This window comes from Clarias gariepinus, chromosome 7, assembly GCF_024256425.1.
Source record: "Clarias gariepinus isolate MV-2021 ecotype Netherlands chromosome 7, CGAR_prim_01v2, whole genome shotgun sequence".
Classification (NCBI taxonomy): Eukaryota; Metazoa; Chordata; class Actinopteri; order Siluriformes; family Clariidae; genus Clarias; species Clarias gariepinus.
Window position 1 is genome coordinate 26,632,689 of NC_071106.1, and position 58,102 is coordinate 26,690,790.

General features: G+C 38.6%; 3 protein-coding genes across 5 annotated transcripts in view; all 3 read right to left on the bottom strand.

Annotated features, from left to right (window-relative positions):
* The window catches only part of ccnp (cyclin P), a 6,191-nt gene extending 5,431 nt beyond the window's left edge, over nucleotides 1-760 (bottom strand). The window contains exons 1-2 of the mRNA XM_053501218.1: nucleotides 651-760; nucleotides 421-555 (exon numbers count right to left, since the gene is read on the bottom strand). Of these exons, the coding sequence (XP_053357193.1) occupies nucleotides 421-555; nucleotides 651-698 (183 nt within the window). The 5' untranslated portion in view covers nucleotides 699-760. The remainder of the gene's footprint in view (nucleotides 1-420; nucleotides 556-650) is intronic.
* A 7,515-nt stretch (nucleotides 761-8,275) lies between these two features.
* On the bottom strand, nucleotides 8,276-24,021 carry akt2 (v-akt murine thymoma viral oncogene homolog 2). The gene is made up of 14 exons (XM_053501214.1): nucleotides 23,898-24,021; nucleotides 16,324-16,519; nucleotides 16,007-16,135; nucleotides 15,325-15,436; nucleotides 14,776-14,914; nucleotides 14,534-14,665; nucleotides 13,548-13,613; nucleotides 13,349-13,417; nucleotides 13,135-13,257; nucleotides 11,645-11,773; nucleotides 11,299-11,513; nucleotides 11,067-11,154; nucleotides 9,900-10,002; nucleotides 8,276-9,807 (listed from the first exon to the last, which is right to left on the bottom strand). The coding sequence occupies exons 2-14, from the start codon at nucleotides 16,367-16,369 to the stop codon at nucleotides 9,728-9,730; spliced, it is 1,431 nt and encodes a 476-aa protein (XP_053357189.1). The 5' UTR covers nucleotides 16,370-16,519; nucleotides 23,898-24,021; the 3' UTR covers nucleotides 8,276-9,727.
* A 7,648-nt stretch (nucleotides 24,022-31,669) lies between these two features.
* Nucleotides 31,670-54,280, bottom strand: vaspb (vasodilator stimulated phosphoprotein b). 3 transcript variants are annotated; one of them, XM_053501216.1, is made up of 14 exons: nucleotides 53,863-54,280; nucleotides 44,991-45,162; nucleotides 38,932-39,106; nucleotides 38,411-38,474; nucleotides 36,771-36,883; nucleotides 36,244-36,494; nucleotides 35,943-36,085; nucleotides 35,732-35,795; nucleotides 35,611-35,638; nucleotides 35,475-35,517; nucleotides 35,125-35,181; nucleotides 34,122-34,191; nucleotides 32,515-32,572; nucleotides 31,670-31,933 (listed from the first exon to the last, which is right to left on the bottom strand). In XM_053501216.1, the coding sequence occupies exons 1-14, from the start codon at nucleotides 53,865-53,867 to the stop codon at nucleotides 31,899-31,901; spliced, it is 1,278 nt and encodes a 425-aa protein (XP_053357191.1). In that variant the 5' UTR covers nucleotides 53,868-54,280; the 3' UTR covers nucleotides 31,670-31,898. The 3 variants fall into 3 exon arrangements, with proteins under 3 accessions (XP_053357191.1, XP_053357190.1, XP_053357192.1); XM_053501215.1 differs by having other exon boundaries at nucleotides 35,943-36,088; XM_053501217.1 differs by lacking the exon at nucleotides 35,125-35,181 and having other exon boundaries at nucleotides 35,943-36,088.
* Nucleotides 54,281-58,102: the final 3,822 nt, after the last annotated feature.

Consider the following 58,102-nt stretch of genomic DNA (forward strand, 5'->3'; position numbering starts at 1 on the left):
AAACGTTCAAAATACATTAATTAGTACAGAAAATCTAAAATACATAGATTTAGTAGTGTCTGGTGTATATACCCATTTGCTTTAGTGATGGTATACATTTGAGCTGACACAATCCACACCTTGATCAATGTTTGAACAAATTGCTCAGCAAGCTGCCTTAACTCTGAGTTAGGGGACTTTCTAAATATTTGTTATGACCGATCCCAAATTGTCTTAAAGTTAAATCTGAAATATCTAAATATCTAAACTTGGGGGATATAAAAATAAAGTGCAATTATGCAAAACGAGACATTTCACAATTTCTAAAGGAGCTGTGGTGAAGTTTTCAGAACAAGATTCTCTTTAAAGCCACTTGTATGGTGAACACCAAAAGCACGACACTATGAATCCCTCAGTCACACTCTAGCAGGAACAGTTTACCCATCTGTGCTCTGTATTGTCTGTATTGTCTGCTTTGTGCTGCTGTTTCTGCTTCTCTCCCTCTCTCGGCACCCCGCGCTCCCGCACAGCGCATGCGTTTGCCCACGTGCGCAAAGGGAACCTGGCTTCTTCTGTCTGTAGAAAAAAAAAACAACAACAACCTTTTAGCCCCCCATCCTTTAGAAATTATTTTACGCACACTCGGTTTAACTCAAATGCATATAATGTACCTTGCGGTCCAGCAGCGCCCTGGAATCACAAAAACCGGTTCTGGCCATGATGGAACCGGACACACACACACTCTCCAAGAACCTGCAGCTACCTGCTCAAGCGCACCTGCCACATCCGCTGCAATTTAATTAGTGCACGTGAGGGGGTAATTGACGACGGGCGGTCCTAGCGCACTGGAAAAAAAACGAGTTTTTAAATCTCCCTTGTTTAATTCTCTCGTGTGGGTTTAGGAGGTGGAAAGAAAAAAAAAGGAGTAATTTTCCCAGGAACATTATTGTACTGACTGGTTTAACTACTAGCGGCGTTTTATCCCGGAGTCCATCGGAAGCCATAGGTCCTCGTTTTATCAAACCGTACTGGTCATTTTAATAGAAACACTTCGTTTAACCGTTTAGGTAATAAACTCCCCCGTACTTTAAAGTTCTCTGTTTTCCACTTCTACAGTGAGTGAAACAGCGCCCCCCTAAACGTGATGTGTGAATGTGTGGTGAAACAATGTATTGCGTCTTTACCGTAGGGTTTATAAGTGTCTCACTCCTTTAGTATTAAAGCTATAATTTTTTATGAGAATTCGGGGAAAAAACTCTTGAAATTGTATTTAATTATTTTGTTTTAAATGCAAAATATTTTATACATAAACAGAAAATTTAAAAAGGAACAATTTTCCCCCTTTTCATAATAGAAATGACCTCACTTTTTATTTCTCTTAAACTAATTAAATTCAATAGGACGATAAGTCTTTTTCTACATATTTTTCACTGTTTATACATCATATCTATCCTCTCGTGTCTTTTACCTTTATTTTGGACTGTAAAATTTATAGTTCTGTGTCCTTTTTAATTTGTTGTAATTAATGATTTTTTTTATGTTGTTATTGCTGTTGTTGTTGTTGTTGTTATTGTTTACTGTATTTAATGTTTTGTATTCTATTTGTATTGTTTCAATTAAAGAAAATATTTAAAAACTGGGTTTATAAGTTTTTTGATTTGTTTTGTTTTGGGGGGGTGTTTACACACAGAAAATTGGCACAATGTACATAATGAACATTTGGCCTAGTTTCAAACGACGAGGAAGTATTTGTGTATATAACTAATTGAGTTTGTAAATAATTTGTTTAAAGGGGTCATACAGGCCTACATGCACTTTTTTAAGCTGTTTGGACTGAACTGTGTGTTAGGAGAGTGCATACACAACCACTCTACGATGATAAAGAGCCGCCCAGTGGTTTTCTTTTTATTTATTACAATTCAATTCAATTCAATTCAATTTTATTTGTATAGCGCTTTTAGCAATTTTCATTGCCGCAAAGCAGCTTTACATAGTCAAAAGAATTATTTAAGTTTGTATGAAATGTGAATTTGTATGAATCAAAATGGTCAGTTTGTCCCTGGTGAGCAAGCCGAGGGCGACAGTGGCAAGGAAAAACTCCCTGAGATGGTAATAGGAAGAAACCTTGAGAGGAACCAGACTCAACAGGGAACCCATCCTCATTTGGGTGAAACAGAAAGCAGTAAATGATCTGCATTTATACAGTGTGTAGGGTGGGAGGCAGTTTAGCTATAATAGCTGATGTTAATTGATGTTAATATGGAGTCCAGGTAGTTATTGAAGACCCAGGTAGACTTGTAAGAAGTTCCAGTCATGAACTATCGAACTGTCAAGTCCCCAGAGAAACAGTTGCCAACACCAGTCAAGGCCAGAACCATTTTCTAGGTGGAGAGAATCATTCCCAGACACCAGACGCATCCCAGAGAGACACACGGGGCATCCATGTGACGAGATCTTCAGCCAGAAGCGGGGCACCAGGATGGGTCAGACAGGTCCGGAGGGCAGAGGGAGTCTGGATCACTGGCAGCTCAGGAACGACATGTGTAGCTCAACAGAGAGAGAGAGAAAGAGTGAAAGGGGGGGACAGAAGGAGAGAGGAAAAAGAAAGAGGGGGGGAAAGAGAAGAAGAGGAGAGATGGCAGTTAGGTATGGTCACAGTCACACAATGTATAATGTGAATGTATATTAACTGTAGAGTGCAAGCAGAGACTCCGGCAGGACTAACTATGACAGCATAACTAAAAGGGAGAGCCAGAAGGAAACACAAACATGAGGGCTTCCTGAGATGTAAAGCAAACAATCACCTCACCGTCAGCAAACCTGAGTGATCAATGAGAGTGAGGAAGACAGCATCCAAACATACCAGTTCACCATAATACTCTACATCCATGAGTCCCCCAGATCTGCTCCTTTACCTATGGCAAATCTATTTATAAAAATGCTTGGCTAAATAAATAGGTTTTTAGCCTGGACTTAAACACTGAGACTGTGTCTGAGTCCCGAACACTATTTGGAAGACTATTCCATAACTTTGGGGCTTTATAAGAAAAAGCTCTGCCCCCAGCTGTATTTTTCATAATACGCGGTACTGACAAGCAGCCTGCATCCTTTGATCGAAGTAGGCGTGGCGGATCGTAAGACACTAGCATTTCGCTCAGGTACTGCGGCGCGAGACCATTTAATGCTTTATATGTCAAGAGTAGTATTTTAAAATCAATGCGAAATTTCACAGGGAGCCAATGGAGTGAAGATAAGATAGGGGTGATGTGCTCATATCTTCTGGTTCTGGTGAGGACTCTCGCTGCTGCATTCTGGACTAGCTGAAGCTTATTTATGCATCTAGCTGAACAACCAGACAGTAAGGCATTACAATAGTCCAACCTAGAGGTGATAAAAGCATGAACTAGTTTTTCTGCGTCGTTTAGCGACAATAAATTTCTTATTCTGGCAATATTTCTGAGGTGAAAGAATGCTATCCTGGTAATATTATCTACATGTGCTTCAAATGAAAGGCTGGAATCAATAATCACACCAAGGTCTTTCACTGTTGCATTTGATGGAACAGAAAGGCCATCTAAAGTTACGGTGTGATCTAAAATTTTACTCCTAGCTGTATGCGGTCCTATGACTAGAACTTCTGTCTTATCCGGATTTAGCAGAAGGAAGTTAATTAGCATCCAATTTCTTATGTCCTGCACACATTGCTCAATTTTAGTAAGCTGTTTTTTCTCATCAGGTTTTGCTGAGACATATAACTGTGTATCGTCAGCATAACAATGAAAACTAATACCATGCTTACGGATTATGTTGCCCAGAGGAAGCATGTAAAGGGAAAAAAGCAGTGGACCTAAAACTGAACCCTGCGGAACGCCAAACTCCACTAGAGAACATGCAGAATAATCACCATTTAAGTCTACATACTGATAACGATGGGTCAGATAGGATCTGAGCCAGGAGAGGGCTGTACCCTTAATTCCCACTACATTTTCTAATCTGTGAAGAAGAATAGCGTGATCAACAGTGTCAAAAGCTGCACTGAGGTCAAGTAATACAAGCATAGTTACACAACCCTGATCAGAGGCCAATAGAATGTCATTTACTACTTTAACGAGCGCTGTCTCTGTACTGTGATGAGGCCTAAATCCTGACTGATACAGTTCATGTATGCCATTTCTATGTATATATGAGCATAGCTGCTCCGCTACTATCTTTTCCAGGATCTTAGAGATAAAGGGGAGGTTTGATATTGGTCTGTAACTGGACAGCTGACAGGGGTCGAGGTCAGGTTTCTTAATTATTGGTTTGATAACTGCTAATTTAAAAGATTTTGGAACATATCCAATGCTGAGTGAAGAATTAATTATTCTCAACAGGGGTTCTATTATTGCTGGTACTATCTGTTTAAGAAAATGTGTCGGTACAGGATCTAATATACAGGTTGATGAATTTGAAGAAGAGATGAGTGAAATTAGTTCATTCTCTTCAAGGGGAGTAAAGTATTCGTAAAGTATAAAATATAAATGACACAATAACATGCCCCTTCTGAAATCAGGTTGTCTTGGTCATGCACTTTTTAGACGGTCCCTTAGTGACTCCATCTCTATAATGCGCCGGTAAGCATTGAAAGCGTTTCTGAAAGATTTAGCTCCAGCAGGTTGTAACAGGAGAAGATCTAAAAAATATTTATTTGTAATCGGTTCTCTGTCCACTCCAGATTAAGAAAATCGCTATTTGTAATTTTTGTGTGTTTATTTGTCAAGATAGAGAAGGAATAATTTTGAATTAATTTGTCCGCGGTCCCACATCATCTATCCCGCTTTATCCTGTATGGTATGGTATGATAAACCCAATCCACACACACAACGCGGCAATTTGCAAACGCCCATTAGTCCAATCTGCATGTCTTTGAACTCAAAAAACCCACCAAGCACGGGGAGAAGATGCAAACTCCATGACCACAGACCCGAGGCAGGTATGACCCGGGGCCCTGGAGGTGCAAAGTGACACTGCTAACCACTAAGCCACGCGCCGCACACACACACACACACACAATATACTAAAATTACATAGAGACATTGTAATATTAATATTGTCTCAAATGGCTATTATACCTTCACAAACCAGACTAGCATTTGCATCACATGCACATAAATGCGTTCAAATACATGATGTGGTCATTTAGTGTACTAGGAGTATTATCATATTTATTAATAAATCTGTTGCGTTTATATATTGTAGGACTAAAAGTGTAAGATAGTGCAAAGTGACCAAGCCTCCCCGTGGGGGAATCGAACCCCTGTCCTTCTCCGCTGACCTAACGAGGAGCGGTCCTAAACCGCCACCTAGTGTACTTTTTCAAGTGTACAAGTGTTAGCGGCTCATCTAATGGAAAAGACATGAGGAGATGAAAAGCCTCGTCATTAAACGCAGATAACACGAGTCACCATGGCAACCAAAAAAAGTCCAACACTGCCCCCTAGTGGCAGTAGAAATATCATTCGATTAATTCAAATCTTTTATATCGCTCATTCTGTACAGGGTCTCTGGGAATAAAAAAAATTACGCAGAATAATTTAGATATAAACACACTATATAAAACTGAAGATGAAATACACAAAAATACAGTTTAACCATGTATTGCCATTTTTCAAATTTAAATTGAAATTGCCATACACAGTATGATATGCAGTTAAATGCTTCCCGGGACAAAAAGAAAGATTTTTCTGCGAGAAATAAATGACACTGAGTACAATTATAAAGTGTATACCCATAATTCCATTACAAGCTATTATGATTATGTTAAACCTATGTTACCTAAATAAACAGCATTATATATATATATATATATATATATATATATATATATATATATCAGGCCCGTAGCCAGGGGGGTTCGGGTGGTTCGAACGACTCACCCCTCACTGCCAAAGGTCCAGAATTTTTTGTTGTTATTATTATTATTATTATTATTCAGACAGATTAAAATTGTTGGGCATTATTTAAAATAACACTTTATTACAAAACAATTTACAAAAAAAAAAAAAAACCCGCGACGTGACAAACCTGCGCAGCAACTGACGTTTTTTTTAAATCTGTGCGGCGGCATCCAGCGGTGTATAATATGGGTCGAAAAGAGCAGGAGAGACGAAAGAGAAAGCAGGCAGCAGCGTCATTATCGCAGAATATTAAACATATGTTCAAAAAGACAGAGTAAGCAAAACAGAGTAAGTCTGTTACTACCTCAAGATCAAATCGCTAACGCTAGTTAAGTGGTAGCTAATCGTCAACCCCACATCACACACAGAATAGTTCTCTTGTGCCTTTTCTTGAGCAGTCTGAATGGCTATGACAAGTCTGTAACATCTTAAATAAACATTAACAGACAGTAGCCTATCTGATGGATCTGTGAATTTATTATGTTAAATAATGTTAATCTATCAAAAAAAAAAAAAGAAAGAACGACAAGTTCAATGCGTAAACAAACCTGCTTGACCATGCATAATATTAGGATTTATTAACATTTTATTTTGAATTAATAAATTATTCTATTAAATTAGTAAATTTATTGAATTATTATATTATCCATAGGCGATGCTGTCTGGTGTCTATACGCGGTGTAGACAGCATTCGAATGAAGTTTATCATAAATAATTGTTACATAAAACATAAAATAAAATAAGCCCACAAAAAATATTTTTTACTCATCCCACAGTCTTGTAAGTACATTAACTGATCGTCTTTTCCCCGTAATATTTGTATATTATTATTATTATTAGATAATTAATGGTAATATTTTTATATTTGTTTATATTCCTCATTTCGATCTCTTTACTTTACATTCTGAATGTAAATGATAGCCTACTGTAAATGCTCGACATGCCAATAAAGATTGAATTATTCTATATGACGGGATTTTAAAGGTTGAATTTATATATAAATAACAATTCTTTGAATATTATATATATTTTATATAAGTTCAATAAAGTGAAGAGGCAAAGACAAAGAAATGAGAGAGCATGTTGATGAGAGAAGTTGAATTTGTGGTTTAATAATATTCCAGTAAAAATTCCTTAAATGTATTCTGTTGTTAGTGTGGTTTTTAATCTTTTGAACACTGAGTGTGTGTGTGTGTGTGTGTGTGTGTGTGTGTTTTTAGAGTAAAAAGTCGCAGGTGATCTCGATAAGCAATTTGACAACATTGTAGTAAATATTTTTGGTGCATCAAAAGCATGCACATTATGATACCAGCAGACAAGCTAATCCAGCACATGTCACTAAAATGCAGTATTTAATCCTCAAAATGAAATACAAAATGAGTAAATACTCAAATACAAAATACTGAGAAAAAAGGTCCACTTAAAAAAAAAAAAGAACCCCCCCTGGCCCTAGGCTGGCTACAGGCCTGTATATATATATATATATATATATATAAGTGACCGGAGGAAGGTCACCTGGTCTGACACACCTCAGGAACAATGTGAATGTATAACAGGTTAGTTATTCTAATAAATGCTACGTGTTGAATTAGCTTTTGTCTGTATTAGCGCAGTGAGACCAGCCATCAGTCTCAGACACAATTTGGCATAATGAATTCTTATAGCAGTAAATTCTTTATTTTTCAATTAACTACTGTCCACTTGAACTCTTTTTACTTTTTTACTGGCGAAACATGGAATCACACAATGTTCAGAAAAAAATTTGATCATAGTGTAAGTTGCATTTCTGATTTAAATCCCAGCACAAGTCTAAAAACTGACTAAAAATTAAAATTGGTCCATAGGAAAAAGATGGTGCTCACAGAACTTAGCAAGCTGTTGAACTTATAACCAAAACCATAGTTATCAATTAAAACAATTAAATAATTATATAATTATTTATTATATTATACTGTTCAAGAAAGAAATCGTACATGGAGACTGGCAAAAGATGTTGGTTGTTTTCAGCAACCAGTTTGGCTGTCAGTCGTGTTGGAAATTTATAAATTGGTCCACGATAAAGGCTTTACCTTGAAAAGCTGACCTCTTGATTGTTGGGAAGGTCGAAACCAGTTTGATGTACAATATTGTTTTCACTAGTGAAGTCTGGGGTTTGAAGAATTAAGCCCCTCATTAAAAAATTTAAATAAGATAAAGAACAAAAATCACACACAAGGTGTGCATACTTGTGTATCATTCCTGGTGAGTGGTGGTCCTCATGGTATAAATCAAACTTAACATGAATTACAGAACACCTTCACCATAACACAAAGTTCCACAAGCAGTTGCAGTATTTAACAAAAAACATGAGAACAGACAGCTGGTGGAATAGATTATATTTATATTTCATCAGGATGATTTCATGAACAAAAGAACCATAAAAAGGTCACATCTGCTCTTTTCAAGAAACAAAAAGTTTGCAAAATAAAACAAAACATAAAACTTATTTTATCTCACTCTCTCCATCAGCTCTCATCCTAACTGAGATCGTTTACCAGCATAACACGGAGAGACGAGGAAAAGAGCTAAGGAGAGTGACGTTTCAAATTCTCATTTAATAAAAATCTCTTTACATCAAAGCCTGCAGAATTGTACAGCTAGTGACTGGGTGTTTTACAGCAAGAGGCCGGCTGCACTTGTGGGGTGTGGTCACGCGCAGTCCTGCATAGCAAAGTTGAGTAATTCCTCTGCAACACCTGCCGAGTGAGGCCTTTGGTGTCTCTAAGCAATGAAACTAAGATTACATCTTCCCAGTGCTTGTACTGTGTGGAATTCCTGCCATCTGTAGCAGACCCCTGGGTTACACAGTGATGACAGAGCCTTACAGGTGTCGAAAGTGGACACACTCCACACACACACACACTCGCCACAGAGCTGCGGCTGCTCTTTTCCCTTTAAACATTTACTGTATCTGTATGTGTGTGCATATATATATATATATATATATATATATATATACACATACACACACACACACGTATATATATATATAGCGACCCCATCCCCCCCCTTCCCCCTCCCCATTATGGGTCCTGTACAAAATCGAATCAAAACACAAACACAAAGATGTACATTCAGAGCACACACACGCCTAATCATTCACACTAAACCACCACACACACATACACACACACACACACATTATATCAGCAGTACATGTTGTTAAAAGACCACAGTAACAACTGAATGCATAAAAAGGGCACTTGCACTGCAGGATGGCTTCAATGCGTGCATTTTTCCTGTATTAAAAACTGTAACAATCTGAAGCTCTACTTCTTTTTAAACTTGGTTAAAACGTGCATACAAGTGTGTGTGTGTGTGTGTATACAGTATATGTTGTTTCTGAGGTGTTTAACACAACGAGTCGAGGACTCATTTTATTAAAAGGTGTGAACAGTGTGTAGTGTAACAGACAGCCTGGAGGACCAATCTGGATCAGGTGCAGCTTAATGAGGCCTTCACTGCGCAACAGACTGCTGATCTCAGTGAGGAAGCTGCTGTGGTGTTTGATTCGCTGGTGAGAGTGTGTGTGTGTTTGTGTGTGTGCGTGTTTTACAGTTTGCTGGTAACAGTGTGTGTGTGTGTGTGTGTGTGTGTGTGTGTGTATGAATGGTTGTTTGCATGATGGCCAATTTGCTGGTGTTTTTAAGTGTAGACATGTGTTGCAATGATATCTGGCTTGCTGGTGTGGGCGTGTAAGTGTATGTGTGTGTGTGTATATGCATGTGGGGTTTGTGTGCGCACGCATATGCGCGTGTCTGTGCAGGTCTCAATCACTCCCGTACACTGGCAGAGTAAGAGAACTGAGGGAAATGTGTGCGTGTATCCGGGTCCTCAGTATCCAGACTACCATCTGCAAAAACACAAAGAAACATAAAACAAGACTTAATACGCTCCATTAACACTCTACATTACATTAAACTTTACTTCAGACTTTATACTCACACTGGTCAGGCGGCGTGACGGTGATGGTCTGCAGAGTGAACTCCTCATCGAAATAGCGTGTATCAGTCTCTGACGTCACCTGAGGCTTAAAGGGCGGGGTGAGCTAAAAACGACAGAGATAATGTAGTTTATGTAAGAACAAAATCAAATTAACGGGGACAAGAACAATGGGCTTTTGCTACCATATCTGGGGACATCGGCAAGTTAAACGGACACACTACGGAGGCAGCTCTAAGTGACTAAACAATTTATATACAATTTAGATACATATATGCATCTCAATAAATTATCATTGAAAAAGTTGATTTATTTCAGCAATTCAAAAATGAAACATATGTATTATATTGATTTAATACACACAACTTTACTCTGGACCTCAAGCAACTTGGATTCTGTGTCTCTTCTCTCTTCCTTCAGACTCTGGGACCTTGACTTCCAAATAAATTTACTTTGATCAGAAAAGAGGACTTTGGCCCACTGAGCAACAGTTTGATTCTTTTTGTCCTTAGCTCAGGTATGCGAAAGTTGTAGCCCATGTCCTGGATGTGAATTTTAAGTTAAAATTAACTTTGAGCTGATTAGCTGTCACTGGGTGACACATCCTGGGTTTCCAATGAATTTTGGGGTTTCATTAGATGCAAGCCATAATCATCAAAATACATCAGCCTGTGTGCAATGAAGCTATAGTTTCACTTTTTTAATTGAATAACTGAAATAAATAAACTTTGATGATATTCTAATTTATTGAGATGCACCTGTACAGTTTTGCCTTCACACCCAGTGTTTCTGGGACAAGCTCTGAATCCACTGCACTCCTACTGAGCTTAAGTGAAGCGATGACCTGCCTGGCCTTTTTATTTATTTTATTAAATCATCATAAATTGACCCCCTTAACCCCCAAATGCTGGTAAACCAATTTAATCAGTTACCTAACTGGCTAAAAATATTACAACAGGTCAGCGTAATGTCTCATAGGAGCGGACACTTTACCCTTAAAAAAAAAAAAAAAAAAATATATATATATATATATATATATATATATATATGTACATTTTAAAACTCATTCACTGAACACCTAAATCACATGTAGAAGAAGCAAGTGTTAGGCTGTCCAGACTATCCAGTCACCTCGCTGATCTTTGTTTCTGGTTCTCGGTTACTGCTCACCTTTTTCTGCAGTACATCCTGCCAGTTAATGGAGGAGAAAAACTTGTGAGACATCACTTCTTTGGCATCTTCAAAACTTCCTCCCAACCTTTATTCAAGGAGAAAGGATCAGTGAACACTATGGCTGACGTATCAGCTTCACGTTTCAGAAACACACCTTCTACATCCTTTGTATTTAGGGATAACAGTTAAAATATCTAAGGCTGACCACAGGACAGTGTCTTTGTCTGACCTTTGTTTCGGGTCTTTCTTGAGCAGTCCAGCAAGCAGGCTCTTGGCCTCAGGTGACAGGTTCCGGGGAAACCGGATCTCCTCCATAAGAATGAGCTCAAACAGTCGCTCGTGATCCTGATTATAGAATGGAAGTCGACCGCACATCATTTCATACATGACCACACCCAGACCCCACCAGTCGACTGCCCGTCCGTAATCATTATCCTCCAGTACCTGCAGACAGATAAAAAGAGACACAAAGATGTAAAACAAACAAACAAAATAAAGACTAGATGTATTTGGCAAGAATATGGTGATGGGGGGGGGGGTGATGGGGGGGTGAGAGTTTGTGCTCGTGTGTGTACCTCAGGAGCAAGGTACTCTGGAGTTCCACAGAAAGTCTTCATGGTGGCTTCATTGGTAATTCCCTCCTTACACAATCCAAAGTCTGTGATCTTAATGTGTCCGTCTTTATCCAGCATTAGATTCTCCAGCTGCGGAACAAACAGGCAGTCAAATTAAACAAACAAACAAGCAAACATCACCTGCTTAACTTAAATCTCACTAGGGAAAGAGAGCTAATTACCAACATTATTCATTAATTTAACTAATTTAAATAAGTGTCTTTCTTTTTTTATGAAACACATTTCAGTGCACCTTATTGATACTGCCTTAGACAGAACCCTAATCATATCTCTAAATATTCATAAACATCTAAATTTCACCTGATCTAGTAGTTGTTAACCTCCTTATTTGCCTAACAAGTCAATGACCAACCAACATGAAGCAAGTAATGTGCATAAGGAAAGACGTGCAAGAACTGCGGGGTATAAAGTTACACCAATCAAAGATTAGGAGTCTGGCAGGTGCCGCCTCAGCAACACAAGACACAGGGGAGAAAAGTCTCAGATGTCCAGCACGTAATAGAAAACAGTTCCACACTCAAATCCTGGATACTGGACTGTGGACTGCTGACTGGTGCTTAGGGTTTAAGGGTTAAACCAGGCTGCATCATGAGTTCCTTGTCTAAGCTGTATGCGATGTACTTCTTAGACTGCTAAAACTTCACAAGAAAGGCAGGACAGAGGTATCGTTGTGTGCGTGTGTGTGCATTCTGCTCTAATCTTGGAACACTTGTTGTACCAAGCCACTTTTAATAAGCAAATAGTTCTGGTGTCACATGAAACCACTCAAACCAGTACAGTTTATTCATCATAGCTGAGTCTGGCCTCAGTAAAATACTGGCGTTAGTTGGTAGATCTGAAAAAGCTGCAGAAGAACTTTATAACATGTAGGAACTGACATAGTCTGATGGCAAGATTGCTTTGGATCACCAGTGTGTAGTCACCGGATGTGCAGCTGTATTTGCCGTTTAAGACTTTGTGGCCTGACATCTAGCTAGATCATTTCCCTTCATGGGCAAGGAAAAAATTGTAAATAAATAAGAGACACACGACCACTAAGGTGGAATAAAGTGCTTAATGCTAACAGATTAGAAACGGAAACCACGCCCAACAGGGTCAGATGATGTTACAATCTCACAGTTAATCTGGTCATTGAATCAGGTTACCAGCACTGCTGGAGTAACACACCTAAACATAGTAACAAGCTGATTTATGATATCAGATGTAGAAAATACAGCTAATGCAAATGCCACTTCTCTGTGACAGTACTGGTGAGGGTACATCCATGCAATATACACAATGTTAAGTACAGTCTTAAATCTATTAATACAGTATGTACTATGTGGTTTTTATTACATTATAATACGGGAGTCTGGAAAACAAGATATGATCTATAAGGTGGAAAAACAGCAAAAAACAGTAAACGAAGTGTGTGTGTGTGTGTGTTTGACCTTCAGGTCTCGGTAGACAACATCTCGAGAGTGCAGATACTCAAGCGCAGAAACAATTTCAGCTCCGTAAAATTGTGCTCGATCTTCAGTGAAAACGCGTTCGCGGGACAGGTGGAAAAACAGCTGGACACAAACAAGGACAGAGAGAGGATCAGCTATACGGCATGTGGCATTAAGCTGTGTACCTAATCTTCAGTGTGTAGGTGTTAAATACCTCGCCTCCGTTAGCGTACTCCATGACAAAGCAGAGACGGTCATGAGTTTGGAACGCATACTTTAGTGTCTAAGCACAAAAACACAAGTACCAGATCTTTACATATTTATGGGCTTTTTTTTTTTTTATTAATTAATTTTTTTTATTTATCACATCACTGACTCTTCTCTGCAGGTCTGCATGTATACAACATTCTTACTGTAAGGAAGGGGTGTCTGGTGTTCTGCAGCACCCGGCTCTCTGTGACTGTGTGCGCCACTTCATCCTGAAACACAAACACACACAAAAGAACTTTCATCTACAACCATGCAGTAACTACTGAGAATAATGCTGCAGTTATCATGCTAATTAAAACAACAAGACAGAATTAGTGTTTACTACGGTACCGGGCAATAAAGACGCCTGTTAGGAGTCTTTTATTACTGGATAAAATATGAGTTTAATAAGTGTTGCTATGCCATAAAAAAATTGAAAAATTAAAAACGGCACATGAACATAAGGAAGCTAATATTAGGCTTAATGGCATATTAATTACTTTGAAACATCAGCATATGTTAAATGTCAGAAAAACAACTTACTCCACAATCATTTTTCTATAAATATCATAAAAACTGTAGTCCTCCATGTTTACTTAAAACTCAATATAGTGACTATTCTTGCTCACAAGCTTTAAGTATTTATGATCTCTATATCCATCTATAATCTATCAACCGTTCTCTAGTGCAGTGGTCTCCAACATTTTTTGCACCACGAATAAGTTTTATGCGAAAGTTTTTAATTGACCAGCCATCACACGCTCGTAACGAAGCATAATAAAGTGCAAAATAAAACCAACAGTGTAATGTGGAATTAGTGTGAGCCAGGAGCTTGTTTCCAGGTAATGAGACGTTCTCATCTAGGAGTGGATTCTTCACGGCCAGTCTGCACAGATGTCACTAAAGCGAGACTAATTTGTATTGATCAATTCAGCTAGGATTCTTTCAATTTTTTTTACATTTATGACCGAGATGCACCATACAAAAGTCAAAATTTTACACATCCTCAACTCAGAGTGCTGCGGATATGTTTGCGCTAACGACCCATCTTTTATCTCATAGTGGCGTTCCACATTACGGCTTATTATTAGGACCGCGGTTTCGGACGGACAGACAGAAATTTGTGTGTGAGATCGTGTGTATTTGTCACCTTGGCGATGATGACCTCCTTCCTCAGAATCTTCATGGCATAATGCACGCCTGTTGCTTTCTCTCTGACAAGAATCACCTTCCCAAATGTGCCCTTACCCAGCAGCTTCAGGTAGTCAAAATCGCTCATTGTCTATAGCGCAGACACACACACACACTTTGTTTAATGTTACATTAATGTGAAAAAAGAACCAGTATGCAAACAAATGGTTTATAAAAAAACACTTTGTATGTGAATCTGACCACTTTGTTGCGTGATTTCGCCGAAGGTGTCTCCATGCTGCTGTCTCCTGATGAGCTGAAGTTAATGTCCATTGGCTCCTCCTCTTCTCGTGTCTTCAGTCCATTTGCTACAGCCTGGATGGCGCGGATCCACTCCTCCCTGGGAGGATGATAAAGTGGTAGAAAATAAGATACAGTGGAACGTTAGATTATGAGCATAATTCGTTCCGTAAGCAGGCTTGTATTTCAAAACACTCTAAGAAATAATGGAAACTCAAATTATTCGTTTCACAAAATTGATACAAAATATTACTAATATTTACTTATAACTATATTTACTTTTTTACTAGCTCTAACTGACTCCCTCCATCCTAAATGTATGGACAATTTATACAGAGAACTCCTGCCAGTGATCATCTATGTGACTGTCCAGTGTTTTAATGTGAATGTTAAGCGTACTTCACAATGATCCGTGACTGTACATCAGAAAGACTAAATAATGTGTGCTCTACAGCAAAAACACGAAATATTAAAGAGGATCACTGGGTCTCAGTTCCTGCTGTCCCCTACCTCTCAGAAGGACTGTCCACATGAAACGTCCTCTCAATAACCGTCGTCCACTGAAGGCAGCGAATAACGAAGGTGTTGGGACGTGGACGCTCGGTCTTCATTAGCTGGCATTCTGTAAAAGGACAACACACATACAGCTCCTTACCACAAGATAAACACAAACACACACTTTAAATGTCGGAATGTGTGTGAAGGTTTGTGCAAAAGGTAAACATCAAATCAGGTGATCAGTTTAGTTACAAGTCTTTTATGTGGCTGTACACTGATTCAAAAAACACAAATTAATATCAATTCAGCAAATTATAAAAACATCCCACACACAACCCCCCCCCCACACACACACAAACACACAACCCCAAACAACCCACCTACCAGAACACACCCACCCACCAACACAACCCCGCCTGCACACAGGCACGCACTCATTGTAAATAACTCCTTCTCTGTGTACTGTTTACATATAAAAATTATTTTTACACTGCGACAAATGCAATTCTGGTTAGATGCTAATTGTATTTCGTTGCCTTGTACCATAACATGTGCAGTGACAAAGTTAAATCTAATCTAATCGCATGATTTGTGGTTTACCATTTGCATCCACACTCAGTCAATTATGCACTCTCACGCAAACTCGCACATCAACTATTCATTTATTATCTTTCAAACCAACACACACACACACCTGCTACAGAAAAGTTGTTGAGGGGTGGCTGGTTAGACTCCGACACATCAGGTTTCTCCTTATAACCGACAAACGACCCATCGCTCTTTAGGATGAAATATCGCGGCCTCCATGTCTTAATGTATTCACCTACAAGAGAATCACAAGGTGTGAGGGAGCAGATACACTGGGTTAGACACAAACTGGTTAAAAAATGAATAAATCAGTAAAGTAAATGCGTCTCTAGGTTATGAATAATCCCTTTAAACTCTATAATGGTAAAAACTATAACTACACGGCCCCACGGATCAGAGATAGACATATGAACAGATACTCACCTCTCTTTTGGAGCCAACCTTCTCTGACCACGCTAGTCTCATTCATGCTGTGTTTGTGTGTGTCTCAGTGTGTGTTCGTGTCACAGTGTGTGCGCAATTGGTGGAGAAAGAGTTGAAGGATCAGCAGGCCAGATCAGAGTAACACACACCCAGTAACACACACATACACACACACACACACATACACACCGAATACCTGAAAGACACACAAGATTCATACTCAGAATGTGAAACAAATTTACAACAATAATAAATATAATAAACATCATTAACAGTACTTTTGTGAAATGAAAATTCTATAAAAGTTGTGTGTTACTGAACAGCATTACACATCAACAAGTTAACAATATGTTTAAAAGACACACAGAACACAAACTGTGTTGAAAGACTGTTGTGAAAGGAACCAGGAAATCCTTAGCAGCTCGTCAAGTCAAAACCCGGTACAACTCGCCATGGTTACGTGCTCGAAATTCTGAAACGTACTTACACAAGGGAGAGGAATCACCAGGAACTGCCTGATCCGATATCACATCACCATACCTTCTTTAGGTTACAATTCGAACTACCACAATGTTTATAAACATCCCAAAATCAGTGTTTATTCTTTCAGATATTTTTTCAAATAATCATACCGAATACTGGATTACTAACTACCATCAGTCGAACACTGTTAGGAAGTGTTTTTCTTTTTTGGGGGGGTATTAAAGAAAAAGATATGTCTTAAGTTGTCGTTTAAAGACATCAGAGACTCAGCTGTAAAGACATCTAGAGGAACTTTATTTGACAACTTGTGGTGAAATGGCAGAACAGTAAAGAGTCTTGATGTGCATCTTCTTCAATCCCTGAGAGATCAAATTCAAAAATTCAAATTCAAATTTTATTTGTCACATACACAAACATACACAGTACGAAATGTAGTGAAATGCATTATACGACTGCCATTGACCCTAAAAGAGAGTTAAATTTTACAAATAAGAAATAAATATGAATAAAAGAAATACGATAGAAATTAAATAAAAAAATTAAATTAAACTAGGAAAAATAGAACTAAAAATAAAAATAGAAATGTGCTAGGAAAAAATAGAACTAAAAATAAAAATAGAAATATGATGTACAAAATAGAAATATACTGTGCAAATTTAAATATACTGTACGGTGTGTGCAAATATGCATAGACCATCCAAGCAGTGCTGGAGGATTGGAGGCAACGTGGTGCGGTGCGAGATGTGACGAGAGCTGAGAGGTAAGAGGGTGCTGGGCTGTTTTTAGGTTTGTAGGCGAGCATCAGGGTTTTGAATTTGATACGGGAAGCTACAGGAAGCCAGTGCAGAGAGCGGAGAAGTGGCATGATGTGGGAGAACTTGGGATGTGCATTGGAAGATAGAGTTATGATTCCCAAAAATTGCAGCCTAGTTTAAAGTTGTCAAAAACTGCTACAAGTTCTCTCAGACAATTCATAGCCAATCATGTCTCCTACGTACTCTGTAGATAAAAGCTCTTAGACATTTTTTTGACAACTTGGCATAAGTTTGACACGATTCGCCAAAGGGATGTTAATGATTAATTATTATCCCCAATTAATAATTTAATTGATTAAAAACGTATTATGTTGTAATGTTTGTTTTGGGTAATAATGCTCCGTAGCTTACAAATCTTTTAATTTGTGCACCACAAGGGGGCACACATCCTGTCATCTTTGTAAAATGTAAAACTGTACAGCCGTCCGCAACATACATACGAGTTCTGTTCCGAGAGCTGGTTCTTAAGTCCAATTTGTTCGCTAGTCCAATAGTCACAGTCTAGGTACTAGGATACAAACACAATAGTCACAGTATAAAACTAAAACTTGTCCTCGTTCTTAAGAAACGTTTTGATGAATATTTTTTTTACTTTTGCCTCCATTATTATTTCTTGGCGTTTCTTAGCAGTACCAGCTTCATCGCTGCTGTTTTTACACACGTGACAACGTACACCAGTCATGTGATCTAAATTTTGCGATTAAACGTGGGCGAACACATGTTCGTATCCTTGAAAAATTCATAACCTGATTGCTCGCATAAAAGGGGACCTGCTGTATTGTTCAGTATTCTGTTTTGTTTGCCATTACAGCCCTGAAAATGACCACAGTTAATCAACAAATTTTAATTATACAGTTTCCCTTTATTTCAGCACAAATTCCTTACATAGGAATCTTCATCACCATGTTTTCATTCCTGCCCCAACTTATTTAACCAATAAGCAAGAGGAATGTTCACACACAACTTGTATTGCTGCATTTTGGCTAATAGATATTTGTGTATCAAACAAAACAGAGCTAAGAGGAAAAACAGACCAAGTTAAACTAGTGCTAATGATCTTGAGGTTTGAAAACAACCTTAGTATTGACTAGCAACAGAGCAGTATGGTTGTAGAGCAGTATGGAGTTGGTCTTATATCAGCTATAAGGATTTGCTGCAAAGTCTCGGCTTAAACGGGACTTATTTTGCAACATACACAAAAGCAAGACGAGGAAACAAAACAAACTTGTTCAACCACTAAAAAAGGACCCTATAGAGCGCACTGAGATCCAGATAAGAATCACCCATCAGGCACCACAACCAGAAACGGCACTGAAATAAACAAACGCATTTAAAAAAAAAAAAAAAAAAACACAATTGCAGATCAACTTCTATTTCCAACCCAGCTATTATCTTAGAAAAAGGACAAAAAGGTCTAAAACCAGCAGAACAATTTCAGGCACTGGAAAGGAAAGACACATATTTCCTTTTTCCTTAGCATCGTAACTGACTTATATTTTTCTTTTACACCCTCATCCTTGTTTCAAAACTACCCTCATTTGGGGTAAACACCCTCGTGTTATGTTGGTTAAGAGTGCACGTCTGACATCATGCAGCTCTCTACAGCCTCAAGTGTGTTTCTGAATCCTACATTCTGAGTGTCTCACATCTGCTAACCACGAAAACACACAGCCTGCCGAAGTCTGAGAAAATAACTGGTCGACATGGTAGGCCTACATTTTCTCCATCAGATTATCGCAGATGCTGTTCTTGTCTTCCATTTTAATATGCACCTGTTGATCACTGTCGGTGAAGTGCATATTTACTATTCAATTCACAACACCAACACCGCATCTGCATTTAGTGACATCAACAAAACTTCAAGAGCGCGGATGAATGTAAACTAAGCATGTTTTTCATTAACTGACTGACTGGAGTCAAAAACTTTACTTATTGAAAAGCGTATTAACCGATAATGTTTGTTGTGATATTTTTCTGTAGCTCACACATCTATTAAATTGTACACCACAAGAGGGCATACCCTCAGTTTTCAGTCAGGGCAGGAATAAGAACACTATGTGACCGATTTTAATGGTGAAAAAGATGACAAAATTGAATAAGGATATTTATAAAATCATGATGCTTACACAATCGCAATACAAACCGAATTAGGACCTACTGTAGGTATCAAAATGTTATTGTATCGAGTGGTCGCTGGTTGATGGGGGCAAAGCGAGCCAACTCAAGGCAGCCTGGTCTAAACTTGAGGGCGATTTTGCATGCATGTGCAGAAGCAACGTAATAATTTTCTGCACATTTGCTTTGTATCTTATGTGCATATTAACGGTGCATTCAATGTAGCTTATTGCATCACAGGATTCAATAGACAGGGACAGTTGTCTCCTTCTTTTGGCTGATCTACACTTGCACAGCATGTACTCAGAGTCAAAATGACAAACTAAATAGGTGGTTTCAATGTGACTACCATAACATTTTAAAATATAATTACAGACAATTTATCATCAAACTCTTTAATATTAACTCTTTTACACATAAATGTCCTCATGCAAACCCATTTGCAAATCAAGTGGGCTCTGATACAGGACCCCCCGCCTCTAAAGATGGCAACATTGCCTTGGCATTGGGTATGAAAGGAGTGGAGTGGGGGGAGGGGGCATGTCTTGTTTTTGATATCCCCCTAATACCTCTATCTCACCTATGCGGTTTGACTCGCAGTGAGATGCGGTGTTAGACACCGTGAGCTGCCGTGAGTGACCACCTGACGTTCCGCAAGTTTCTGCAAGGTCCGCAATTTTTTTTTTACATTTTTCACAATTTTTTTGTGCGGAAAGATGGAAAAGTAATCACAGCCCCAAAACTCGTGGGAAATCATGATAAAACATACTGACGGCCACCATGCAAAAAATATATATAAACACGTATTTGAGATAAGTGGATAACCAAGAAGGGGAGGTAGTGATGATACTTTAACATGTGAGGCTGTAGGGAGGATTAAACAGTTAGCACATAACTTTAGACTAAGTTTTTTATTTTCGATTCTCGTTAAAAAAAAAAAATTGCGAAAACGGACACCACTTGGGTCATTCTAGTTTTTTTAGAGACGCAGCGAAATCTAAAAAAAATTGCTTATTTTCCTACAAAACCTGCCTTCTAGAGTTATGACAGATTACTAGAATGTGGTTTTGTCTATGACTGGTTCGGATGCCGCAGCTTTGACATGGGAGTAGAGATGTGAGAAGAAAAAAAAACTTGATTCAGTTAGCATTCCTATTGCGTGTGAACTCACCACATATCGCTGCAGTGTCTCGGAAATTATTTTTAAATTATTCCAATTTATACATGTTTGCGTTTGAGGTGGTAAAATGATGCAGTTCCTCTATAATCCTGTATGTGGTGTGCTCTAGACTGTTCACACATTGGCAGGCAGAGCAGCATCATGCCTGGTAGGAGAAAACTATCTGCTAAGTTTGTTGAGGATTGTAACAAAGCTGGAAAAAATTTAATCAGAATACAAATTAAATTGGCACCTGGGTATCGTGGTGATATCGTATCGGGAGCCCCAGTGATTACTGTCCATACATAGTAGCCAATCCTATAGCACGACGGCGAGACTTAAAGCAGCTCATTCCTTTGTTAGTAAGAAATGACAGTAAATCTGGGAGACGGTGACCTCCAAGTAGAGAACTGTATATTGAAGGGGTATTATTTTAATCTTTATAGTGTGAATACTGTATGAATGGGGCATCTGACGCTTAACTAGTCTCACTAGTTCCTTTCTAGGGATGTTATTGAATAATCATTATAGATTTAAATAGATTTTTTTTCTGGATTTTTCCAAACTATATATAATCTGGATATTTCTAAACTCGTGATGCAGAATCCCAATATTATTCAAATTAGTACCTGGGTATGGTGATAATATTGGATCAGGTGTTCACTGGTGATTCCCCTCCCTAGTTATCGTTTTATTGATTACTAACATGTTTATCAGTTAAAACAATATAATTGGTCTGTATAATTGGAAGTGTAAGATTAATACAACCATAACTGAGACTCAATTAACATGGAACGTTACACACAGGATTCCTGATCTTTGTTAGACAGACATCTTAGAAACTGGTATTTCCTATGATTTAAATAAGCATTATAGTCACGATTCATACACGATCTGTGTTCACAGTTCACTGCGTTAAATATGCTAAAAGACTCATTCACTGAACAATAATAATTAGAGATGGGGGGAAAAGAAATCGATGCAGTTACGAATCCAGATTCTGCCCCCAAGTGGCACAGTGGTAAAGTGCTCGCCTTATCATCCTGAGAGTTTTACTTATTTTTACTTTATTTTCACATTTATAATAGAGAAGACTCGATCGATCGATCAGCCAGTGACCAGAATCGGTTGTTTTAGTTTGATTGGTTTTGACCGGTGATCGGTTGATCAGCCTCAAATATAAACAATTCTGTACCAGGCGCAGAAATTTCCCAGTAGTCACTTGTCCTTAAAATGCTATTCATTCCAATATTATTGTTCCTGTAATTTTCTCCATAACTTTTTATTGTAGTGTATCTTTCTATTGTCTTGTGTGATTGTGTTTTTTGTATGTTTCAATTGTTTTTTTTTTTTATGTTGTGTATTTGTTATAAATAAATTTCCCAGTAGTGCAACAGAAATGCATTTTTATGGCGATACATTATCAAAAATCCCATGCATTAAAAGCCGAATTGGTCTCAAACCCAGTCATTAAACACGCTTGCACAAGTCTCAAAACACAGAGTGCAAATTAGTTGAAAAAAGTGTGTGTTAGTTGAGTTTAGAGACTCTGGAGGCATTTGAGGAGGTAAAACTATCTTTAAATACTAACGTTTATGTTTTTATTCATATTTATTTTTTTATAAGTTTTAATTCTCTTTTTAAGGTCACTGGCGATCGTATAAGCATTTCACTGCATATCGTTCTGTGTATGACTGTGTATGTGACAAATAAAGTTTGAATTTGAAAACGCTGCCGTTTCTTTATAATCCTACAGACCGTGAACTCTGTACTATTTACACATTTTGATCCCGTGTGGAATTATTTTTTAAGTTTGTTTAGAAATAATAATTATGACAGAGATATGTGCTGCTCAGTTAAATGTTAAACTCTCGTATTTGAAGTTAGTAGGTATTGTTTAAATACTGTGGCTTTTTTAAGTGAGTAAACTAAGGTTATAAGGAACGGGCTACATTTACATCATCATTAAACTTTCTTTAAGGTTTAATAGTGTAAAAAAAATTTATACAGAATGGGGATATTTATAACATGGTAATACTTATAAAACCGCTATTTTAATGGAATCGGCACCAGAGTATCGTGATTAGGTCGTATGGGAGGTGACCCGTGATTCCCATTTCTAATAATAACTGAACAAGGTTAGCATGAAGTCCTGTGCTGATCCAAGTTTTAATCACATTGTACATACTGTTCTAGACAGAATAGAAAACATATATAAGTATGTCTGTACTCAGCTAAGGTTGTGTGTAATGTAGGTTACAGCAGGTCTGAATTCCGGAGAAGACTCACAGCTCGGAGAGTCTCGGCTGCACTTACAGTACACATTACATTACCTTAATCTGTCTGTTAAACTACAACACCTAGATAAAGAACAACACACCTGGACAAACTGCACAAACACACACTTTAAATCAGAACGAAACTTTACACACAATCAAACGACTTTAATAATAACCTTTTTGGGGTCGCGTTAAAACTTCAGGCAGCAAAGTGACGCTTAACAACCCAGCGGGGGGAAACTTTAACTGTAGATAAATAGTTAAATAGTTTTAAGAGGTTTATATTTGTTTTCAGTCGTAACATAAACTCAAGCTCACATCGCATTCCACTTATAACATGAAACCTGTGTGTGTGTGCTTGAACAGGGAATGTGTTAGCATGCTAAGCTGTAGGTTATCCAGATCAGTTAACATGCTAGCAGCTGTCGCACATTTACACACACACGCGCTTTAAAACGGAAGCCGTTATACAAAATAAAAAAAATCAGAGAAACGGACTTTACTGTGATCTAACATTTACACTCCCTGATCTCTCGTCCTAACCCGTGCTAATGCTAACGCTAGCTGCTGTGGATTCTGCTTCACTTCCAGCGGCGTGTTTGTTAGCTGCAGGCTGCTACAAGCTAAAGTGACTGCGCTCTTCAAAGCACACACATCGGATTACCAGTGCAGTGTTTTGACCACAATAAAGCGCTAACACTCATCGGTGATATTCCCACTCACCGCAGCTCAGCACTCCGCCACGCCGTCCACACTCTTACTTCAGTTTTTCACTCTACTTTGGAGGTTTTTTTTAGGCTTCAGGCCTTCAGCTCCTCACCAGAGCACAAATAGGATGTGACGTCACGCGAACGTCAACAACAATAAAAACATCCCCATTTTCTCACGGACTCGTTATATCGTTACTCCATTTTTTCCCCTTATTCATATTAAAACTCAGGTGGTTTAATGTACACCTTATAGTGGAACTGTTTAGACTTAAAAAAAATATATTTTACACTTTATTTAAACGTATTTGTATGAGGCCTGACTCATGAGGCAGGATTGACCAAACCAGGGATCCTGGGGAAACATCATATCTGTGTCCAGAGAGAGAGAGAGAGAGAGAGGTTATACTTTCATTCAGCTTTGTCCTGGTCAGGGTGGTGATGGAGGCATTTTACACTGCTGCCTGCATGGGCAAAAAAATAGTCACATATCAGACGGGTAAAACTGTTGGCCCGCATCAAGCAAAGAAAACGAAAGAGATTTTAAATAACTGGAATTGGTTAAAATGCATCTAACACATTATTAAAATCTGGAAGGATAGTGGGGAAGCATTAAATTCAGCCAGAAAATTGCTATTGGGAAAAAACGCACAATTATAGATCACTTAAATGCTTGGTGAAGTTGCATCATCTAAAATCAACAGTGAAATTCTTCCTGTCGCCAGTCACACGGGACAGGGCACCTTGCAGTCAACGAGCTGCTCCCTGCTCCATAATTAACGATCCCTATCTCCCATCCCAAGGAGCGGGCCACAACTTCATCTCCTTCAGACAGGGACTGGAGGTTCTCAGAGTTTCCACCAGCTTTCATCCACAGACTGCTGAATTAATTCTCTAGAGGACGTTCCAACTCCTGCATGCCCAAGAAAAAAAAAATGGGAGCAATTTTTTAAGCTCAAGTGGTCTGATGAGTCCAGACAGACCTTATCCAAGAGCAGTTGGTGTGTTAAGGGAAGAAGAAAAGTGCATAAAGCGATGCACCCATCAAGCATAGTGCCCACTGTACAAAGCTCTGGAGGCGATGTAGTGATCTGTGGTTGCTTTAGTTGGTCAGGTCTAGACTAAAATCAAGTGAGTTGATAACCTTAAAGTTAGCACTATCACTTTCCTGGCTAGGCTTGATTCCGGTTTCTGTGTGCATGGAGTTTGCATGTTCTCCCCATGCTTGGTGGGTTTGCTCTGGGTACTCCAACAGTCCAAAGACCTGCAGATTAGGTTAATTGGCGTTCCCAAATTGACCGTAGTGTGTGAATGAGTGTGTGAGGGAGTGTGTGTGTGTGCCCTCTGATGGATTGGCGACCTGTCCAGCATGTACCCTGTCTTGTGCCCTAAGCCTACAGTACAGGTTAACACAACTATGGATTGTTTCTTCTCCGCTGACACAGCTATATTCCAGGACTCAAATTGTTAAAGAGTGGTTCTGGGAGCATGATGAATAATTTTTGACACATGAACTGGTCACTATGTTGCACACTTCAATCAAAGTGTGTTGGACGTCAGCATGAGACTTTTGTGAGTGTGTGAATTTTTTTTCCAGGCTTTTGATTAGCCAATATGGTTTTATCATTGGGGTTATATCACAGTCTGCTGGGTTGGTATGGTTATTCAGTGTTTTTTTTTGTTTTGTTGCATTTTTAATATTTTTTAGAAAAAAATGAGGAAAAAGAAAATACCAGGGTACACGTGGACTAGGTCTTAATAGCATGTTTTATGAAGGTGAGTGAAATACAGCGGACCTGAAGGACACCCATGTAGTACATAGTAAAACTCATCACAATAACAAATTGACAATAACCACATTTTAATTTGTCTGATGATGTGAGACGAATCAAACCTTTTACAATCATTTGAACAGGACTCTGCAAGAGCAAGAAATCAGACTGTGCGTTTGTCTGCCAGCTCAGTGATTAGGGGTCATCTACCTCATAAGGGAGCAAAGGTTTACTTTAGGCTGCTCTAATGCAGTCCACAGTGCAGATGAATTATTTTTTTTTAAAAACACAAGGATTAAGAGACATTAAAAAGAGAGAAAGTTGTTTCTGGACTTCCATAACAATTCTGTAAATAAAAAATAATAATAATAATAAAGAGTTGGGGAAAAAATCGTATCCTCATATGAAGACATTCAGGTCTCAAGAGGTTAATATCAATATTTCAGACACAATATGCCATATTGTTTTCTGTTTATTTTTTGGTCTGCTAGCAGAAATATATCCGTAAGAAGCATCATTTACTTTATAGCATATAATTAAATTGGGTGGCTAGCTTACAATGATTTGCACATACCTGTTAAATGTGCTTCTAGTAAAATTTACATTACTCTTTCCTTTTAATCTGATATGATATAATTATTAAAATTATTTATATTATTATATAAAATTATATATCTGAAAACTATAGTGTGCCATGTCCTTTAATTATGTCCCTAACTTTATTGTAGTAACTTTCAGAATTTACACACCAAACACAGATGAACGGACACAAGGAAACGGTCCAGTGTTGTTATATGAAATGCAAGCCTCTTCTGGAGCATTGCTCGACCAATCAAATCAGTGGACCAGAACAAATGCTTGTATAAATGAACATATTCAGAGACAATTCTAGAGTCTGTTGAGGCAAAAATATTACAGGGGCATTTTCAACCAGCTATCAACATGTTTTTCTATTATCAATAATAAATAAGGTTGTAAACCCTTTAGGGGCCCCATACTGGCCTGGGGCCACAAGCAGTTGACAGACATTTACAGATTTTGGCAGACGCCCTTATCCAGAGCTACATTATACATCTGAGTAATTGATAGTTAAATGTCTTGCTCAAGGTCGCAACAGTGGCAAGGTCATTCCACAACAGGGACACGGCAGAACACATTCTTCACCTCACTTGTCAGAGGACGGACTTGTACTTTTACAGCAGTTGAGTGTTCAGTGCTCCTCATTTTGCATGGAGGGAAGAAATGTCCCTCATGTGAACATGTCCTACACTTTCCTACATAAGTCTGAACCACATTTCAGGGAAAGGAAAATTCATTAAGGATTACTGATTTTCATTTGAAGAATATTAAACTCCATTAGGTTTCAGTAACTGCTCAAGGTCAATTTTCCTTTTTGTACTGCACTGGGCATTTGGCTATCTGAGACAGAAAATGTGAGAAACTATGTAACAGCAAAAGCTGTGCAGCTGTACTGGTTGAGCCCATGTCTTCCTCTCGGTTCTGTAATTTCTATAACAGAGTACTCTCTACCTTTCCATGCCTTGAAATGTTCGATGTTGGATGATTTTTTTTTCTTCCATGCTGCCTCCAGACACAAGACTATGTGTGTTTTACAACAGCTGCACATCAGGCTGCATGTAGCTTTTGTTCTTTTTGGTCTCTTTTTTCATTGTAAAGCGCTTTTGTTTGTTTAGTTCTCTCAGTTAAAGATTGTGCGTGGTTCTTCAATAAGAGGAGAAGGAAACCTAGGGAGTCAGAAGTATGGAAAAAGGATTATCTGAAGGGTATTTCAGCTGTAGCATTACAAAGACATACTGTAGGGGAGCTCTGAGACCTGTGTTAACTTGTTAAAGAAATAGTAAAATATGGGATAACTACAGTTGCAGTCGCTCAGAACCTTTAAGAAGACATGTTTGAAATGGTGACAAACCCAGTAAGGAATTTTTCCACTAGCTTAAACATGCCAGTACCAGCCATTTGATTGACCACACTGACAATGGTTAAGGTTTGGTATCGAATCAAGTTCATATTAACAGTTTGTTGAGTTTTGTTCCTGCTGCATCTCAATCGTCTCTTGGTTTTAGTGTAAAGTTTACCAGCTTTCACAGTTCCATTCAATAGAGGATTTGATGGATTCCAAGTGTCAGTGTGCATGTTGCTCTGTGATAGTTTAGTTATTACAATTTTAAATTTTAAACTGTATTTATTACATATTAAATGAAAATCCGTAAATACCAAACACTGTAGACAGTGTGATTAGTGTCTTCCAGTAAAGGTTTGGAATATTTAAATTCAAAATTCCCTGTTTAACTGGAAGGTGGAGATATGGAGAGAAGGTAACCTGGTGTTCCATTGATGTATCTTTACTTGTGCTTGCAATAACCTCATAAACATTTCTAGATTTTTTGTCTTATTATCTGGAACTAAAATGATATAATGGGATTTGGCGTCATTATGCTACAGAAAAATATTTCATATTATTGGACTGGGCCAAAGAAATATTGTGCAAAATAATTTTCCACAGAGTGCCATTAAAACTATTATTTAAAAAAATAGTTACTGTTGTCCAAAATATTTTTTATCTAAAAGAGGTTATATAGATGGTTAGAAAAGCAACAAAGAGCTCTGCCAAGGGCAAATGTTTATGTCTGATGGGAATTAAAATTCAATGTTTGGTCTTTGGCATAAAGCTTTATGTTTCTCTGAAACCCCAAACTGCTCAGCAAACTGCAAACACTACCCTTACAGTAAAGAACGGTGATGGTACCATTTTACCCGCAGGGATTAGGAAACCAATGTTTGACGAACGGTTCCAAATACAGTGTAATCCCACAATAATGATTAATATACATCTAATATGTGTTAAACTCACCTTTGAAGGTGCAAAATTACAATTAACATTTGAAAGGTGGACAATTGATTAAAAAAATAGATACAAGTTAAGTTCCAGGTTGTACTATAAAGGATAAAAAAAAACAAAGAGTTATCCTAACACACACAGTTGTATACATTTTATGAAGATTTATTTTCTCACTTTGTCATTAGCATAACCACTAATGCCAGTGCCACTGTTTTGAAGAATAGTCCATCACCCGTATAAGATCTGATCAGGGCTAGTTTTATGGTCATCCCTTAACTATCATGTCTGCAGTCCAATTTGTCTCACATAATAAACTCTCATAATGCCCACCATTATGGGATCGTTAGCTCCTCAAGACATTTCCAAAATCAGGACCATTAAAAGATGGTGACATTTGAATGAGAGAATGAGAAATTAGACTTATTCTGTCAACTGATTAACAGGGTATGCTAATGTAACACACAAAGGCATTTCAAAACACACACACACACACACACACACACACACACACACACACACACACACAGAAAGAGAACACAGAGGCAAGTTAATGCAGCAGCAGCTGTATTTGAATATAAAGGCAATGCTCCAGTGTGTGTGTGTGTGTGTTTCAGTGTATAAAAAAAAGTTTCAAATATAGTGAAGCACTATAGAAATGAACAAAAAACCCATAAAAAATCAATAATCATAAACCCTGCGCACCACAAGTTCAGTGTGTAAGTGTTTTTGTATTTATACATATATATGATCTTTACACTCACACTGCACATTATATCTGGTTGCACACACAATTGTATCAAAGGCAATTTGGTCTTAAAAGAATTTATTTAAATAATTATTTATATATACACAGTACCAGTCATAAGTTTGGACACAAGTTCGGATTTATTTTCTATGTTCTAGAACAATACTGTTTTTTTTTATTTTTTATATGAAATAACACATATGGCATTAGGTATGCAAGTAACAACAACAACAGTCATTTGTTATTTTAAGACACGAAGGGTCAGCTGTTCTGGAATAGTTCTTGCATGAACAGTATTGGCAAGTGCATTTACAAAACCCAGCAAACACTGTGATGAAACTGGCTTTCATGAAGACCGTCCCAGAAAGGCAAGACCTTACCTCTCCTGCAGAGGAGAAGTTCAATTAGAGTTACCAGCCTCAAGAAAAAAAAGAAAAAAAAAAAAAAAAAAACAGCACCAAGGATCAGAGGCGTTATGATTTGCTCAGCATTGTTTTACAATGAACATATAATTAGAAAGTGTATCCAAACTTTTGACTGGCAGTGTAGATCATTAAGTATATATTCATTCAGAGCATGTAGAGCTGATGACCTGATTCCAGGCATTGGCAATCAAAAGTGATTTCGACTCGATTCCACACTTTGAAACGATTCAGCTCAAACTCATACAGGACACAGAATAAAAGTTGTACTACTCGACTGTCACCCTTGGACAAATGCCTCTTTCCTTGCAGTATATCACTTTAGAGAAGGGGGGGCACATGACATCCGGATGCCTTGAATCTGGCCAACTAAAGAAGCTCAGAAGGATCAGGAAGGTGTTTAAAACAATGGTAATGATAGCACAGGCATTTAAAAAAAAAAAAAAAAAAGGTCACTGTTCTTTATTCAGTCAGACATTTAGACATTCTGCCTAAAAGGGTACGTGGAATTAACTACCCTCAACACTTGGAATCAGAGTCAACTCCTATTAATCATTTCGTGTTGGTTCAATTGAAATGCGTTTCAATGACATTTAAATTTAAATGACATTAAATGAAGCTTTGCATAGTGGCTGTGTGATTGTTTTTAGGAGGCACAAAGTGCCTTATTTTATTTATTTTTTTATAATACAGTTAAATCCCCCTGAGTGTGTGTGTTTGTGTGTGTAAGTCTACCAATCAGCTCATTAGCATAAATGTGTACCTGGTAATGTCTTACACTATATTGTAGTTGTGGATTATCAGGTTTGATTACTGTCTAGCTTGCCCATTATGTAAAACACCCCGTGGACTTCAGCGATTGTGATTACACTGCTGCCTTGACAGCAGTGTGTGTGTGTGTGAGTGTGTGTCTCTCTCTCTCTTGTCTGGAGCATATGTTATCGATCTTTTAGTGTAAAGCTGCTCTGGATAGTGTTTGCTGAAAGAAAATACGTCATCACCATCCTAACAGACTAGGAAGAAAAAAAAAAAAAAGACAAAATTTCTCACATTTATACAAAAGTACATCTAAAAACACCAGGAACACATTGTCTGGCCTATCATGAGCTCCCTAAAGGAATCAGTTAATTTGAGTTTCTGCTTCAAACACTAGTGTTAAACAACTGGCTACATGTTTAACTAATATACAATACCTATTGATCCCAAAACAAAACAGTTTTCTAAGATTTCTGTAAATCTATGTGGTTTCACAGATCTCAGATTGTGTACTTCAGTAGTATGTACTTGGGAAAAATTTATGACATGCAGTGTACTATTAATTCGTGGAGTGTGTCCTAGGACTAAAATCCTTTTGCTACTTGGTGGCAGCTGTCCTGGAAATGCCATTTCAAAAAGGCTATTACACCACACATTCATACGAGGAGAACGAGGTGGATTTAAATTCTGCACTTGTAATAGGGGGTTACAGGCACAGGTTAATAATGATGAAAATAAGATCATTTATGTTTAGTAAAAAGCACCAATGTGTGATCCGGGATACTACACCACACATGTCCAGGTACTACACAGTGTAATAACATTGTGCATAGTGTGTGATTTGAGAAATGTGAGGACTTGAGGAAGCCTGCTTGCTTGCTCGTTCATTCCATAATATAGTTCACAGATGCCTACACTATTCACAAGACATGATTTTCAGCTGTCCTGTTTAGGAGCAAGACAAATTGTACAGTACAGCATTTGGCTGTGCTCTTAATATCCAGCACAACACAGACCGGTTAGTGTGATGTGTTTACTTCCAGCTTGTAGATGAGAACAACTCTGGTGTGGTTGCTGAATGAGAGAGAAAGAGAAAAGGAGTGTGTGTGTGTGTGTGTGTGTGTGAGAGTGTGTTTTCGTTCATTGAGCTTTTAGAATAACTAGTGTTAATTACATACATTTCATTAATACTCAAAAGTGGTATAAATGCTCTGAGAGGATGATGATGATGATGATGATGATGATGATGATGGAAAAAAAATAAAATGAAGAGTCAATGCTGGTCAAAACCAGAATCAAGCTGAATGGATTAAAGTCCCTGCACATATTTGCATTTTTGTGGGTGTAACAGAGAGAGAGAGAGAGAGAGAGAGTGGGAGAAAGAGTAAAAGATAAAGTGTGTGTGTGTGTGTGTGTGTGTGTGTGTGTGTGTGTGTGTGTGTGTGAGAGAGTTAGAGAGAGACTATGTGCTTCTCCTCTGTAACTCCTGAATAATTGCTGTGGAGAAAAAAAACAAAAAACAAAAACAGTATTAATGACACAAATATGTTTGAATCAGCAATCATTGCAAGCAATACTGTTTGGAGTTTGGAGTCACTTGTGTACCGTCTTAAGTGACCACTCACTTCTTCATATAAAATAATATTAATGGTGATTACATTTTAAAAATTAGAACAGATGTTTGACTGTTTGCAGGCTATAAAGCGCCTAAAGATGCCATTTAAAGATTGGTCAAGAAAGTAATTTGGAAGCCTAGAGAACTATTCCTCAAGATTAGATTCAAAATACGAGAACATCTGGCTTTTTGGAAGCGAAAAAGAAGAAATGAGAGGTGACTCATGACTTTGGCACAGTACTGTATGTTACTAATATAATACAATGATCAAATGTTACTGTAACCAGGCATGGGGGACACAGAAAAAAAATATATAAATAAATGTGTATAGAATGTGCTTATTATTTTAGTTACAGTACTAACTGATGATCTGACCACTGGCCAATGACTCTTGTTCTGACTGCACAATATTAGGGTTTATTTGTGACAGTTATTTTTTATTTTTGGTCTGAGTTCTGGTTACCTCCAATGATTTCCTCCTTGACTTTCTGCAGCTCTTTTCTCACTTCCTCCAGCAGCTCCTACAACACAAACACAAAAAATATATAAACACATATTTAACTCTTAGCAGTTTAAAAGATGATAATTTCATTCTCTTATTATTTAATGCAGACTTTAAAGAAATGGAAACCAATAGAATAGCCTATGCTTAATAGCAAACATTTTCCATTTCTTAGGTAGCATCAAGAGGCTCTCACACATCCCACTCGTTATAGCATGCAGGACATGGAAGAAGGCTGCGTCAACGAAAAACAAATCGAAACTCCGCACCAAACTTTTTAAAATAAACACAGACGTCAGTCACTTTGTATTTGGCGAGGCAATCACATGGCTACTTATTAGTAAGAGGTGAGGGCAGGCGTTTCATTATAAATATCAAAACTTCTACATTTTTAAAAGACCGACTATTTCTCTCATCAACCAGAATGTGTAAAGCCGCGCTGAATAGTCGCTCACTGACGGCCTGCGTGCATGGAGCGGTAAGGTTAACCCGGGCTGCTTATTATTTTTGTAATAATGGTTTAGCATTCTCTGCTAAATATGGCTCAAGCTTTCTGTGGGCTTCTGCTATAGGTGGTTAAGTGACAGTCGACTTACCAGACTTAACAGATGCCTTAGCGGATAAATTCATACTTAAGTTATTCACAATGCATTGTCTGGTTTGTCAAGCTTTCGGCAGTCATCTGGTTTGCCTTTAGAAAAAAACGTAGAATACTGCAAATTTGATGTCTTTTAATGAGACTTATAATATAATAATATAAACTGGTGAGGGCCTGTTGACGTGGCTGCCAATTCCTGTATTTTGCATTATCGCAATAGTATCTGTTTACATAAACAGCCAGTTGAGAGCAAACGAGCTGTAAAAATTAACTGATTATAATAAAAAACTAAATAACTGTTCTCAAACCAAACATCATCAATAATGATGATATATATTGCAACCAGTTCCAACACATACCAGCTGACGACTGAAAACAACTAACACGAGCATAGAGTAATTAGTTCCATGATGCGTGATAACTTTATATCCATCTTCTAATTTATTAGCAGATTAGCTATAAATCGTTTGGTGCAGTGCAAGAAAACTTAAAGGTCCCATATTCTACTATTTCTTTAAAAAGTTAACTGAAGTCTCAGAGGTCCCCCAAAGTGTGTCTCAATACTGCAGTTGAAATTCTCCTTAGAGGATGCATTTTTCCCTACCATAAAAATATCTCTCCTCCTCCATAGTGTCTATGTAAATGAGCTACTGCTGAGCTCCCTCAGGGAACAGCAGAGCTGAGCAACAAGCTGGTTTAAGACCAATGCAATAAAATGAAAAAAAGGACAAAAAAGATTTTTTTTCCCTTCTAGCATTTTTTGGTTTTGAACACACACACACTGGAGACCTAACAGAATGTCTACAAATGAACGCAGCAACCGCTTCCCTACAACACAATATTTATCCATAGACAATCAATAATTTCACAGCACCAGTCCAAAAGTCAATAGGGGCACAACACTGTTAATAGAATAATGTCATTGATGTTATTTATGCATTATCCACATCATTGGACATTAGTATCTGACCTGTTTGACTCTCTCCAGTTCAGAATCATCCCCACTCTCAGCATCATTCAATGAGCCAGCTACTTTCATCCTGATTGGTAGAGAGAGAGAGAGAGAGAGAAATGAAGGGAAAAAAAATAACAGTCATATTAAGATTACAGAAAGGAATGTGAAGATTGGAATGAAAAGGAAAATTATAGCGAGTGCACACAAGTAAACATTGCCATTAAATGCTTTAAAGGAACAGCAGAAAAGCTTTACTTCAGATAAACCCATCTAAAAGCGAAATTCATGCAAAGGACTCTGTTTATAAACCATTCTGATTCACACATTCAGTCTCTTTATTCATTCATTTACTTAATGTTCTGCTTATTTCACTCCCTGTGATTATGACTGCATGTGGATTATCATCAGCTAAGTAAGACTAACGGCCAGCAAATCAAACAAGGATTTGGACTGTAATCAACTCTTACACACTAATTTCAATTTAATTCACATTTCCCTTCAAGTTTTTACTGTTTCTCAGAACATAGCTCATAATGCCGGCCCCACGCTAGGTTCTGTAAGACCTGGCCTGATATCAGTTTCGAACATCTGTTCTGTTTCAACAGAACATTCAACATGCGCTTATGTTTCTGTATCTGATCAGCAACTCTGAAATGGGTTTTTCTGATGACTACACCATCATCATAAAATGCACTCGTTCCAGCTGGTACATCGGTGAACTGGGGAAAACAAACACCAATGAGCACCCAACAAACACAGCTGACAACCGATGAACGCTGTAACCCAGAGCAACCTGAAACTACAGAAAATAAAAAGGAGGCGTACATAGTGTTAGTCATGAATAGACTGTGCAGGCGAAAGGAGATCCCAAAGATCTTGTTAGTCAGCGAGTAGAAGCTCATACAGCAGTACTTAAACACCAGGCTGATGATACACTGTAGCAAAGCCGGGGACGCGAGTCGTCAGTTTCTGCAGGTGTGCGAGAGTGTGTGTGCAGGTTTAGATGTCATTAGTGTACCTCGGTGTCAGAGCAGTGAAGGCAGGTGAATCCAGACTTCGGGTGACAGAGTTATTCCTGTATGAAACACAAACTGTGTATATATACACACACACACTCTGATCGGACAAGATTCAGTGATAATCAGGTGATTGGACGGGAAAGTTGTGCGCCGTTGTTCATGCATGTGTGTGTGTTTAGAGTGAAAAGGGATACCACTCTAAACACGCCACAGTGATGTCATTATTAACCTTAAATACATTAGCACATCTCTTCTCCGGTGAGTCACTGATGTTCCTTTCTGTGTACTGAGACACCTTTTAGTAATGAAACATTAGTGTTGAAATGCATTCTGGAAAATTCTTTCTCACCTGGGCATGGTGGCAGATTTCTCCCATGGCCTCCTTAAAGTGTCTGAGAAGACAGAACACACAATGAAGTCGTGAGCAAGAGCAAGCACGCACACACGCACAAACACACAGGAAAAAACCCACTGACTGATCTTACCGCTTTGGCCTTGTGACTCAGAATCATCCTAAAAAATGCGGAAAAGAAAGATCAACCAGGTACAAGAAAAAGTTACCTACACTTATTAAATAAAGTTGGATAGACACAAACACCAACTTACATTACTGGACTCTTCTGTTTTGGGGGCTGGAGGAACTTTCTCCCCTTTATCTGCTGCTTTCCTCCTACACACAGCACACAAATCATTAATCTCATTAAAACTTAGGATAGAACAGAATAGCTAATACTCAGACTGTTGCAGTCTAGGAGAAGTAATGTCTGCTAACTGTTCCCCTTAGCAGTGTGTGTGTGTGCGCGCGCGCATTATGTACCGCCGTGCAAGTATTGCACTCATTTCTCCCATGAGGCCTCCACCTCCTCCGCCAGGCCCAGACCCACTGCAGCGGCTCAAGTCAGGTTTAGCAGGAGCTGCGGCAGCAGCAGGAGCAGAAGGAGCGGCAGTACCACCTTCATCCTGCTGAGGGCAATATACACACACACACTATTCAGTAAAATACAGAGAGAATTCTGAATGGAAACCTAATGTAGGAGTGTAACACAAACCACTATATGGTTTTATATTTTGTACGTTTATTATAAAGCAATATATATATATAAATTCTCTTTACATACCTTGTTGACTTTGCGTAGTTTTGCGCCTGCAAGAGCAGCAGCGAGTCCTCCTCCCCCCATCCCCCCTCCACCTCCCCCACTTGAAGCAGAGGGAAGGGGTGGTGGTGGAGGTGCACCTCCACCAGGAGGTGGGGGACCTGGTGGTGGTGGGGGTCCACCTCCGATAGAGGGAGGTGGGCCAGGTGGAGGAGGTGGTGCAGGGGGCGCTGGGGGGCCTCCGGGCGCAAGAGGAGGGGCAGGAGGAACCATCGCTGTGGGATAAAAATTATAAATGTAATCTAGAGAGAGGAAACAACATACCTGCCTGCTCTTCCCCTTAATAATGTGCATGTGAGTATAGTGACTAAAGCCCTGAGTAATAAAATCTCGTCCTTGGCGATCTGATCACAAGTGGACAGTTAAAATGTACAGAGGAATTGAAACAGAGGAACCCTAGAACATGTGTGTAAAGGCAAAGTCGTTTAAAGTGGCCCTAAACCCAAAACAAACTGAACTAACCCAAAATTATACAACAAATTTACACTGACCTAAAGCAGCCTGTCGCTCTCTCTCCTGTCTCTCTCTCTCCTGTCTTTCTCTTTCTTGCCATTCTCTTTCCTGTCTTTCTCTCTCCTGTTGCTCCAGTCTCTGTTGTTCCAATCTGCAGAAAAAAAACAAAACAAAATATGTTACACACACGAGCACATTATGTTCAGGAGTTCAGACATAGTAGACAGAGTCAGAGTGACTCCAAACATTTCCTGGTTATATCAGTATATTGGATTCAGGGCTGAATGTGAATACCTACAGTATAGAGTCACAAACTCATTTTTGGCCAAAAGGAAGAACGAGATAAAAACACATATTTATGGGCCTTTAATTGTATAATAACTCCATATATTAGTATGATCAGTTGAAAACAATTAATTTAACCTTTTATGTTGGAGTGAGTAGATTATCATCTCCTGCTGTCATAAAAACAGATGTTACTGTGTTTAAAAAAAAATTAAAAGAAAATTTGGCCTGCATCAAGAAAAGACAGCAACTAAGGAGATTGCTAAAATTACTGGAATTGGGTTAAGAACTATCTAACACATTACCAAATCTTGGAAGGACAGTGCTGAACTTTGTGTAGTTCGGTAGAAATCTGAAGTTCGGTGAAATTAAGACCTTTTCAACACACAATGCAATAGAAACTGGGACTGAAATGGGACAGCTGTGTGTCCATAAAAAAAAACTTGTTAGTCAGACTAATTAGAAGAAAAAAGATTAATTTTGGGCTTTAAACGGTCATGTAGTCTTTTGAGTCCAGATTGACCCTATTCCAGAGTGATGGCTGTATCAGGCCAAGAAGGGACGTATCACTCATAGTGTCCACTGTACAAGTCTCCTGAGGCAGTGTTACGATCTGGGGTTGCTTCAGTTGGTCAGACAAACCAACGTTATGTGGCAGTAAAATAAACTGAATGACCAGGTTATCACATCAACAGATTTCTTTTCTTCCCTGATGGCACAAGTATATTCCAGGACTCAAACTGTAAAAATGTGGTTCTGGGAGCATGAGGAATCATTTTTTACTCCACCACAGATTGCTGAAATTAACCCCACTGAAGGTCTTTAGGATGTGCTGATGATGACTCTTTATAATGGTTTGTCCTTCCAGCCACCAATACAAGATCTCACATGTTAACACGACTCTGGACTAAAATAAATGTTGCGACACTGCTCAAACGACATGACTGTAAATGCACACCAAAGTCAAAGCTAAATGTGGTCCAACACAATATTAGTTATATAATCCTATTAAAAATATCATTCCTTTTTTTTTTTGGCCAGGCAGCGCACAACTAAATGTGCTAAACTATTTAGACTGGTGTGTCAACATCAACATTACATGTTTTGTATGTTTTAAGAAACAATCGCAAATCTCAAGATGAAAATACTTAGTCTATGTAAAACATCAATCTAATTCAATACGATCTCTTTTAATGAATTAATGTTATGCATGATCCCTGAATGTACTCTTCACACACATTCTGATTTCTAATTGACCCCCTCAATAAAACTGTTCTAAATTATTTGGGGAGGAAATATGGAAAACTTTATGTTATAAATATTTCTGCAAGGCTCTGTATCTGTATCGTTATAATTCATACTGTGAAAATGATTCTAGTAATATATTGTCTACCTTCTTTGCTGCTCCAGCTCCTCTTGGGTTGGTCCATTGGACATACGGGGGGCTGCAGGATAACCTACAGAAAAAAACACATTTACATCATTATCAGATGTCAGAAGTTTTATGTAATATGATGTTTGTTTTTTATTTTGTATAAGAAAAACCACACTATGGGAGATGTTTTGTCCTCTATTTAACCCCAGCTAATAAAGGTTATCTCAGTATTGGTAATAATTAGGCACACATTTTCTGCAATGATTTTGTATTTTTGCAGTCTATATCCATAATCAAAGCAGCACATATTCGAGCTTCAAATTTAAAATATGGGAACTGTGGAATTTTTATTGTACAATTTTGCAGGTTTATAATAATCTGCTACAATGGTGTTCTAAATTAAGAGCAAAGCCTTTCTCCATTAGCTACTGCTGTATAGTAAAATACCATACGACTGTAAGGTGAGCCTTTTATTTTGACCTACCATTAGTATACTATTTATGGGTGAGCACCACAACAAAAAGCTGTCTGCTTTTTACCTGCATCAGCACCGAGCACTTCAAGTGCATGCAGCATGCCATTGGCGAAAAGCGTGGCGTCCTCCTTACTACCAAAATTTAGTCCCCAAACTTGCCGTGCATCTCGCCACTGATGGAAATTCGGCGTGGCTTGATTGTATTTCAGCCCTTTCATAATCGGACAGTTCATCACCACCTGGAAACCAGAGAAATCAGTAATCATGTCTCATGCCCATTTTTTCATATGCACAAATCTGAATAAAACTTCCTTCCCCCCCCCCCACCAAAAAAAATTTTTTTATTAGAGTTTCTTTTTTTCCCCCAAAAAACATTTATTAGAGTTAGAGAAAGACTCAGACAACAAAAAACCAGCAGATGGCGCCACGACAGCTGAGAGGCAAGAGAAGAGAACGACAAAGGCGAGAGGTGTATCTGTAATGTGCTGACTCTTCACTTGTCTGTTTGCTCCGCTTTAAAGCGCTGCATTCCAGAAAGAACGACAGTGAGACAGAGTAAGAATGCAGGAGAGAACCTCTTTTTTTATTCCTAACCCACAGAAATGTAACCCAGTTTAGAATAAATTAAAACACAAGTTAAAACCTGTCAGACGGGCAGAGAGAAAGATGAGGGCGGGTTGAGGAACTGTGGAGAATAAGAAGATAGAGGGAATTCCCTAACAGGCACAGGAAGTGGTGTGAGTGATTACAGGAAACAGAATCCACTTTAGGACAGATAGATGTGGTTCTCTGGGGAAATGAGAGAGCATGAGCGAGAGAGAGATTATGATGGGAGGGACAGAGAGACAGAAGTGGGGGGTTTGATGAGATCACAACGTTTCTCACTGATCTTCTCTCTACAGTATTAACAGAGAAGACCTACACAGGTCTGTCCTGGTTACAGTCGACACTGGAGATTAGCGGTCAAACCTTCAGCTCTATCTGTGTGTGAGAGTGTGCGAGTGGAAAAAAAAAAAAAAAAAAAAAAAAGAGCGACTATGTGTGTAGGTTTTCAGCCCTTTGTCAGAGGAATGTGTGTAGGTGTTTAACCCTTAATGATATGAACACTCGGACTCTGCGGACACCGGACTTGTCCACACACTAAAAAAAAGGAAATTAAAAAATATATAGCTTTTTTTAAACAGTTTTTTTTTTTTAAGTAAAAGGGCCAATCGAATGGCTACACTTACAGTAGTATTATTTACCCAAAATAAATTAAGTGTCTCACAGAGAAACTAAAAGAAACCTGGGTGTGTGTTTGTGGGAGATGCTGTGGCGTGTGGCTTCACTCAGGGCTGTCTTTATGTGTGTACATGTGCTTTCTGCAACACGATATTACGTCTAAACTTACGTGTTCTTAAAGAGACACCCGAACATTTTAGTCTGATCTCTATTTATATTACTTTGCAGCACAAATGAAATTGCCACATAGAAAACTACATACGAGATTCCATGTGCTGAAAAAGTACTAAAAAATTAAGCAATTTCCTTATTACAAGAGCACTTCTGTACTTCACCCTTTGGACATGCCAAAGCTGTTTCCATACATAAATAATAATAATAAACGTCTGAGTCTGAAAATATATAAAATGTCTCATACAGATCTACATCTATATAAATAAAAGAATGGTTTTGTCTGTGCGTTTGTCAGAATTCGCTCTTTTAACGATATCTTTACATTTCATACATTGGACCCGAAACTGTATCAGAAATTGTCTGTATGTCTGTGCAGCCAGATTTTGTCACAGCATTACTGCAAAACTGTCTGCACACTATTTAATATAACTGTCCAGGTGCTAGGTGTAAGATAATAAGTTAGAGAGTTCTGCTGTACAGAAAGACAGGCAGACATGTACGTGGGCTAAAATAATATCACTGATTACATTATAGCTGATCAGCTTACTTTTAGCTTTAACCCATAACCCATTCTGTCAATGATTGGTACCAACGCTAGTCATTTTTATTTTTTTTCCCCAGATTTTCTCCCTAATTTTTGTCGCGTCTCCGTAACTAGGGGACTCCCACATTAGGGCTACTACTACCATTCAGTCGAGTGGGCCGAAGACTATCACGACCGCATCTTTTTTCGAACTGCTTGCTCACGCACCAACAAGGGCGGAGTATCACACTCGGAGGAAAGCGGTCTCTCTGTGTACGCGAGCTCACAGACACCCCTGATTGGCTGTAGAGCAGTGATTAATGTGAAAGCCTCTCATCCCTCCCCTCTGAGAGAGCCCGGCCAATCAGCTCTCTCTAGACCTCCGGCTGTGAGAGGTAACAGCATCACCCGGGGAACGAACCAGCGATTCCCGGATGATAGGGCGAGCACTTTACCACTGCGCCACTCGGAGGCCCCACAAAAAAAAAAAGACATATTTTATTAAAGATCGAAACCTTTAATAACAGCAATACATGTTTCATTATGAACATGAGTATCCCTTTACTATGATGTTACTAGTGAAAGCCTGCCTCAACACCAGACTCGTCACTGTGCCAGTGTTTGATTAATTAAAAATCTACCCTTCCCCGAACGAAGAGCGAGTGTGTGTGTGTAATCACATTCTGATTAATTAAACCCACTGTCATTGCCTGCGAACATACATAGGGATTACAGTGAGGGTGCGCACCGCTTTCAACTTAATTGTTCCTCCAGACAGACAGACAGACAGACAGACAGATGTTTTATTGATCCCAAAAGAAATTTCAAAACATCCAGTAGCAAGGACAGGAACACAAAAATTTTGTTACAGTTGCAAATTGTCAATCAGTAACACAGTAAAAAAAAAAAAATCTATCTATCTATCGATATACACGAGCTATATAGATATACATTTATAAAATGAGATGAAAGTGTGCAGAATACTGCAAATTGACATGTGCAATTACACATAGCACTTAAACGTGACAGCAGTGCAAAAAAGAAGGGAGCAGGTAAGAGTTAGCAAAAGGTTTGTTGTGTATTTTTGAGACAAAACACCTTCTAGCTAATGTTTTCCCAAATATTACAACAAATAACCTGGAAACTCATTAAGCACTTTCCAAATTAAAAGCATGGTACGTTTGGTTATGAATTAACTAAATATAAAAAGCTCTCCACTTGTTTATTAACTTCTGAAAACTATAGCCTAATTAATGAAGTTAAATCTATAATTAGATATTAGACACCCTGCTAATTATAGGTTCATCATTATAATCATAGTTTGTGCTGCAATATATTGGTTTAACACAGTATTAGCAAGACATTAACCATTTCTCTAAAAAACACTAGGCACCTTTACCTGGACCCTAATACTCCAATATTACTAATATAATATTATACCTGGGCACTAATTATCAAAATAAAAACACGTCATATAAACACCTCATTTTAAAAAGTCTGACTTGGTCAGAATGAATTTCCATTTAGAATTTGATAATCTATCCAATAAGTAACTACAGTGCCTTTCATACCCTTTGTATTCATATCCTTCGAATTATTCCACACTTTACTTTACAACCATAAATGTAAACATGTTTTATTGGGATTTTATGTAATAGACCAACACAAAGTGGCACATAATTGTAAAGTGGAAGGAAATGATAAATGTTATTTGTTTGTTTGTTTCACAAATTAAAATCTGAAAAGTGTATTGTGCTTTTATATTCAGTCCCCTTTACTCTGGATGCCCCCAACTAAAATCCAGTACCAATGGCCTTTAGAAGTCACCTAATTAGTCCACCTGTGTGTGTAACTGTCCTCCTGGATGGTGAACCTCCACCACAGTGTCAAGAGGTTTCCCTGTTTTTGGCTCCATTCATCTTCTAATCAACTCTGACTAGCTACCTTGTGGTATCTCAACAACATGATGCTGCCACCATCATGTTTCACAGTGTTTTGCATTTAGGCCAAAAAGTTACATTTTTGTCTCATCTGACCAGAACATTTGCTTCGAACATGTCACAAACTGCAAATGAGACTTCTAATGGCTTTCTTTCAACAATGGCTTTCTTCATGCCACTCTTCCACATCCAGATCTGCGTAGTGTTGTCCTGCGAACCGATTCTCCTACCCGAGCTGTGGATCTATACAGCTCCTCCAAAGTTACCATGGGCCTCTTGGCTGCTTCTCTGATTAATGCTGTCCTTGCCCAGTTTAGGTGGATCGCCACGCCTTGTTAAGTTTGTAGCCGTTTCATTCTCTTTCCATTTTCAGATGATGGATTGAACACTGTAAAATGTTTTAAGCTTGGGATATTTTTTAATAGCCTAAGGCAATGTATTAGCAATGTAAACATTTCATCTGAGCATTTCTTTCCTGATGAGTAAACTTTCTAAGTGAAACTCTTTGCCACCTGACTTAAGTTTAAGATTCAGTTAGTTCTCACAATTACCCAACAGCACATAATCCAGTTAGGAAGCTGGGATCAGAGGGCAGGGTCAGCCAGGTTACACAGATCACTTCTGACTTTACTTCATTTACTGATTATCTAACCCTGTGGGCACCCTGGCACCTTCTGTCAAACCTGCTTTTATTGAGAAAGGCTGGTAATTAGGTAATTAGCTTAATGATGTGTACTGGAAGCTGGAGAAAAAAACAAAACACTAAAATCTACAGAGCAGGGCTTTCTCCAGGATCAGGTCTGAGAACAACCGATCTTACCAAGCACAGGTGAGACTGAATCCATGTAACCAATCATATCACAGAGGTAGAACCTTACCTAAGCATAACCTAAGCGCAAAGTTGGAGGGGGAAAAAAATAATCTTCTGTTAAATTTCCGACTGATTAAAAACTTCACAGTGGGCAGAACTAATTTGCACATACCAGAAATACTTGTGTTCTGATTAAATGCTTTGAGCATGTTAACACACATCTTACTGGATCAGCCTCCCTGTAAACAGTTACGTGGAATTTTTCTAATCACAATGATTTCAATCAGGTGGCAGAAATTAGTTTAGATCACATAGACTCGGTCTGGTGGCGATCGTATAAATTCCCAAGGAAGAGTGTATCAGATTCCTTCGGGTGTGTTTTGGCAAACGACACAAAATAACTGACTTCCTGTTGAGTTGAGCCCATGACATGCAACGTGAAAGTTGTTCGGCACAATGAGCCCAAATGGTGGAAAAAAATTAAAATCCTTGGAAAAACAATAGCCTTCACATACTATGACAACATAGGGCTGATGTCATGGTGCTTGGGCCCTAAATAATAACTTAAGCTGCTGAGTTGTGTGCTGAAACTGCTTTCTGAAAGTATAGTCTATTAAAACCCTTTAAACAGTTTGTAACAGAAATAGATTAAGATTAAAAACAGTTACGACTGGCGTCTTTACTGAAATGAAAAAAAAAAACATCTCCTCTATGATTAAACTCTTAAATTGAACAACAGTAGATATAATTTAACACAACTGAGTTTTTTTTCCTCCTGTATATCTTGTTTGCTTCACACGCACGTCAACGTCATCACATTATTGTGTGCAGGAGATCAGGATTAAGATCAGGATTGAGATCAGGATTGTGTTAATATAAATCTATTATTTAAAGTATGAGGCTTTAGAACAGCTGTAACGGCCAGTCTAATCCTGCGGGATTGCATACTTACTTCCTTTTCATTCTAACTCACTGCGAAGAAACACACAGTGTGGGTGACGTAAGGGTGATGTAAACCACGGCAACTCAATAAAAATAAAATGGTAAGCACCCGTCCATCAGTAAACGTGGGAGAGTAAAAACACTTTGTTCGTATGGGCACTCTGGGTTCATTATAATTTATCACAAGCCGCCTTCCCCCCCAAAACACTTTTCAAAACAAGATCATCTTATACGTATCATTCCTACAGCTAAACATGGAACTCATAGTTTTTGAGCCTTTTTTTGTCAGTGTGTAAATAAGTATGTGGCATCACCTCCTAGAAAACATTATGTCCAAGTTTGAATACTTATGTGGAAGCGTAAACACACTCAGAAATATAAATGATCCAGAACCAAGTAATTTTCCACTAGTAAACATAACATTTTGTGTCAGTATGATCTAAGAGTGACAATGAAAAATAGAGACACAGAGAGAGAGAGAGAGAGAGAGAGAGAGAGAAAGGGGCATGTACCTGCTGGTCTGGCTGCATCTTCCTCCCGACTACCCTGAAGCTGTTGTTGGCGGAGTTGTGGTAGATCTGGACACGACTGAAGGTCTGAGCGCCGGTGCCAGCCGGCACCCAGCGCTTCCCAGGTTCATCGTACACCATCACAGTAGCCCTCGTGTTACATACACTTGACTCACTGAGAGACAGACAGGCAAAGAGACAGAGAGAGGAATAAGGAGAGAGAGGAGATTGAAATGATATTGATGAGTAAACACGCAGTGTTTGTCAGTTTGACTCAAGTTACTTCACTTATAATGATTGAGTTTCAGCTGTTGGGAGAAAAGTGCCCGAGTTCCATCTTTCTTCCAGACCCATCAATCCTACACTGCCTTCTTATTCAATCAAAAGCCTCATATCATGCACAGGCACGGAGTAAATTCTTACAGGACAAAATGGTACAGCTGAATTCCTAGCTCGTAATTTAAGAAAATTGAATTAGATGTATTAACCAAGGCAGCGTGGTGATACAGCGGGCAGCAGCACTGTGGCTTTACAACTCCAGGGTTGGGGTTGGGAATGACGTCTCCGGTCAGTACGTATTTGTGCGAATGAGGTTTGCAGGTTCTTCCTTTGCTTGGTGGGATTTCTTCAGGTTTCCAAATCATCTGTAGTGTGGTTCCCTCTCCCATTGTTTGTTGGCCCTCCATTCTGGCTGTTCCCTGCCTTGTGTTTCGACTTTCTCAGAATATGGGTCATTTTCGACTCACCCTCATATTAAGTTAAATTACGCGGGAAGTTTTGCCAGTCCCTGTAGGTTCACTTCAGGTTCTCCTGTTTTCCTCCCACCTGAAGTCAACCTATGCGGACATGGGGCAAACAGACAGAACTACACACGGAGGGAGTACCCGTGCTCTTGATCTAGTCGGTACCCTGGAGTTATGAGACAGCTCATCACCCTCTGTGCCACTATGCTACGCCTGGCATATTTTTACCTCCATAAAGCACCACAGCATGCAGCATGACATATTTAATTCTGTTTTATTCAGAATGTTTTATACACACAGCACAGCCTGGAGACCACCTTCATGTCAAAAAAAATAATCGTCTCTGACACGGAAATATTTCTTTTCTTTGCATTTTCAAGTCATCGCAGTCATGCAGGCGCACGGTCACTATAAACAATAAACTATAAACCTTTATTAAACACCACACACACATCTCTGAATCCCAGGGTGTTCCAAATATAGAGTTTATGTGAAGGGACAAATGTATAACTTAAGAAATAGGAAATCTGATTAAAGAGTAAACAGGAAGTGCAGTGTGTGGAGTGTTTAGAAAAATTACTGTATAAGGACACGCACGCACGCACACACACACTCTCTCTCTCTTTCTCCATTGCCTCATTCCTTCTATCACCAAGTCGCCCAATAGTTTTATCACTCGATCTTCCACTTCCTGTGACATCATTTTGTGGCCATTGCCCCCTTCCTGTTGCCAGGAATTCCAAATAAGGCTCTTCAACAAATTCCAGACACACATACACACTCTCCCTCTGTGTCTAACTCTCTCATACTATGCACAGTAAAGGTGAGCCGGTTCCCAAACATTCCTGTGATATACTTTCTACACTGTCTGGACATATCGGTCTCTATTTGCCAGTCGGTCTCTTTGTCTTTCCTATGTTCGGATCCTGGAAGTGGTCCATATGTGAAATATTACCCTTTCGATATAGAACAATGGTTTCGTTATCATCATCATTACATGGTGACCACTTCACTGCAAACATGTGCGAGTGTAAACGGCTGGATTGAGACATGTCGTGGTAACACATTTGTGAATCAGAACTATCTGTCTGCTTTAGTGCTGTGACTAACACTCCTCCGTTTTCTCCTTTGGTATTCTCTCCCTCGTTCCTCTGACGTGTCTGTGCTTGCATAGGCTGGAGCTGCAGGCCACAGACCTTACTTACTCACTCACACTCGCGTGCACACACACAAGCCATGTTATTTACTCTGCATTCTCACCCTATACCTTTTTTCCGGAAAGTATTGAACTTATTCAGATATGTAATTAGGGCTCTTGGTGTTCGTGCCCTACACGGTTGCTCCCTCTGTATTAATGCACTAGAAGCGTAAACAGCATTCCTGTACTTCCTTTTTTGGACAGTTGAACGAGGGCAGTGTTTCTCCTACTTAATTCCTTTTGCAGGCTGTAGTGTGGGCACACACACACACACACACACACACACTAAAGCCACAGTCATTTATATTTATATATAACACATATACATACACACACACAATGTACATGGTTTCACATTAGGCACAATTGATTTGTACCGTGCACAGAAATGATTGCTCCCCATATCCCCTCCCCACCAGCGTTCACAATATTCCTAGTCTCCGTTCTCGAGCATGCCTGCATATTTACACTCTCCGATACAGCACATGGTTGTGTGCACCTACTTGGTTCGTGAGCCTCCTTTACACACATGAGATCGGGAGAATGAGGAAGTAAACAATCACGCTATGCCTAATATTACTGATATTTTAGAAAAGATTTCTCTCATGCGTCTTCCTACTTTATCAGCTGTGGCTGTGCAAAGTTCATTTTTCATATCGATATTATGGAAGAATTCATCCAAGCTGGACTTTAATCAGTATTCTACACATATACTGTATTTCTTTAGGAATAGGCTTCCTTGGTGCTAACCTGGCATGACCCTACAAGACTTCAATTCAATTTTATTTATATAGCGCTTTTCACAATGGTCATTGTCTCAAAGCAGCTTCACAAAAATGAAAGAAATTCATAAAAAAAAAATAATAATAAATTGTGTGAGAAAAATGTGTCTAGATAATGAATGAGATGAATGAAATGTCTCTGATAAGCAAGCCAAGGGTGACGGCGACAGTGGCAAGGAAAAACTCCCTGAGATGGCAATAGGAAGAAACCTGTTTTTTTGATGTTATATCATCTCTATCTGTTATCACCCAAATGAGGATGGGTTCCCTGTTGAGTCTGGTTCCTCTCAAGGTTTCTTCCTTTTTCCATCTAGGGGAGTATTTCCTCGTCGCCGTCACCCTCGGCTTGCTCATCAGGAACTATCTAATCATTCTGATTCATACACATTCACAATTTATACAAATTTCCATAATTTCTTTTAATTCTGTTCGCTTTGCGATCATGACAATTGTTAAAAAGCGTTATACAAATACAACTGAATTGATAAATTGTGACCACACAGACTGTAAGTAATCTTTTTTAATCTTTGTGATCTTAAACTTTTTTTTCCTTTAGTACACCTGTGGCAGCACTGGGATGCGAGCTAAAGATCTCCAGAAAATTAGGTGAACAAAGTTTTCTCTTTCGCCACTCACGAGCACTTGTGGCGTGTTTACCTCTTTAAACTAAAAATCCATATGTGGGATTCGTTAAATGATTATCTCAGCCACAAGAGCACAGGTGAGCCGAGGAGGCTTTGGGCAAAGTCAGCATTCCAGTCCGTCAGAAGGGATGAGGGACTGCATCGATTACATCCTTAACCAACCATGTCTTCATAAAGCTCACTTCTTTGTGCAGAGCATGGTCATACTGGAACAGGTCTACTTCCACCCTCACTCTCTATACCCCTTATTCTATCCCAAGGGACTCTGGGCACAAGACGAAGTATTGAGTTTGGCTCCGGAGAAAACCCACCAAGCTAGACGAGAACATACAAATCCATACACACAGAAGCAAGGTGGGAATCAAACCCGTGACCCTTGGGGTGCGAGTTTACAGTGTTAACCACTATGCCACCATTCCACCTTTCTAGTTCCAGTAAAGAGTTAATATGATACTACAGATGCAATGACATTATAGACAAATCTACATGGCATTCAAAATCGTGTTTTCAACTTCGTGTCACATGTGGTTGTGATGGTCAGGGGTCCACAAACGTCTGGCCACATGGTCTAGGTAATAAACTATCACAAATAAAACAACTTATTTAGGCTGTTCATGCTTACAGTGCTGACGGCTGCAATCTACCTGGCCGACGTGAGCTAACTAAAAGGCAGGGTGGAGATCACTGGATCGAATTACAAAATACACAGATGACACAGATTGAATACTAAAAATACACTACTTGAAGCCAGACATGAGAATGCATTGTGTTTCAGCTAGTCAGGGTCAGCCCCTCTTCCCCCACGTTTGTTGTACTGTAGAGCTGCACAAAGCATGCACCTCAGTTAACCTTCTTCTGCTTTCTGTCTGGTTATAATCCGAGCGTGTAGCTCAATCAGTAACTCAAATCAGTACCTCTACTCTTTTGAGATATGTATACTCACGGGACATTTTTAGTCATGCAATCGGCCAATCATGTGACAATTAATAAAACTGATAGAGAACAAGAGCTTCAGTTATTGTTCATGGTGTTTTCTCAAATGCTTGTTTAGTTTGAATCAGCCTGTGCTCACTGTGGCTTAGATTCCTGTCCTTGGCTGACAGGCCTGAAACCCAACGTGATTTTCCGCTATCAATCAACTACTGCGATCGGAGAAGCTTTTCTGTTTACCGTGGTTGTACGAAGTGTTTATTTCAGTCAGTTAGCAGAAGTCTGGCGTTTACAGCTTTGGAAACGCAGCTGAGTGGATTCACATCATTTTGTGCAAACTCTAGAGAGGAGTTTAGCTTCAGAGTCTGAATTGGTAAGACCAGTAAAATTGTGACAAGGCAAAAAGGGTTCAACAAAACCTATTTATTCAAAATCCTATCCCTAATTAGACTAAACACTGTGTGTGAACTTGAGCATAGGTGTGTTTCACATAGTTTCACATGTAAATGAAGAGAGGTTGTGACCTGGGGTTTGCCTTGTAATTGGATGATTTAACATCCATGTGTTTAATATCTTAAGCACTGAAGTATGGAAGCACTGCCAAATGTACTGATAATTAACCTCAGAGATCTGAACGCTTAACTCTATTAAAGAATCAGTGAAACAGACGTAATGTTTGTGTAAAGAGACAGAAACAATCACAAACATTGAAGGACTCTATGAATTAAGTCCTCAAGACTTGTTTGGCCTGGGCTGATAACGCCACTGACTCACACACCGACTGATCAGACATCACAGACTTCCTGCGTGACACATAGTGTGTAATGAAAGAGTTCCTACAAACTGAACAATGTTTCATTCTCATGCATAATAACTGTCCAAAAATTGACACATTATTACTAATTCTACAAAAAAAGGCCACATGTATGCATTTTAAACTGAACCGTTTCTGTTCATTAAAAATAAAAACCAAAAAATCTTTTCTGAATTGGACGGGCATGGTGCTCTGTGTGGTGCACAACCGTTATAATTATTTATGTTCATCATTACTGTTGTACTAAAAGAGGATAAACCTTTTCATGGTCTCTAAAATAGACTGTAAATTAACGTTAATATGTTTTATTATTGCACTTCACAACGAATTGCTCCATCAAAACATTTATTGGCAAGAAGCAAAGAACAGCAATAAATAACATTTGAAGTATTTAAATGAATAAACTTGAGGAAAAGGATTTGTAGCCTTGACCAATTAGAGCCCTGGGCAATTTGTACTCCCATAACTGCAGGAAAAAAAAACATTATTCATGATTTTATTCAGAATAAATAAAACACAAATTTAGACTTGACTATAAAATTTAATGAACACTGCTAATAAATAAACTGACCTTTTATTTAGAAATCAAACTGTACTGCGTTTTGAGTTATTTATAATATGCATAACCCCATTAACATAATTTAAATTAATTTTAAAAAGATATATATAAAAAAAGAACATATATACTAGATTCCCATTAAGTGACATTTTGCAAGCCTTTTTACATAATTTTGATTTTTGAAGACTGATTGATTCAGTTCGTCTGTATTGTTGGGTTAGGTGTTGCTTTGGCATCTTCGTCTTGACGATACCTCACACACACTCTCTATGGGGTTTAGGTCAGGCGAGGTGTCGCCATTCAAATTAGACTTCATTAGAGTAAATTCAAAGTCCTTTTTTTGGTTTAACCATATTAATATGTAGACCAGGACTAGGCATGATGTTCAGTTAATTTAATTCTGAATGCCAAATCATGCTGTGTAATTTGTGATGTAAGTATAAACACTGTGTAAATTAACATGAATCTTTTTCAAATTATGGTACCTGCTCCAGTGTTAAAACCATCTGATTGATTTTGGCCAATATTACTTTTTCTTTTTTAACTTAATGAACAATACTTAATTATATATTTTTGTTTTACATACTGCAATTATAAATATTAATATTACATATTTTAAAAATGGTGTTATTAATTAGAACAGACTTTGGACAGTGAAGATGTCCAACGCGACCCAGGGCTCCAGAACAAAAAAAGGTCGCCAGTGTGCCTAATGCTTTTATTTTGCACATTTTTGTCACTCAGACAATCATCAGTGGGAACGTCACAGACAGGAAATTATTATTTTTTTTAAATCAGGAATCTTTAATACTGTGATGGACTCGGATCTGTCTGTCCAGCACGAGAGTACCCTGCTGTACTATAACCCTCCTGTAATCTTGTGCTCAGTCCACAATGAACGTAATGCTAATGACACAGCTCTTGCGAAACAACAGAAGAGATAAATTGAATATTTATTTTGCTAATATTTTCATGTAAATGTACCAATAAGTAAGTATTTTTTTATTAAGGGATCAGTGAAAGTTCTCAGGCACATTCATCCCAGCCTGCCTTGGGCGACGATTATCACACATACAACCATCAGCCTTAGAATAAATCAACATAGACATATTCATTGTTAAATATAAAACACTGACTATACAGTTCACTGTTTAAAAAAGACAGTGCAAATTACTCCGCGCTAGCTGCCTAGCATGTTGCTAACAAACCATGAGCATGTGGATAACCATAATAAAATTGCGACAATCAAATTACTGTTTAGGGTGTAATGCAGCTTTTTGTTTTTTACTGTCTGTGCTGAAGGTTTACATGTTCTGCCCATGTACACTCAGGTTTCCTCCACGTTCTCTGGCTTTCTTCAACCTCCTACAAACATACCAGTAGGTGGATTGGTAACATGGAGATGGACTGGAGATGCTAAATTACTTCTAGATATTAATTAGAGTGTGATGCCATGTGATACACTGGATTCCAAGTCAGGGTGTATCCTTGACTGGCACCTGGTGTTTCCAGATGACAGTCCAGCCACAAAACTGACCAGGATGAATGCTTACAGAAAACTAATGAACAAATAATGAATGAAAGATAATCAGATAACTAATAATATAAATATATAAACAGAGACATGGAACTGTATTTGTAAACAGTGTGAATTTTAAGTGTGCATCAGGTGGTGTAACACACATTAAGTTAAATAAACAAAATGTGTCAGTTCTGTTCACTAAAAAACATGACTGACACACATGCACACACCCATGGCTAAATCCTACCATCAGTGCCTTTATGCCAACAGTAAAGCATCATGAGACCATTTATGTGTAAGGTTGTTCTCATCCAAGGAAGTGGGTCTCTCAAAATTTTGCCTGAGAACAGTGCCATGAATAAAGAATGACCAAGTGGCTTGAGGAACACAACATCAAAATGTTTGGGTCCATGGCTAGGAAACTCGACAGGTGGGTGTACAAAAAAAAAAAAAAAAAAAAAAAACACGAATCCGGACAAACTCCAAACATTGATTATGCAAGAATGGGCTGCTATCAGTCAGGGTGTGGCCCAGACGTTGATTGACAGCATGCCAGGGCGAATTGCAGGTGTCTTGAAAAAGAAGGGTCAGCACTGCAAATATTCACTCTTTGCATTAACATAAAACTTTTGACAATTATGAAATGCACTTATGAAAAATTATATTGCATTATACCATGGTAAAATTTGACAAAAGAAAAATCTAAAGCCACTGAAGCAGCAGACTTTGTGAAAATTAACATATTTGCGTCATTCTCAAAACTTTTGGCTACAGCTGTATAAACGTATAATAAACTGAAGTGTGAGATCTAGTATATTAACAGGGTCATAGAATAGATGAATTAACCATATATTATCAGTTGGTGGATTTGAATAAACGGATTGATAACAACTTGATTGTGGGCCGACACACACACACACACACCTGAAAGAGCCGAAACGGAACTTGTCGCTGCAGATCGCGCGCGCTGCTACAGGACGTGGAATGCAGAGCGCGAGCACAGCGCATGCGCGGACAAACAGAAGGAGCGCCGCGCGCAGCCTAAAGGCGAGTTTCAGCCACTCCCATGAAGAGCGATTGGGGGGGTTTACAGGTAACTACCTCACCTGGATTTATAATCCTACACAATCACTCTTAATAATCATCATAATAATGAATAATAACGCTCCTCGAGCATAGTAAACATTACGCATTAAATATCTAGTTTAAAGTATTTGTAACACAAACATATATACACCAAATAGGAGTTCACACATTGAATTAAGCAAAAACTCGAAATAAAAGTCCGGTTCTGCCTTTTATGAACCGTACTCCATAAGTGAGAAAGTTCAGACAAAAACCCTAAGGCAAACGGCACGATTTACAACACACACTACAGTAAAAACAAAAACCCCGCGTATTCCTGTCCTAACCGCAGTACTGTAGTAAACAGTGCGCTAGAGCCTCGGCTAACTGTCCACGCTGTGCAGGGCAGCAGTTTGCGGTTTGGGACGCGGCCGCTCTGTGCCCGTGAGATCCACCGCCGGATATCGTCCACACCGAAGCCCTCCCACAAGGGAAACTGTGCACCAGACACGTAAACTTGAATGAAAGTGTGTGTGTTAAAGTGTGTTGTACAGAAGATAAAACTCCGCTGTGTGTGTGTGTGCTGGGACAGGAATAACACAGCTTTATCTGCTTTACCTCATTGTTCAGCTGCTCTGCGCGGCTCCGGGTCCCAAAGCGAGAAAAGTGAACAGAACAGTGCCGATATCGAGCACTTCCTCATCTATCCTGCCTCTCTCGGGCTGAACGGCTTTCTCGTCTCGGAGTACAAACTCAATTTCCTGGTTTGAGAAGAAAAAAGGGGGCTGGAAGAGTGGAGGCTGTCAACTCCAATCAGGATCTGCCACTCAGCCCTTTATCTCCCTCTCTGTATCTCTGCCTCTTTGCTTGTCCTAAATAGCACTGTAAACAACTCAAGTGTATAAATATTCCTCAGACTCTCCTCTACACTTCCTGTAACACTCCCGCCTGTCGCTAAACTCCTTTTTCCCCGAGTCTCGACAAACTCGCTCTGTTATTAACGGTTAAAGCGAGTCACGGTTACAGTGAGCCATTACACCCGCCCTGGCCCCTCCCTCTCGCCTTGAGGAAAACCGCCACGCCTCTACAGCCACACACCCCGCCTTCGCAGCTCCACGCACCCCCCCGCCCCATCTTCCCCACATAGCGCTAAATAGTTCCCGCCTACAATACAACAAATTCCATCTCCTGTGCAGCGATTGGGTAGTATTAACCAATCTCAGCAAAAGGAGGCGTGGTTTGGTGGGAAACCTGCACAAAGCTGTTTTTAACTTAAACTTCCAACCAATCACAACAATCCGTACTGCTACGTTAGGATTACTGCAAGCAACATAAAAGCAGATGCTTTTAAATGTATTTATTCAGAGGAGAGAAAAAAACACAATAGGGGACAAATTACTGGTTTAAAAATAACATTAATTTAAGAGGCGAACTTAAAAAAAAATCTGTACCTATATCAATCGATTCTTACACTCTACTCTTAATTAGAAAACTACTATTAAATTAAGAAATGAAACAGAAGGTAAATACGTTTTTATAATTTTTTTTATAAATTTGGTTTAATGAATGAATCCACTCTACCCGAGAAATGAGAGGTCTCTATTAGTTAGAGCTTGGTGACGTCACTCACACTCTGTTATTACAGCAGCAAGCTGGACATGAGCCTGACGTGCACATGACCAGTAGATGGCGGTACAACGCTATGCCTGCTCTGATTACTGTGTTTAATTTTTTCATTTAAGAGAAAGAGAAAACATCCTTAGGATGATTGTTATATCTTTAGATATACACATGTGTGTGTTTTCACACTTCGAATTTATATTTCAAATCCTTTTACTATTGTAGTGTTTTGCACCACACTGGTCCCAGGGAAACAGCATTTTGTATTGATGCTATACAGAGATATAATAATAATAATAATAATAATAAAATCTAGTTAACATTTGATTTAAAAGACTGATATTGATCACACATTGATGCCACATTTCGCTGCTTTTAAAAAAAGACGTGGCCAGCATTATTTTTCACATTAACCTAAAATGGCTAAGTGTGGTTTATTAAAATCCAACATACAGTTTAGCAAAATGATTCCTCTTTTTCATGAAGTTATTCTGCTTGTTTAATATTAAGACAATATTCAGCTGATCCCTGGTCGTATTCAGGTGGACACAAACCTACTAGTTTAAATTAATAAATCAGTACAATGTTAAGATGCCTGGCTTACTGCACTGTAATCAATATTGCCCCTAAAACAAACAGTTTGCCCACCTCTAATGTAGACCTAGGGTTTTATAAGCTGTTGGAAAAAAAACTAAATAAACATGTTTATTTGCCTTGTAGTGGTTTCAGGATTAGTGTTTGTTTTAGTTCATCAAATAAAGTGTACACCCAATATATTAAGCTTTTTTTTTAGCATGCAAGTTTTTTAGGTCACTTCCAGAAAGCCAGATTTGTGGTTAGGTTGATAAAAAAAAATCACAATACAAGGTTTGCATGAAGTCAAGATTAATTACCTTTACAGCTGATAAGACCTAAGAGGCCCAAACCTGTTCTGTACAGCCTTTTCAGAAGAATGGAGGATATTATACCATCAAAGGGCATTACATCTAAAATGGCATATGTCCATGCAGCACAAATTTGTGATGGCCAGGTGTTTACAAGTATTTGTAAATATTGTGTATTAGAGGGGTCTACACCTGAAATCCCCCCTCCTCAACTTTGACCCTGGGCATTGACCTTTATATTAGAAATAAGCTTGTGTTCGTTAACTCTTTGTTAATGGTCTTAGAAAGCCTGGAGCCCATCCCAGTGCACAAGGCAGGATGCCAATCCATTGCAGGAAACAAGCACATACACTACAGGCAATTTGGAAACAACAATAAGTCTACCCTGCATGACTTTGGACTGCAGAAGGAAACTGGAGTACCAGGAGGAAACCCATTAAGCAAGTGGAGAACAAACTCCACATACACAGACCCAGGACTCAAACCATTAAGCCTGTACGTAATTCATTTAAAAAGTATACTTTTTTTAATCTAGATAATAAATATTATAAACTAATAGTTTAATTGCTAAATAATCACTTTAAATCAGATTTTTACGTGTTCGTTATGAGATCTCTTTTAAAGCTTTAACTTGATATCATTAATCACAGGGACCAACACACTGCAGGTGATAAAGATATGTGTATTAGGGATGAAACTGTAATACTGTGTTTATCTTTGTCCAATATCATAGCCTCAGTGGCTTCCTTTTGTATTTATTTTGCATAAAATAGGCCACGGAATCTATTATTTATATCTTTTAAGCAGCAGTAATTTATACGGCCAAAAGTTTGTGGACACCTGACCTATGCACCCATGTGTGCTTATTGAACATCTAATTCCAAGGTTGAACTTCCCCCTTTGATGGTATAATATCCTTTAATTCACTTCGAAAGCTTTGCACTTTTTGGAGCATGGCCATGAGGATTTGTGCATTCAGCCAGTTCCTATTGTCCCACCCTCTTGTTTGAGGTACTGTAATATTTACTTTGGGACACAACCAGTTGGCTCAATATCCAGAATTGTTCAACACTGACTCTCTACATAGTGAACACAACTTGCATTAATACCACAGGTGGAGAACCTGTTTGTTTAGCACAGGATTTAATAGGGTAGATTGAGATTTGGGACACGGTCCATGACTGCACCTGGACATCGACACAATATTAGTATAAAAGCAGCAATGTAAATTAAAATGGAGATTATTTTAAATGTTTATCATCACACATATACAGGTCATGGCTATCTAGCATGCAGACACTTGTGTTTTTTGGGCTCGGTGTGAAGTGTTAGTTGGCATATCTGCCCATCCTAACAATGCAGGAAATCTTTACTGTAAATGGAGGTTTGTTATGAAGTTAGCATTCTGTACTGAAACACACACCACTACAAGGAAGATTAACTAGAGCAAATGGAGCCACATGCAACACTTGCCAATTGTCACTTTTTTGTCTGCTTTGACCAAATTTTATAAAATGATATATGTTTAAAAAATACTAGACTTCAAAATGAATTACATTACAATCAGTGACTTAGTTAACTGCTTCAGAGGGTCACTCTGAGATTATACACAAAATGAGCCTTAAACTAAACAAAGTTTAAAAGCACTGTTTTAAAGTGTTCTCTGTTGAGTAATACTGGACTGCATGAAATCGTAACGTAATCACTGCATGTCTGTACAAAGTGATTTGCTTCACACCCCAACACAGGTTCCTCTCCTTAGTTGCACTGTACCAACTGTTTGTCTGTAGGTAAAGAAGTAATGTTATGTCCGTACAAAAAAAACAAGAGGATTTTTCCACCTTTGCTTTAGTCATTGCCGATTTGCATCCACTTTCTAGTTCTCCCAAGTAAACAACAGATACCAACCAGGGAGAGAGTGAAGGCACAGATATTCTTCTCAATACATAAGGATCAAAAATACCCACAATTAGATAGTGCTGCTCTGACTGACCAACAGCAATTAGGCTATGATATCGGTGAATCAAGCTTACAATCCTCAAAAAATTGGGTGTCTCTTTCTTCTAATAATGCTAAGCTCCCTCACCTGCGGCAAGTTGTTGTGCGGATTGGATGGTCTGCTGTGGCGCCCCTGTAACAGGAGCAGCCGAAAGACTAACAACAACATCCCTCAGTGTGTGCAGCAGACTACTAGGGTCATTTTGTTGGTTTGTTTCTAGTGTTTTGTTTTTGGGGGATCGCTATTAGTGGAATGCCAAGGATCTCAACAAGCTGCTCATGAAAAAAAAAAAAAAAAAATCCATTACAGGACTGATATGACTCACTGGGAACAACGACAGAGAAAAAGGCTAAAA

Excerpts from the sequence above, each read along its gene's own strand:
- akt2 (XM_053501214.1), bottom strand. The coding sequence starts at position 16,369 with ATGAATGAGACTAGCGTGGTCAGAGAAGGTTGGCTCCAAAAGAGAG. Across the intron at positions 14,666-14,775 it reads CGAAATCACGCAACAAAGTG|ACAATGAGCGATTTTGACTA; the intron begins GTCAGATTCACA and ends TCTGCGCTATAG. Across the intron at positions 11,155-11,298 it reads AAGAAAGACCCGAAACAAAG|GTTGGGAGGAAGTTTTGAAG; the intron begins GTCAGACAAAGA and ends CCTTGAATAAAG.
- vaspb (XM_053501215.1), bottom strand. Across the intron at positions 38,475-38,931 it reads AGTGCTCGGTGCTGATGCAG|GTTATCCTGCAGCCCCCCGT; the intron begins GTAAAAAGCAGA and ends TTTTTTCTGTAG. Across the intron at positions 36,089-36,243 it reads AACTACGCAAAGTCAACAAG|CAGGATGAAGGTGGTACTGC; the intron begins GTATGTAAAGAG and ends TATTGCCCTCAG.